This window comes from Brassica napus, chromosome C3 (genome assembly GCF_020379485.1).
Source record: "Brassica napus cultivar Da-Ae chromosome C3, Da-Ae, whole genome shotgun sequence".
Lineage (NCBI taxonomy): Eukaryota > Viridiplantae > Streptophyta > Magnoliopsida > Brassicales > Brassicaceae > Brassica > Brassica napus.
Window position 1 is genome coordinate 37,275,523 of NC_063446.1, and position 72,089 is coordinate 37,347,611.

Consider the following 72,089-nt stretch of genomic DNA (forward strand, 5'->3'; position numbering starts at 1 on the left):
GTCACTGTTACATCATTCAACCCGAGAGGCCGAGTTCAGGGAAGTTCTGAGCTGGAAGAACCACTACAACCAAGCACATCCGGTAACTTAAGTGCAGCAGAAGATTTAGCTGCAGTTGACCTTATAGTCGATTTAACCGACTTTGGAGAGGAAGCCGTTCACGTAGAGGATGAACCAGAGATTGGAGAGTTTCACTAAGATCCAGATTCAGATTCAGATTCATCTGGTGATGATGGCTCGGAAACAGAGTAGCATCGCCCTTTTTTTTTTAATATAAGAATACCGAGGAAATTCCGAGGTATAATAGGATTTAGAGATTTCCTCGGAATTTCCTCGGAATAGTCCGAGACTTTTCCGACGATTTAGGGCTTTTCTTTTAGGGTTTCTGTTTTCTCGGAAAAGCCTCGGAATATTCCGAGGAAATCCATGTGTTCCTCGGAATTTCCTCGGAATATTCCGAGGATTTTCCGAGGAAGTAGGGTTTTTAAACCGAAAACAACGTTTTGCGGTTTGAATAACACTTATATAACCCTTATTAAGTGTCTTAGACTGATTATGAAGTCAAAAATTTGTTCCTTACCCTATAATAAACACTTTTTCGATTGTATGAACGAAATCCCCACAACATAAGAAAAACACTTATACACTTTAATGAACGGGAAAAGAAATACTTACAATTCGTTTTGAAATTTTGTTATTTCATAGTTTATTATCATCTATACAAAGATTCGTCAATGGTATGCATTGCATTTGTATAAGAAATGATATAGGGCAAAAAAATTTGATGTTTTGAAACCCCAAACATGTGTTCCTCGGAATTTTCTCCGAATAGTCCGAGGAAATTCTGAAGAACAATATAAACCAATAGAAATACATGCATAGGATATTCTTTTTCCTCGAATTAATGAACATACCGAGGAAATTCCAACGGATATTTAAGTGTCCGTCGGAATTTCCTCGGTATATTTTCATTTAACCGGGCAAACCAGCCGCCAAATATTTCGCGAAAATTGAAATTGAAAATACCGAGAAAATTCTGATGGATAGTTTCCATCGGACCCTAGGTTTTATAAAGACGAAACACTTCTTCTTTCCCATTTCTCTCTTCTTCCTCTCCGGCAATCTCTCTCCTCTCCGGCGATCTCCCCCTTCTCTCGCGACGATCTCTCTGGCGAATCCTCTCTAAACCTACACAAATCATGTAAGGACCCTATCCCACTCTCTTAGGTTCTATTTGTTAGGTTTTTATGTAGATTTGATGATTTTAGAAGTTTTTTGATAGATTTTTGTTAGGGTGATTGGTTATGATTGTGATTTGGTTGTGTAATAGGTTTAGAATTGTGATTTGGTTGGATAATTTGTTGTGTTGAATTGATTTAGAACTTTTTCATAATTTTTTAATTATTTTTGTATTTATAAAATCAATTTTTGTATATATATTCGATTTTTTGGATTTTACAAAACGTATTTTTTATATAAATTCTATTTTTTGGATTCTACAAAACGTTTTTTGTATATAAATTCGATTTTTTGGATTTTACAAAACGTTTTTTTGTATATAAATTCAATTTTTGGATTTATAAAAGATGATTTCATATTTATAAAAATATTTATATTTATTAAAACTAATTTTGTATTTATAAAACATTTTTTTTTGATTTATAAACACTATTTTATTATTTTTTGTATTTATAAAAACTATTTTTAAATATGTTTTTCAATTAATATTTATTAAAACTATTTTTAAATATGTTGTTGGGGTCAAAAACGGTTACGACGAAGTTAACGTCCAAATTCCCAAAGAAGAAAAACGTAGAAAATTTCTTCGACAAATACTTTTTCGAAATAGATTCTTTTTTACGAAAACCTTTGCGGAAGAAACGCGAATCATCGGACAAAAGCTCGCTCAGTCGTTACGCAGCGACCAAACACGTGCTCCGCTCGGTCGCTACGTAGCGACCGAGCTCGAACCAAAGTTCGGTCGCTGCGTAGCGACCGAGCTCTTCCAACCGTCGATACGACATCAATCCATGCATTCTTGTCTACCCTTCGATGCTATCTCCCGAATACCGTAGCGAACCCATCTCACATTCCCCGCCATTTCTAAGTTATCAATCAAAAGTTACCGTAAAAACCGCGGAAAGTTCATTCTTTATCGAAAGAATCCGTAATAAACGCTTCGAATCGGAAGACGGCCCAAAGGGACCTAAGACATGACTCGAGGCCCAACTTACGATTTCTTAGCCAACAGCCCGTAAACCGCATGTCGGTTTCCCCTTGGTTCGCAAGGGAAGATAAATGTCAAGTTTCCGCGGATAAATACGAAATTTTGAAGATAATTACGAAGATCGGACAAAATGGAATATCTCCATTTTTATGCTATGGCGGCTTAAGGGCAGAAGAGGAAAAGCGTAAACCGACCTTGGAGCCAGTATATAAGGGGTCCTAGGTGAGAGGCATGGAAGAGAATTTTGACACAACAAACTTAGCACTTAGAGCGATTTTAGGCAATTTTCCGTTTTTGTTATTCGAGCTGCGACTCAATTAGGTTTTTGCCGTCTTAGGTTTTAGAACTATGAGTCTCGCCGACAGCTCTCGTAGCCCAGGCACTTACCTTGTTGTAAACGCTCAAACGCAGATTCGGAATAAGAACTATCTTGCTCTCTTTTTCGATTTCTTATTTTATTACTGTTCTCGTTTCGTGTTCTGATTGTTTGGCGTGTGGTATTAGCAGATATCCGGGACCTCTGGGAAATTAGGGTTCTCCTACTTTCCTTATTTAAACGGAAATCGACAGTGCAAATTTTGATTCCCACAGTTTGGCCCTAGAAGGAGGGGGGGGGGGGGGTAGCAGATCAATCTAACTCTCAACCACATCACGTTCAACCAGACATGTCAACTGACGACACAGATAACGTGCAGAATCCTCTTAACGGAGGCAGCGGCACTGATCTCCATACTCCCGCAGCGGACGTATCCGCGGCCAATGCACCAGCCAACGCCACGGCGCTCGAGGAGTTTAAAAAGATGTTCGCCACCTACGAAAAAAGGTCGGAAGAACAGGATAAGCTCGTGAGCACCTTGACCAAACAAGTTGAAACTTTAACGGCAAGGACTCGAGCAATCCGCCCCCGTGGAACCACTAAAGTCCGCGGGAAAAGACTCGACTTTGCGACCCCACTAAACAGGCCTGGAGCCGCCCAGGAATGACCTTCGGGTCAAAACCCTAGCGAGAAGTCTCCCGTCGAAAGGGGAAACTCCGAAAGCCCTCCGCCTCCCGTGAAGGCTTCAGAGAACAACGAAGTCGAGCAAGTCGACCTTGATCCTAGCGATGTCTCCAACAATACTGATGAGGACGCCGACAGACATCCAAGAAGGACAAGAAGCCGATTCACCCGGGAAAGCTCTCCGTTCGACAAACCAATGACAGAAGAGGAGGAAATCCTCTATTGGAACGAACAGGAAGAGCTGGCTGAAAAACAAACCGAGCTCACTCGCAGTAAACGCCGACAAGCGCGGAAACCTGCTGACGAGACGTCGGATATACGCGATCTTCGCGACTATATCACCAAGACTGCGGTAGAAGTAAGAGCCGTAAAATCTCAAATCCATCACGCTACGAGCGCGGCCCTCGAGATCGACAGACTGCTGGAAGGGGCTCGGAAGATCCCTTTCAGCGCTCGCATCTCGGATACGAGGGTATCCGATCCAGGAAAAATCAAAGTACCGAAGTATGATGGTACGACCGATCCGAGAGCGCACCTTCAGGGTTTCCACATCACGATGGGAAGAGCGAGGCTGAAGGACGGCGAGAGAGACGCCGGCTACAGCCGCCTGGTCGTCGAGAATCTAGAAGGAGCAGCCCTCGAATGGTTCGCGCGCCTTAAACGAAACTCTATCGGGAGTTTCCGACAGCTCGCATCAGAATTTCTCAAGCAATACTCTATGTTCATAGATAGAGAAACTTTCGATGTCGATCTCTGGATTCTGTCCCAGAGGGAAGAGGAACCCCTCCGCGAGTTCATCAGCCGGTTCAAGTTGGTGATGTCCAGGGTCAGCGGGATAAGCGACAAGGTGGCCATCGACGCGCTCAGAAAGGCGCTCTGGTACAAGTCAAAATTCAGAAAATGGATATCCCTCGAAAAACCGCGGACGATCCAAGACGCCCTCCACAAGGCGACGGACTACATCATGATCGAAGAAGAAACGAAAATCTTATCGCAGAAGCATAAGTCGGCGAGATCGTCCTCGAAAGATGTAGACCCGAAAACAAGGAAGAAGAACCCTCGTAACGACAAGTATGTCCATCACGAGGGGGAAGAACTCCAAGGAGCGCATAATTACGCGATCGGCTTGGACCAGGGCCGAACCACGGGTAATACATGGAGTCGCAACCAATGATATGATGAAAACACCTTCTGCAAGTTCCACCAATCCCGAGGACACTCCACGACTAACTGCAAGGTCTTGGGAGCAAGGATGGCCGTGAAGTTACTAGCCGGAGAACTCTCGGAAGTGACCAGCGTGAAAGATCTCATCCTCGAGACCGATCGCCCCCCGAAGCCGGACAGAAATCTTCCCGCAGAGAGATCTCCCCAAAGAAACCAATCGGGGAAAAACGCGGCAGGAGGCCAGACGACAAAGGGAACGATAACAATCGTCGTAGAGTCAACATGATCATCGGAGGATCGCAATACTGCAACGATACGGTTTCGGCCATCAAAGCTTACCAGCGAAAGGCGGAGTCAAGCGCGAACTGGCCTACATGGTCTCCTACCCGAGACGATCAAAATTGCTCAATCACCTTCACAAAGGAGGAAGCCGGCGGGATCGATCAGCCTCACTGCGATCCGCTCGTCATAGACCTCGTCATACGAGATCTGGAAGTCGGAAGAGTACTCATCGACACGGGAAGCACGGTAAATGTAATCTTCCGCGACACTCTCAATCGGATGAGCATCGAACTCGGAGAAGTAACTCCAACTCTGAAACCGCTCATAGGCTTTTCTGGCGAAGTATCGATGACCCTCAGATCAATTCAGCTACCTGTCATGGCCAAGGGGGTCACAAGATCGTAGAGTTCGCGGTAGTCGATCATCCTGCCATCTACAACGTGATCATGGGAACCCCGTGGCTCAACGCTATGCAAGCCATTCCATCGACGTACCACCTGGGCGTCAAATTCCCGACCCCAAACGGAGTCGCAGCTACCTGGGGATGTTAGAAACACTCGCGACTGTGCTTCCTCGCAGAACACAAGTTGAGACAGATGACAACCTCTGCAACGGTAAATCATAAACGCACGAAGATCGATAAATCTTCGACCAACAACGTTTCGAGAAAAGACGATTTCACATCGTCTGTCGACGCAGACGCTTCGGGTGTCGAAACTCAACATGAGGCCGAAGCCGACGCTACAATTCAACCGGAACATCCAGAAGAGAACACTGACCCTGCCACGATCATCTCAATCAAGGCGGTCAGCACGGCGACAACCGCCGAGTAAAAACGCTCGCGGCATAAAACAGAACTACGAGATGGCTTGATCCTCGAAAGGGGTACGTAGGCAGCTCGTCGAAGGACGAGTTCAGCTATCCCTCTCTCCAAAAGCGGGGGGGGGGGGGGGGGGGGAGGGAAGTGGGTGTGTATACTCGTATACTCCCACATAGGAAAATATGCGTTATTGTAATCGAATTCTATCAAGATTTCGAAAATTTCTACGAAATATGCGTCGCTCTTTTTGAGACAAAATCGCAAAACAATCTCACTTCAGCAATATACGTATAGTCTTCAAAATAACTGCGAGACGTCGCCAAGTTAAAAATCGAGATGATACGAACAAATTGTCCAAACGCGACCACTACAAATCTTACACTCCGTTTGTCGATTGGCTCCGACGAACACATCAGCCGTCTTAAACAAACGCAACCTGATCACTCTTTTGATCTTCAAACGTCCAACACAAGGACGAAAGCGCGCTAAAAAAAATCCGAATTTTGGTCTAGCACTTCCAGTTGGGTTAAAAATTGTCTCTGGAAATATGCTCGATTCGTACCATACAAGTCGTATAAGCCGAGAACCTATCGCGGACTTTAAATCGGTACGAATCAGGTAGAAATCGCAACAGGAAAACCAATAGCCGGCTAGTCACCGCACAAACCTTTAAACCGAGAGTAAACCTAGGTCTTGTCCCAAACCCATCGCATTGGTCTCAAACATCTCAAAGACATGATATCTAAACGATACGAGATTCCTAAAACATGTCTCTTCGTTCATATCTCAACGTTCCCGAAAAATCGTAAATAATTTTTACGAAAACTCACGTCTCGAATGAACTAACAGATTGAACGCTTCAACGAAAATAAATATGAGACGACAACTCATGTTCACTTCAAACCCACTCTAAACAAAGTAACCCAAACAGACATCCATTATATAAACCGCATAGCGGTAGGGGTTCAAAGCCACCAACAGCCGGTCCCGATAAAAGCGGCCAAAAAAGGCCCGTACAAAGTTCGAAGGCCACACTCGGCCAGACATATATGAACAAAGGCCACACTCGGCCGCTAAATACTAGATAAAGGGAAAATCTCCTTCCCGTCAAAACACTCACAGGTCAAAGTTAAAACTCCCGGACAAGGAAGCTCCGAATGGATCGGCGGGAAAGTTCACTTCCTCATCGTCACCAGCAAAATCAGTCGTAGTTTCTACGGTATCAGGGAAAACCGGGATGGGATCCCAGAATCCCTGGATCTTCCCATCAATCGGAGGAATGGTCGCCTCAGCGTTAGCATGATCCTTCATGCCACCCTTCATTAACTTCATCTCCCTCTCTAAAACGTAGTCATCTTCCTGCGTCTTCCAATGGCTCCCAACGGAGCCGCGACACTCACGAAAGTCGCCCAGCGAGTTGAAAGCACCCTTAAGATTCTCGTACTCAACCTGGAATTGAGAAGCGCAAGTCTTCATCACCTCGACAATTTCCCTCTTGCCCTTCCGTTCCGCCCTGCGAACAGCCCTGGCATGATCACGAGCGAGTTGAGCGTCTCGCGCCAACATCTCGTCTCGCATGCGAGCAAGATCCCTTTCCGCCTTCTCCGCTTTAAAGCGATAGATCATGGCCTCTCTATGGCTCGCCTCAATGGCCGATCCAAGCAAGTTCAAACCCTATAAAACCGATTGACGCTTTATAAGCAAAAAATAATAATAACGATCGTCAGAATTCTTAAAATTTATACCCCGTTAATGATGCGAGATCCTTCAGCAACAACTTTCGGCCTCCCTGACTCGCTCGTGGTCTGAGGAGCATCAAAGCCCGACGGAAGACCAGCGAAGAAATCATCAAAGTCCGGAATAGGGACCTCGCTCGTACCACTTCCATCGCCAAAAGCAAGGTTCGGATCCCATCCTGTAAGCATGCAATCGTCCACCGAAAACTCCAGGTCGCCGAGATCAATATCCTTCCCCTTCAAAGAATTCGGCCCCGTCACAATAGCGGGAGCGGCGTTGGGACCGGCATTGGGACCTTGGTCTTCAGGTTCGGAATCACTCCTTGTTTCTCCGCCCAAAGCAGGACCAGGATGCACAAACCTCAACGCCTTTCGAACTCTCTTCGGCGTAAAAGAAGTCCAGAAAAAAGGACCATTCCTGAGCAGATCCCTCATCGCAATAATGTCCTCAGGAAACGGAGCAAGAGGGTTGATAAAGGGACGATTGTTCGGCAACCTCCGAAACAGTGGGGTACAACTCTCCTCCACGGACGCTGCGTCTACACGAACGAAGAAGAAAAACTTCCTCCACGAGTTAAAGTTAGAAGTGAACCCCTTTACCACTGACATGAAGTTCCGAGGAACCAGCCTGTACGTGTCCGTTTCCCTTATGATCTGTAATCGAAGAAGCGCTTCGAAGTGATCAACGGTGAGAGAAAGACCATGCTCGTAGCTCAGGACCAGGATCCCTAGGAGGTGCTGAATGCCAAGAGGATTCAGTTGGCTTATCGCCACCCCAAAACGACCCAACACACGGACGATGATCTCGGGGATCGGAAACCATAAACGGCAACGCACTACGAAAGCCTCGTAACAAGTAAAGAAGCCCTCCGGGGGACTACTAGCGCATTCTCCTTGACGAGGAACCCTGAATTCCACCGCGTCCAAAATATGGTAGAACGACAGCATGACCTCGAGGAATCCACTAGTACTCCTACTCGGCGCACCTGCCTCCACCGGGTGATGGTTCATGACCGGGAACGATTTTTCTATGGGAGGCGTGATCGAACCGTAACACGCCACCCACCATGCCTCGTTCTCGACGGGGTCTACCGAATGAGGAACGAATTCCATCTTTGGCACTCGAAGTTCTTCAGAAACATTCACGGACAAAGACCCTTTCTTCGAACTCCTCTTCTTACTCGACATCTCGTGTTTTTTTTTTCTTTTTCTTTAAAATCAAGAAGGAAATGACAGAGAGAAAGAGAAAGAAGTTTTCAAGAAAAACCTCTCTATGAGAATGAGTAAGTGTGAAGATTATGAAGAAGTTACCTCCCTTCTTATAGGCATGAGAAATTACTATTTACTTATGGATTTTTGGACACGAACTTCGCCCAAATCCACCAATCTCGTCCAAACTCGCCATACCACGCATTGGGACCTCGCTAGAAATCCACGTTCCCAACGAGCTGGGGGACTAACTGCTGGGGTCAAAAACGGTTACGACGAAGTTAACGTCCAAATCCCCGAAGAAGAAAATCGTAGAAAACTTCTTCGACAAATACTTTTTCGAAATAGATTCTTCTTTACGAAAACCTTTGCGGAAGAAACGCAAATCATCGGACAAAAGCTCGAGAAGAATCGTTACGCAGCGACCAAACACGTACTCCGCTCGGTCGCTACGTAGCGACCAAGCTCTTCCGAAACGTCGATACGACATCAGTCCATGCATTCTCGTCTACCCTTCGATGCTATCTCCCGAATACCGTAGCGAACCCATCTCACATTCCCCGCCATTTCTAAGTTATCAATCAAACTTTACCGTAAAAACCGCGGAAAGTTCATTCTTTATCGAAAGAAGCCGTAATAAACGCTTCGAGTAGGAAGACGGCCCAAAGGGACCTAAGACATGACTCGAGGCCCAACTTAGGATTTCTTAGCCAACAGCCCGTAAACCGCATGTCGATTTACGCTTGGTTCGCAAGGGAAGATAAATGTCAAGTTTCCGCAGATAAATACGAAATTTTGAAGATAATTACGAAGATCGGACAAAATGGAATACCTCCATTTTTATGCTACGGCGGCTTAAGGGCAGAAGAGGAAAAGCGTAAACCGACCTTGGAGCCAGTATATAAGGGGTCCTAGGCGAGAGGCATGGAAGAGAATTTTGACATAGCAAACTTAGCACTTAGAGCGATTTTAGGCAATTTTCCGTTTTTGTTATTCGAGCTGTGACTCAATTAGGTTTTTGCCGTCTTAGGGTTTTAGAATTAGGAATCTGGCCGACAGCTCTCGTAGCCCAGGCACTTACCTTGTTGTAAACGCTCAAACGCAGATTCGGAATAAGAACTATCTTGCTCTCTTTTTCGATTTCATATTTTATTACTGTTCTCGTTTCGTGTTCTGATTGCTTGGCGTGCTGTATTAGCAGATATCCGGGACCTCTAGGAAATTAGGGTTCTCCTACTTTCCTTATTTAAACGGAAATCGACAGTGCAAATTTCGGTTCCCACATATGTTTTTTTTTATTTATATATTTATTATAACTAATTTTAAATATTTTTTCAATTAATATTTATTAAAACTATTTTTAAGTATGTTTTTTTTATTTTACAGGTCTACTGGTGATCAGACCCGGTCTCGATCTCGTCGTGCCTCACCACGAGGTCGTAGTGGTACATGGAGCCACTCTCAGGGTTCGTCCAGCCACTCTCGGGGGTGGAGCAGCCACTGTCGGGATTCTTCATTTCCCGCTCCGGTTTTTGCTCCCGCTGCTGTACCCCCTCCTGTTGCTGCACCCACTCCCGCTCCTCCAGTCGTTCCGGGAGTGATGATTGTTGCCCAGTTGGTTTAACAGCCCGGTCGTGAGCATCTTCCCTATCTCCCTCTGTGTCCAAAGGGACGACGTCAAACATGGTAATTAAAAGTCTTTTTTTTTCCTTTCATTAAAATTTGATTCATTATTAATAATTTGTTTCTTATATTAAGTTCAACCGATCCGGGAACGAGATCAGCGCATGGATCAACAATATGATGTACTCGAACCTCAGCAAGGGATATCCGACTTTCACTCACTTCCCTGCCGAGGTTCAGGAGATGTGGTTTCGTCAGTTTGTGGTAAGTATTCTAATTTTTTAACTTATATTTTTAATCTTTAATATAAAATTTCTACAAATTGTGTTTTTTTTCAGCAAGAGTTCACGTGGAATCCCGATCACACGAACTTTATCCGTGACGCCTTCGTCCATAAAGTTATGGACAACTATGGGAAGCAGATCTACGAGTGGAAGCAGAAGTGGCTCATCAACCAGGTTTTTTTTAATTTATTAAACAATTTTTTGAATTTATTAAACTATTTTTGGATTTATTAAACTATTTTATATTTTTTTTATTAAAAGGTCCCGAAGTCGATCAACAGCACGGTCTGGGAGGAGTTGTGTGTGCATTGGGATAAGGACGAGACGAAACCTACCTCCGTGACCAACTCCGCCAACCGCAAGAGCGATCGTGGCGGGAAGGGCATGTACAAACACAATTTGGGTGCCCAGACTATTGCCACTCTGGGGGATCGCTTGGTCAGTTCAATCTTTTTTTTTTAATTATTTTAAGTATTTTTATTTTATTTTTTATGCATTTCTTCTAATTTCTAATGTTTGTTTAACTTTTGTTTTTTTCAAGGCGGATAAAAATGATGGCGAGCCGGTTGATGATTTCGTCCTAATGAAGACGACGCATACCAACAAGCACACCGGGGAGATTGATGATCGTGTTGTGAGGGATGTGCTCAGCCTGATCGAAACTCAGAAGGAAGACGAAGAGACCCATCTATCTCAGCTTCAAACCGACCTGGACCCGGATTCGAATCAACGAAATCGTTGAATCGGTATGTTCTTTATAAAAATGTTCAATTCATTTATTTCTTTATTTTCATTTTATCATCTTTTCTATTATTTAAATTTGTTTATTTTCTATTTCAGTCGGTTCCAAAGAAGAAGGGACGTTTGGTCGGTTTGGGTCGTCGAGCCCGGTCGGTTCCTCCTTCTGCACCACAGCCCTATGTTGATCCAGAAGTGCTTATGGACCAGTTGAAGGACAAAGATGACCGCATAGCTGCGTTGGAGCAAAAGATGGCGGATCAAGAGGCGGGATGGGAGGCAACGAGGAAGCAGAACGAGCAAATGATGGAGATGATGAAGAGGATGTACCCGAACGAGCAGTTCCCGTAGTTTCTTTCTTTTTTTTTCAAAAACTCTGAATGTTTTATTTTGGTATGTACAACTTTGAATATTATCTAATATGTTTTCTATTTCAATTTTAATTTTATATTTTCGGATTTCAATTAAAATAAATAAATTTTTAATTTTAAAAAAAAAATATTTTTGGGAATATTCCGAGGAAGTGTATCCCTCGGGATATTCCGACGACAACTTCCTCGGAATATTCCGACGGCAAAGGTTTCTCGGAATATTCCGATGGCCAAAGTTCGTCGGAATATTCCGATACCTCTTTTCTCTCGGAATGTTTCCGAGGACCGTTCCATCGGAAATATCTGAAGAGATACCGACGAACAGTCCTAGGAAATGTTTCTTCGGAATGTCCTCGGAATCTTTAATTCTCGGCATTCCCTCGGAATTTTCCGAGGAAATTCCTAGGAAATTTTACTTTTTGACGAGAAATTTCTGACGACCATTCTCGTCGGTATGTCCTTGGAATACCGTTATTCCGTGGACATACCGACGATATTTGTCGTCGGAATACCGGTGTTTTCTTGTAGTGTAAGTTTGCTCCGAAAAAATTCTCTCCTCATGCCTCTCGCCTAGGACTCCTTATAAACTGGCCCCTAGGTCGGTTTACGCTTTTCCTCTTCTGCTCTTAAGCCGTCATAGCATAAAAATGGAGATATTCCATTTTTTCCGATCTTCGTAATTATCTTCAAAATTTCGTATTTATCAGCGGAAACTTGACATTTATCTTTCCTTGCGAACCAAGCGTAAACCGTCATGCGGCTTACGGGCTGTTGGTTAAGAAATCGTAAGTTGGGCCTCAAATCATGTCTTAGGTCCCTTTGGGCCGTCTTCTGACTCGAAGCGTTTATTAAGGCTTCTTTCGATAAAGAACGAACTTTCCGCGGTTTTTACCGTAAAGTTTGATCGATGACTTAGAATGGCGGGAAACATAAAATGGGTTCGCTACGGTCTTCGGGAGATAGCATCAAAGGATAGACGAAAATGCATGGACTAATGTCGTATCGACGTTTCAGAAGAGCTCGGTTGGTACGTAGCGACCGAGCGGAACGAACACTCGGTCGCTATGTAGCGACCGAGCGGAACACGCGTTCGGTCGTTGCGTGGCGACCTTTTTTGAGCTCTTGTCCGATGTCTCGTGTTTCCTCCGCAAAGCTTTTCGTAAGAAAGAATCTATTTCGAAAAAGTATTTGTCGAAGAAAGTTCTCATTTTCTTTTTCGGACGTTTTGAATGTTAACTTCGTCGTAGCCGTTTTTGACCCCAACAGTTAGCCCCCCAGCTCGTTAGAGTCGAGACTCTAGCGCGCGGTTTGACGATTTTGGCAAAGTTAGGCGTACTAGATGAAGTTCACTTTAAACTCCGCGGAAGAAAATTCTTGAGAAAGTATATATTAAAAATATAAAATTTTGAGCCCATACTTCTATAAGTAGTGAGCTCTTGTCATTCATTTGCTTCACACCTTCCCTTCTTCAAACCTTCAAACCCTCTCTAGCTCCAAATCTTTTGCCTTCAACATGTCTTCTTCCCATGGTGACAAGAGAAGTTCCGATGTTGAGATGGGTGAGGCCACCTCTCCGGCTCCGATTTCGACTTCTCCGGTCGAAGCGTCGGCTTGCGTTGCTGACCATCTCTCCTTTCGAGAGAGACTAGTTCGTCGCCAAGCCGAGAAGGAACAGGTTCGAGCTGGCGCCGAGTTCCCATCCTCTTCTGCACTAACCATTGCTCCGGGTCACGTGACCGAGGTCATAACTCCGCGAGATGCGGGAACTCTCGCAGGCTCGGGCGTTCTGGATGCTTCGGCTCTACCTGCCGGATCGTTCACGACTCCGATTCTCGTCGAGGATAAGGAGAGGGCTGCTGACTCTATGCCTCCTCCTCCGGCCAGGAAAGAGATCGTTCTAGCGCTGCGCGCTCCTAGTGTTGTTCCGATTGCTCAGCCTAAGGGCCGGAAGAGGAAGTTTACCAAGGGCGGTGACGGGGAATCTTCGCAGCAAAGAGGCTCGAGCATAGCGTCGGGGCTTCGCGGAAAGGTTTGTCGCTCACTTAATCTCTTGATTGTTATATATTTTTCTAAAAGACAAAAAATCCCTAACTTTCTTCTTGTTTCGTAGTCATGTCGTTGATCGATGGGATGATCAGCGAGTGCGGTTCTGAGACCAGTCGTCTTGCCGGGGAGTTGTTGGAGCTGCAGGGTAGATGGTTTGAAACCGAGGCCATGCTGACGGCTGTCAAGGATTCTCACTCCGTGAAAGTGTCGAAACTCGAGGTCGCGATAGGGGAGCTCGAGAGGGACGATGGCAAGTTCACTGCTTAAGGAGAAGAAAGCCAGGAAGGCCAAAACTTCGGAGGTGCGTTGGCTTCAGCGTCAGATCGAGGGCGATACAGGATTAGCGAGCCGCGGGATCCGAGAGGCCACATACGCCCTTCGTTCTGAGTTTCAGGCTTGCTTGGCGAAGATCTCTGCCTTTCTGGGCTCCCTCGAGTGCATCCGGAATAGGGATTTAGCCTTGGCGACGATTGAGGGCGGGGTGACCGTGGTTCAGTCATTCCAGAGTGAGACTCCTCCGACCTTAGAGGCCGAAGAGGCCCGACTGTCCGGCTGCAAGGGAGATTTGGCAGTCGTGGATGGAGATTTCGATCTCATCCTAGCTGACCTGAAATTCGTGTGCTTTCTTCCGACGTGGTCAGAAGGCCCAGAGGGGAAAGATCCGGTGCTCGGAGAAAGCGGAGGTGATGCGGTTTCAGGCTTGGACGAAGCAATGGGTGAAGAGGGAGCGTGAGTTCTGAGGATGACTTTGGTTAGATCTCTTGCGAGATATTTTTTTATGTTTGATGTTTCGGCCTTAAATGGCCTTATTTCATATTTCGGGACTGGCCGAATGTGGCTTTGAATCCCTTCCGCTCTGCGGCTTTCTTTTTATGACAAGATGATCGAGTTGCATTTTTCATAAGTTTACGTATGGCGTGGAAGGAGGGTGATGAGTTGTCGTCTCATATCCTTCTTTGATGTGAAATGTTTTGTTCGAGATCAGTTTCTAGAGTTTTTCCGCGAGATATAGACTTCGCGGGATATCTGAAGATGTCGAATATAAACATAGAGGCATGGTTTTGAGATCTGGTATCTTTTGGATATCATGCCTTCAGATGTTAGAGACCAGTGCGCTGGGTTTAGGGCAAGTCCTAGGTTTACTTTTGGTTTTAAGAGTTTATGCGGTGACTAGCCGGCTATCGATTTATCTGTCGCGATTTTAACCTGATTCGTACCGATTTAAAGTCCGCGATAGGTTTTCAGCTTACATGACTTGTTAGATATGAATCGAGCATCCCTCCGGAGACAATTTTTAAGCCAACCGGAAGTGCTGGACCAAAATTTTGGGTTTCTTTTATAGCGCTATTATCCTTGTGTCGGATGTACGGGAGTCATCTTCGTGAGATGGCTATGTCTGTTTAGGACGTTCGAGAGTTCGATGTGATCAGCACCGGACTTGGCGGCAGATGCCGTCGTTTGGAGTTTTTGCGCAAAATATGTGTTAAAATGTTCATCATTTTTTTTGACGGAGTGTCTGTTTTCGTCATTCAGTAGAAGTAACTCTCGAGGCATCTCTTGCGACGTCTCGCGATGCCAAAGGCTGCTTCTCCCTAACGGCTGATTTTTTTCCGAATATCGAAAATGTTTTGCAGATAAAAAATAATTTGCTTGGTTAAGATATGTCGGAAACATCGAAGGCGTGGTCGGATGTTTTCGAATTTGAGAGTATACGAGTATACGTATCCACTCCCCCCCACCTTTTTAATGAGGGGGGGACAGCTGAATTTGCCTTTCGACAAACTGCCTACGTACTCCTTTTGGAGATCAAGCCGTCTCGTAGTTCGGTCATTGCTAGTTGGTTTGTTTAGTGATAGTATTTTTTGAGATGCATCGCGTTCCAGGTCCTTGAAATTTTTATGCCTTGCATGTTGGCTATTTCGTAGGAGCCCGGTCGGACAACTTTTTCGATTTTATAGGGTCCTTCACAGTTTGCTCCAAGTTTTCCCGCGTTTCGTTCAGCGGTGTTTTGGAAGACTTTGCAAAGGACCAGATCTCCTTGATTAAATCTGCGATTTCGTACATTGGAATTATAGTACTTTGCAGCTGCGTGTTGGTAATTTTGGATTAGGATGAGGGCTCGATCTCGGCGCTCGTTAATGAGATCGAGATCATCCAGGAGCATGGCGTTATTGAGCTCCTCTCGTTCGGGAAGTAATCTTCTTCGAACACCGGGGAACTCTACTTCTGCGGGAATCATGCATTTCGTTCCGTACACCAGAGCAAAGGGGTTTCTCTCGTTGGTCGCCTCGGGGTGGTATGGTGGGACCAGAGGACTCCCTCGAGTTCGTTGGCCCACCTGCTTTTTTTGGCCTCTAAGCGTTTCTTTAGTCCGTCGAGAATGGTTTTATTAATCGTTTCAGCTTGTCCGTTGCGGATACCTGGGCGTCGACTTGTTAAATTGTATCTTCCATTTTTCGCAGAACGCCTCGAACCGGGTGGAGATAAACTGAGATCTGTTATCGGTTACGATCTCGTAAGGAACTCCATGCCTACAGATGATGTTTCTCCATACGAAACTTTCGACTTGGACATCTTTTATACTCGCGTACGAATCTGCCTCTACCCATTTTGAAAAGAAATCGGTGAGGATTAAAAGGAAACGCTTTTGCTTTGAATTATGAAGGGGTCCGACGATATCCATGGCCCAGCGCATAAAGGGATAGGGCGATGTGATGGAGGAGAGAACTTCGGCTGGTTGTCGGATGGTTGGAGCATGCCTCTGGCATTTTTCGCATTTTCGTGCGAACTTCTCGCAATCTCCGATCATCGTCGGCCAGTAGTATCCATGGTGTTTGATTTTCAATGCCAGCGATCTTCCATCGGAATGGTTGCCGCAGGACCCAGAATGTACTTCCTACATCACTTTTCTTGCTTTTTACCCTTCCAGGCACGTCATGAGTGGTCCGGAGAATCTCCGTTTGTAAAAAAGTCTCCTCATGCCTCTCGCCTAGGACTCCTTATATACTGGCTCCTAGGTCGGTTAATGCTTTTCCTATTTTGCCCTTAAGCCATCATAGCATAAAAATGGAGATATTCCATTTTTTCCGATCTTCGTAATTATCTTCAAAATTTCGTATTTATCCGCGAAAACTTGACATTTATCTTTCCTTGCGAACCAAGCGTAAACCGTCATGCGGCTTACGGGCTGTTGGTTAAGAAATCGTAAGTTGGGCCTCGAGTCATGCCTTAGGTCCCTTTGGGCCGTCTTCTGACTCGAAGCGTTTATTACGGCTTCTTTCGATAAAGAAACGAACTTTCCGCGTTTTTTACCGTAAAGTTTGATCGATGACTTAGAATGGCGGGAAACATGAAATGGGTTCGCTACGGGCTTCGGGAGATAGCATCGAAGGGTAGACGAGAATGCATAGACTAATGTCGTATCGATGTTTCGGAAGAGCTTTGTTGCTACGTAGCGACCGAACGGAACGGACGCTCGGTCGCTACGTAGCGACCGAGCGGAACGGACGCTCGATCGCTACGAAGTGACCGAGCTTGGCTCGAGCTCGGTCCCTACGTAGCGACCGAGCGTGGCTCGAGCTCGGTCGCTACGTAGCGACCGAGCGGAACGGACGCTCGGTGGCTACGTAGCGACCGAGCGGAACATGTGTTCGGTCATTGCGTGGTGACCTTTTTCGAGCTATTGTCCGATGCCTCGTGTTTCCTCCGCAAAGCTTTTCGTAAGAAAGAATCTATTTCGAAAAAGTATTTGTCGAAGAAAGTTCTCATTTTCTTCTTCGGACGTTTCGAATGTTAACTTCGTCGTAACCGTTTTTGAGCCCAACACTGATGCATTGACTAAGTTGAGGTGATCCATAACTGTACAATCTACCCACTAGAGAAATAGCTACCTTGTTAGGTTGGTGAGTTAAATTTTTAAAAAAACTTTGTAATATGTTTTCTTCCGTTTTCTTCTTTTCTCATGCTTTTACTAGTGGTTTTCTCTGGATCTTAGCAAATGTGGTGGCAAATCTAACTCTTTTTCGGTATTTATGTTTCGGTTTGAAGTTCTCCAGTGGTGGTTGCTCTTCTATGGTCTTTGATCTATAAGAACCATTTTGGTTTCTCTCTTCCTCAGGGGCTTTTTGTTTTCATCAATTGTTTTCTCAATTCTTCGTAGTTGTTGTTGTTTATTTTCACAGGTGTTTTTTTTTTGCTAACTATTTTCACAGGTGTTAATGTGGTAATTCACTCATCTGTCGGTGCAGAAATGCGGGTGGAGCTTTTTGGGGTGGAGTTTGCGAGTTCCACTGGCTATGTCTAGTAAAACTCTGTTTTGGAGGACAGCGAGGACACTTAAAGGGAGAAATGCTGGTGGCTGTTCTTAGAACTAAGATTCCAAAACCCGATCAGCTCTGTTTCTCCTTCTTCTGCCATCATGCTTTTTAAAATGTCCATTCTCTCGTAGTGCTTCGCCTAAGGTGCTTTCATGTTTCTCTCGTATCTACCGTCACTAAGCTAGTGGTGGCTCGGTCACCGGTCGGTTTTCTCCTTTGTTGTGGTGTCATTTCTAGCAGTGTTTAGATGGAGCGTAAGACAAATAAGTTTTGCTTTGCTTTTTTTTTTTCTTCTCACTTTTAAGATTGTTACTGGATCCATTATGAACTTCTAGCGTGATTGTTTTTTCTGTTTTAGTTTTCATTATTAGCCTCTGCATTCTATTTTAAATTGTTTTGGTTTATTTTTTTTCTTGAAACTGTTTTTTAATTAAAATTGCATGAGAAAAAAAAAAACAGGCCTAGCCAAGACCTTAGTTTGTGGACTCAGCCTTTACATAATATTGTCTTTTCATAATACAAGTCCATTAAGAAACACACAGCAAGTGAATAACCTAAACAAAATAATGAGACCCATTAGAGAAGTTGGATGGTCGTAGGGAAATTAGCGATGAAACCGAAGAGGGCTGCAGTCGTTGGGATCATGGGGATCAATGAGGAGAGCGCAACCAGAATTGCATCATCAGAGAAGTAGTTGCAGGATTGTTGCCTCTGAAGCTATGGATACGATTCTTGATAGTCCTATCCATTCCAACCTCAATCTGAGAATGTGATCTGAAAATCTGTTTATGGATGCGCACGTTCCTCTCGAACCAGAGTGAGTAGAGGGTGAGTTGCCACACCAAGAGAGAGAGCTTCTTCAACCAAGGGGAACCCTGAAGACTCTGCATGTTGGAAAGAGTTGTTGTCCAGGAGCGCGAAGTGGAGATGTTTAGACGCGAGGCGAAGAGATTCCATAGAGCTAAGGCATATGGACAGTCAAAAAACAGGTGATCACAAGACTCCGTCACCAATGGAGAAGAACAAAGAACACAGCCAGGGGACGCTTGAAGACCCCACGACAAGAGACGATTCAGTGTTACAAGCCAAGTTAGAAAATTATGCTTAGGAATACCTCCACGATTCCAGACAACATTCCTCCAAGGTACTAAGCTACCATGAGGTTTAACTAAATTATAGATTGCAGCAGTGCTGTATTTAGACCACTCAACTCCATTACAATCCAATTTACCTTGTCAGGGTAGCTGGAAAGCTCAAGAGAGGAGAGATAAGCTTGTACCTGAACCTGCTTCTCTGATCTCGCAGGCCGAACTGCCCAAGAACCTTCAGAGAAAAAATCTTGAAGTGTTGAATTTAGAGCGACACCCATGGAGTTCTGGTGTTGAGGAGCAAGGAAGTCAGTGAGCCTACCGAAAGGAGACCAATTGTCAGTCCAAAATCTAACCGAAGATCTGGTGCCAACCTCGATCTTGATCCAATCATAGGTAATATTCTTCAGCTTTAGTAGTTTGTTAGTGAACCACGAATAGCGCTGGTCAGGAGATGTTGTCCAGAAGTTAGCTATATCTCCTTTTAAAATCTTTTCCTTAAACCAAGCAACCCATATAGAACCCGCGTTTGTAAACAATAGCCAGATGAATTTCAGTGAGCACGCTGTATTCCAGGAGATAAGATCCCTGCACCCTAGGCCTCCTTCATCCTTAGAGAGAATAACTGTATCCCAAGCTATCCTAGCTGAATGGTTTCCCTCTGCTGAACCATGCCATAAGAAAGAGCCACAGAGAGAGTCTATCTTCTTAATGCATGCCTTGGGTAGTACAAAAGTTGATGACCAGAAGTTGGTGATACCCGCAATGACATGGTTAATCATCAACAGTCTGCCTGCAAATGATAATGCTTTGGAACTCCAATAATTATTTTTTCCTTTAATGTGTTGCAGTAGAGGAAAGCAGAGATGAGGGGAGAGCTTCTGAGAGGTGAGAGGGATGCCCAGATAACAAACAGGAAGAGTGCGAGGAGAGAGGCCTGTTGAGGAGACAATAGCATCAACCTGATCTTGAGGCAAGCCCGAGGAGACGAAGGACGTTTTCTGGATGCTCACCGCTAGGCCAGAGTGAAGAGAGAAGTCATGGAGAATTTGGAGAATGGCTTGAACAGAAGAGAGATTACCATCAGTGAAAATGAGGAGATCATCTGCAAAACATAGATGAGTAAGCTTAGAGGAGTGACATTTAGCATGGTAACCGAATCTTCCATCTGCTGATCCTTTATTGAGAAGAAGCGAGAGACAGTTCATGGCAATCACAAAGAGGTAAGGCGAGAGAGGATCCCCTTGGCGTAGACCACGGTTTCCTTTGAAGTAACCTTGAATATAGCCATTGTAACCTATTGTGTATGAGGGAGTACAAACACAAGCACGCCGCCAGTTAAGGAAGATATATGGGATTTCAAGAGAGCTCAAGCAGATGAATAAGAAGTCCTAATTAAGAGTATCAAAAGCCTTAGCAATATCAACTTTGAGGGTTATACGCGGGGGACCCTTATTCTTATGGTAACCATCAACAAGATCAGTAGCAAGAATGGTGTTCTCCACCAGCAACCGCCCTTGAATGAAAGCTATCTTGTTTGGCAAGATTAGATCAGAGAGAATGGGCTTCAACTTTGCAATCAAGATCTTAGAAATTGCCTTGTAGATGGTAGAGCGGCAGGAAATAGGAATGTAGTCAGCAACAGAGGAGGCGCCAGGGTGCTTGGGTACTAGAGACAATATTGTGGAGTTGACAACTGCTGGAAGAAACCCTGTGTTGAAAAAAGCAGAGATAGCAGCAGTGACTTCATGACCAAGAATCGACCAGGAAGCTTTGAAAAACACTGAGGTCAGGCCATCAGGCCCTGGCGATTTGTTGGGGTTGAGTTTGAAAAGGGTTGAGACAATAGTTTCCGATGAGGGGAGCAGAGAAAGCAGGGATCTTTGAGCGGTAGAGCATCGGAAGTTGATAATAGATTGAAACCAAGCAAGTGATGAGATGGTAAAACAACATGAGGGGCTGGGATGCTTTTGAAGTGATTAATTGCTATGATTCCCATCTCCATTGGATCAAAAATAAGATCGCCATTCTGGAGCATGAATGATCGAATGGAGTTAACTGCAGTACGCACTTTCCAGATTCTATGGAAATAAGAGGTATTTAAGTCTCTTTCTTTCAACCAATTAATTCTTGATTTTTTGCGAAAATAAGCTTCTTCAATGATCCGCAAGAATTCCCATTTCTCTGTTAGTTCTCTTTCTTTCTGAAATAATGCTGGAGAGGGGTCTTGTAAGGCCTGTCCCTGCACAATTTTAAGCAAACTGTTAGCAATAGCCACTCTCTCTTGAATTTTTGAGAAATTCTCACGATTTATCTTTCTAAGCACTCTTTTTATCTGTTTTAGTTTCCAGCATAGCTCTCCAAGGGTCGTAGCAGTGCCACCGGTCTGAATCCAGAAGTCCGCAACAATGGGGAGGAATTTGGGGTGATTTGTAAGGTAGTTGAGGAATTTAAAGGTTCTAGTGCCAGAGATAGGGAGAGGGAGAGCAAGGACAAAACACATCGGGAATGATCGGAGAAGTTGGGGGATAAGAAGGTAGTCGTGCTTTGGGGCAAGAGAGATACCCAACACTGATTAACAAGAAGACGGTCTAGCTTTTTAGCTATGGGATCAGTGGGGGTTTTGTTTGTCCAGGTATTTAGTTGGCCATGAAATCTCAGATCAAAGAGGCCGGCTTGAAGGAGACAGTCCGTAAAGTCTATCATTGGTGTAGTGAGAGAGTTGATATGAGGGGAGGAGTGCTAAGAGGGATGGAGAATTTGATTAAAATCACCACCCACAGTCCAAGGTAGAAGATCAGTAGAGAGGGACTGCTGGATATTTAGAAGATCAACCCAAAGATCAGATCTCTCCACCACAGTGTTGCATGCGTAAATACCCGTGAACACAACTTTTTGCGATGGAGACAGGGTGAGTTCACAAGTCAGAGACTGCTTAGTTTGCCCTGGTTGGAATTTTGCTTCGAATCATAATTCCGAATCATAATCAAATTCTCCATCCCTCTGAGCATTCCTCCTCTCATATCAACTCTCTCACTACACCAATGATAGTTTTGGTTTATTCAACTTGAATAAATGATCCATGTTCACTGTGGTCCGGTAATCTCTTCAAGAAATGGGTCCGATTATGACAAGACGTACCATGTACGCACATGTCCACATCACTCACTGCTTTCTGAACATATGACTACGAAGCGAGTGATAGATTCTTTTTCATTTGATATTCATTTTTAATAAGCACTTTATTCTTCTTAACTTGGACAATTATGAGGAAACATCGGGATAAGCAATTTATTCTTCTTAATGTGGAAAAATCTGAGAAACATCGGGACATTCTTCGAATGGCGTAGGTTCGTAGTAGGAGAAGAGATTCTTCCACACTGCATTCATCATTCTATTGATTCTACCATTTCTGGTTTTACATTGTAGATAGCAGAAAATCTACATATAGTCTAAGAAAAAAAATCTACATATAGTTCAATTTTTTTGTTCTTTTCTAAAATACGAAGAAAGAAGATATCAGCCTTTGGAAAAGGGAGTCAGGGTTCAAGCAGAAGTTCTCATCTCATGAAACTTGGGAAATGTTGAGAGAGACCAAAACTCAATGTGGATGGGCCCGAGGCATTTGGTTTTCACAAAACACACCCAAGTTTACATTCATAGCTTGGTTGTCGACTCAAGATCGTCTGTCGACATTGGTAAGGATTGCAAAATGGACCCCGGGGAGTGATACAACTTGTCTGTTATGCAAATCTGCTACTGAATCGAGACCACCTTTTCTTTGAGTGTTCCTACACAGCAGAGGTTTGGGAGTACATTGTCAAAGGTATCTTACGCAACTCTTTCACAAATGTTTGGTCTGAGATCTTGTTACTCATTACTGATGAGACAAGGGAGAAGATGAGTCTGTTCTGCATCAGATATGCGTTTCAGGCTGTTCTGTATGCTGTTTGGCGGGAGCGAAATAAGATCAAACATGACGATAAGCTACTGCCTTTACCAGTGCTCAAAATATTGATAGACAAGGGTAATAGAAACAAAATCAGTCTGATGAGAATGAAGGGGTTTAAGGGGATGGAGAAGCTGATGCAATTTTCGTTTCAAACTAGATTGTAAATAGCTTTTTTCATTTTGAAGGGTTATGAGTTGAATTTGAGTAAGCTCCTATAGTATAAAGGATGCACTTAGTTGTATAAATGTATTTTTGATGAATAAATTTAACATTCGTTCAAAAAAAAAAGGGACATTTGCTAAAACCAACCTAAATATTCAAGTCAAACCTAGAAGTGTACTGGTATCACTCAAATTATCCTAAGGAGTGAATTACTCTCTCAAATAAGAGGTTCAGATGCAGTACTTAGGGATCGAATCCACAAGGACTCTAGGATTACTCAACAGATCTAAGGGATTAGAAATAAAGATAGACTAAGAGGTTTGTTTGTTTAAAAGTAGTAAATGATGAGTCGAACAAGGCAATTGTTCGGTTGTTTAAGTTGAAGTTGTTTTAAGGATGGGAAAACAACTAGACTTAGGCAAATTCTCAGGTATGAAAGCATGCAACTTAGTTTAGACTAAAGGGTTTGACGGTTTTCGAACTCAAACAATGGTAAAACCAGATAGGTTTTCTTTACTAGATCTCGGATCTCAACTGTCGTCTTTTGATTTCGAGAAAGAGTCGATCGATGTGACGTGATGTACATCGTTCGATACACCTTTCAAACAATCGATCGACACAACGATAGTCGCGTCGATCTACGGTTCTTCTAGCAAGCCTTGCGAGAGGGTTTGAAGCTGTTCTCTAACTTTCTAGACCAACTCTCGTTGTTATCTAGTCAGTTAGATCATGCTGGCTGTTTCAGGTATTGAGGGTAATAGTTTGTTATCTCAATTAATGCTAAGACCTAAAATGAGGGTGATCAATCCTAATTTTAGCATTAAGCTTAACAAGCATGAAATAACAATAAAAACACCTTTTTAACAGGCTTATTAGCAGGACATACTTTCAACCTTTATGAGAAACCTAAATCTAACAATTGGGTTTACTCAGACATATTCATGAGAGACAAAGTCATGATGGTTTGAATAGAACTCAAATGAAATATTGAACATAAAAAATAAAAGTAATAGAAATAAAAGAGTTCAAGATCTTCTCTGTTATGCAGTCTCAGATCTATCTCTCCATTCCTAAGCTCTTCTAATGGTAGCCAAAATGCTTCTTCTCCCAAACTAGGTCTTTAGGACAGTCTGCCTCTAAAATGATACAAAACCCTAGTACATATAGCCTCACAGGCGGCTAAGGGCTTAGGTTGCAATTAATAAACTTTATGTAAATGAAGTCTTCTAATTTCGTGATTAATCCTCGAGTGATCCAATATCAATCGATGGCGCTCAACGGCTGTCGATCGATTTTAATTGGCTCTGGTCGATTGATATTGCTCTTCAAGCGTCGATCGACTCTCTACGCGTAAAAGTACTCTAAAGTGTCCCAAAAGCATAATTTCTTTCTATCAAATAGCTGAACCTGTAATTGCTTTGAAAAGACTCTAAAACATAATAAATATATCTTAAAACACTTATATACCATGACTAAAAATGGGTGAAATCCATGGTATATCATGTATCTCACTTTTAGTCAAATTCAAAACCAACCTAAAGGAGTAGTGAAAGTACTATTTAACCCTTATGACCAAACAAAAAAAACAGAAATATATTTTACGTTTCTATCCTTCGGAAGTCTACACGTAATAAAAGAAGTCTACATATATATAGACTTTCTATGAAGTCTACCTTATAGACTTATTTTATTGTCTACACTCTAATTTGATCTAATAATTTAATTTTGAAAATGTATAAAAATAATTATTGTGATATTCTTAACTAATCATCAATATAATGGATAATATGAAGTAAATAAATTAAAATTTCAAATAATTGAACAATTTTGAAGAATATATACTAATTTGGTTATCATGTGTTAGACAATGTTAATAGTTTAGAAATAAAAGGTTCTAAAATGTTATGTCTTTTAGTGGTTGATTTCATAGGGTTAGATTTTCGATTTTGTTTTTTTTGTTTTATTAACTTAAATCTGCATATTAATGTTTAGTAGTTTATATTTTGTATAACTGAGACTTTTTGATTATAAAGCAAAACATTTAGGGTTCGATATTGTGGTTTAGGGTTTCGTAGACCTATAATAAAGTCTATTTATCTGAAGACCTCTTTTTCAGTCTATATTTTTCAATTTTTTTTACAAAAAAACCAATATATTTAAATTAAACTAAGTTAAGTTCCTTAAGAATAAAAAAGTGAAATCATATACTATAACTATTAAAAATAAAGAAATCAATTTAATACGGTCTCTCTCTAAAGTGGTTGCAAAAAAATTTAAAACTCTCTCTCTTCTCTCTAAAACTCTCTCCCTTCTATCTAAAATTCTCTCAATTGTTTATAAAACTCTTTCATTTCTCTTCTTTCTCTCTAAAATTTTCTAAAGTCTTTCTCACAATATTATCTTGTCATTTTAGATATTATGACTCATGGTTTTCATCTTCTCCATTAAAAAATGTAAGTTTTAGATCTATAGATTTTAAATGTGTATTTTTATGTTATTTATTTCTCACAATATTATCTTTTTTTTTGTAGGTATTATCACTCATGGATTTCATCTTCTCCTCTAAAAATGTAAGTTTTTGTTGGGGTCAAAATCGGTCACGACGGAATCAATGTCTGAAAGTCCGTAAAAATCGGCATGAACGTTTTTACGAAAAATAAATCTTAGAAAAAGATCTATTTTTACGAAGAATCTTGCGGAGAAAACACATTCACAAAAAATCGGAGAAAGATGCGAACAAGGTTGCCGCGTAGCAACCAGCGCAAAAGCTGGTCACTACGTAGCGACCGAGCTCTCACCAAAGCTCGGTCGCTACGTAGCGTGCTCGGTCGCTACGTAGCGTGCTCGGTCGCTACGTAGCGTGCTCGGTCGCTACGTAGCGTGCTCGGTCGCTACGTAACGTGCTCGGTCGCTACGTAGCGTGCTCGGTCGCTACGTAGCGTGCTCGGTCGCTACGTAGCGTGCTCGGTCGCTACGTAGCGTGCTCGGTCGCTACGTAGCGTGCTCAGTCGCTACGTAGCGTGCTCGGTCGCTACGTACCGTGCTCGGTCACTACGTAGCGACCGAGCTCTCCCTGAAGCTCGGACGCTACGTAGCGACCAAGATCTCACCGAAGCTCGTAAATCCTGGACGACTTACATGTAAGTCGTCTAGGGGACGACTGAATTGTAAGTCGTCTATATATAATTAAGTATTGAAGTTTTTTTTTCCAATTGCAAAACTAACCTATGACGACTTAATTGTAAGTCGTCTAGTTTAAAAAAAAATATTATTATTTTAATTTTCAAGAGACGACTGAAATGTAAGTCGTCTAGGAAAGTCAAACTTCTGAAATAATCCAGTCAAATGCAAAACTAACCTATGACGACTGAAATGTAAGTCGTCTAGCTATTTTGGAGTTTTTTTTTTAACCAAACAAAAGTAGGCGACTTATTTTTCAGTCGTCTGAAATAACAGATTTCAAAGTCAATTGCAAAAATAACCTCTGCGTTGACCAGACGACGTATAGTTTAGTCGTCAGGAGTACTTTGATTGAAGTCGTCCGCTTCGATCTTTAATAAACTTTCGTTTTCTTTGTTCTAAGTTTGCTAATGTGTTTTATTTTGACTTTTTCAGATGATGCGTCAGTTACATGCAGTGTATGGAGAATGATTGTTGAAAGATGGATGTTGGAATTTTGTGGTTGATCATTTCAAAGGAGCGAGAATGTTATTTTTGAGTGAAGGTTCGACACATGCTGATCTTGTTGCAATGGCTCAAGAAGGTAGACATGTTTGGCATGACACTTGATTACACCACTTCATACAGAGCATTGTTATATGCGCAAGAAATGGTGAGAGGATCAGCGGAAGACGGGCTACTGAAGTTTATTATTTCATTGATTTGTTTATTATTGATAAAAAAGGCTACTGAAGTTTATTATTTCATTGATTTGTAAATGTGTGAACACATTGTTAGCACATGTATTACATCTTGGGAAACATTATTACTGATTTTACAAAAAATTCACAACTAAAAGAGTAGACATGCAATTCACAAAACAGATCACAAATAAAGCTATTATAGATCATTTCTCTACAAAGACAAGCTTGGACTCCACTTGATATGGAAGAAGACTTTGTCAAAAGACTTCCAGGAAGTCCAGACGACTTCCAGGAAGTCTAGACGACTGAAACGGAAGTCGTCTGGAAGACTTCCTGGAAGTCGTCTAGTGCATTATATTTTAGACGACTAACAGGTAAGTCGTCCTAGAAGTCTTCCAGATCTGAAAAACCTGCATATCAAATCCAGATCTGAAAAACCTGCATATCCAAAAATGTTCAAATGGCTTAAAAACAGAAGATTAGATAAATCTACCTTTATATAACACACAAAAATACATATCTAAAATTAATAGATCTACCTTTAAATGAGTGTAAGATGAGTACCATCTGATTAAAAACCTGCAAAAAAGATAGATTAGTAAGAAAAACATGAGACAAAACTGAAAAATTCATATAAAGTTTGGTGTTTTCAAGTCAAAGAAATTAGAGTGGGTTTGGAGAGTTTTAGTTTGGGAAAAAAGTAAGAACTTTATACAACAAGAAGTTACCAAATGAAGAAAAATCAGACATAAAAACTTACCAAAACGCTCAGATCTATTATGAAAGGGAGACTTCGTCAGAAAACTTCCATGAAGTCCAGACGACTTCCAGGAAGTCCAGACGACTTCCAGGAAGTCCAGACGACTTCCAGGAAGTCCAGACGACTGAAATGGAAGTCGTCTGGAAGACTTCCTGGAAGTCGTCTAGTGCATTATATTTTAGACGACTAACATGTAAGTCGTCCCAGAAGTCTTCCAGATCTGAAAATCTTGCATATCAAATCTAGATATGAAAAACCTGCGTATCCAAAAACGTTCAAATGACTTAAAAACAGAGAAAATGAGTGGAAGATTAGATAAATCTACCTTTATAGAACACACAAAAATACAAATCTAAAATTAATAGATCTACCTTTAAATGAGTGGAGGATGAGTACCATCTGATTAAAAACCTGCAAAAAAAAGATAGATTAGTAAGAAAAACATGAGACAAAACTGAAAAATTCATATACAGTTTGGTGTTTTCAAGTCAAAGAGATTAGAGAGAGGTTGAAGAGTTTTAGAGTGATGAACATTACATTTTTGTTGCACCCATTTAAGAGGATGAGAGATAATGTGTAAATTTTTCTTTATATACGGAGACGAAAAATCCAATTAGGTTAATATTTTTGATTCAGACGACTTCCTAGACGACTTACTTGTAAGTCGTCCAGAACACTTTAATATTTTTAGCGAGAAATTAAAATATTTTTAGTGGAAAACTAAAATAGAAGACTTCCCAGACGACTTACTTGTAAGTCGTCTGGTTTAAATTATTTAAGCGGGAAAATAATTTTTTAAAAAATTTTAGGCGGGAATATTTGGACGACTTACATGTAAGTCGTCTATTTTAATTTCTTCACTAGACGACTGAAATGTAAGTCGTCTAGACCCTAAACATAACCCCTAAACTTAATTAACTAACTAAACACTTCATAAAATCAAATTAAACTTCAAAAGTGTTTACTATACACAAAAATAAACATGTATAGATAAAAAATTAATTTTTCAAAAAAACATTCAAGTTTTCCAAAATCTAACCCTAAGTATACATACAATACTACAACATATGTTGTCAAATCCTAGACCAAAGAAATACCATGATTCACTACTTACACTCATCTATGTTGAAAACAATTCAATTTTGTTATATTTTAATTTATATCACTTAAAACTGTTTATAATTACATGATTTTAATTTTTCGCTTATCAAAATATTTTTTTAAAAATTGATAAATTATTTTTAAGATCAGCTACACCAGAAGACTTACTTTGAAGTCGTCCAGACGACTTCCAACATCTCTGACGACTTACTAGGGCTATATTCGTAAAAATGACTTCTTTTTTTTGTTTGGTCACAAGGAGCTGGGTTGTAATTTCAGAAGGCTTTTAAGTTAGTTTTGCATTGAGTATAGGTTTGGGGTTAAAATCAAGTTGTGGGTTAGTTTTGACAAATTCTCCTAATAATAAATACTCTCTCCGTAAAATGTCCCTTTTTTATTTTTTTGGTCTAAATGTCCCTTTTTATTTGTTAAAAATGACCCTTTATATATACCATGGTCTTATCCCAGTTCATACACAGCCATTGACAAGCAAGAAACAACTTCTTATACAAGGACAGGTAAGTGATGGAGGATCTCACGTAATAATACCCTTTTATTTAACACTCTCTCGATTCATAATCATGTTAGCACATCCTTCTCATGAATAGATCATGGACCAGCCTCACGCGCTTCTAGTCGCTAGCCCTGGCTTAGGCCACCTCATCCCTATCCTCGAACTAGGCAACCGTCTCTCCTCCGTCCTCAAGATTCACGTCACCATTCTCGCCGTAACCTCCGGTTCCTCCCCGATAGAAACAGAGGCCATACGTGCAGCCATGGCGAGAGGGACATGTGAAGTTAGGGAACTACCCTCAATTGATATAGACCACTCCCCAGATGCGACGGTACCTACTAAAATCATAGAGATGATGCGAGCAACGAAGACAAAGACGGCGGTTCAAGACGCCGTGAAATCAATGAATCGGAAACCGACGGTCATGATCATAGACATTTTTGGTACCGGGTTGATGTCCATTGCTGATGATATTGGCGTGAACGCTACGTACGTGTACGTCCCTTCCCACGCGTGGTTCTTGGCTGTAGTAGTGTACACGCCGGTATTGGATAGAGTCGTGGAAGGGGAATATACTGATATCAAAGAGCCTATGAAAATACCAGGTTGTAGACCGGTCGGACCGGACGAGCTTTTGGAAACAATGTTAGACCGGTCAAACCCACAGTACCGAGAGTGTATGCGGTGTTGCGAGGAGATACCTATGAGCCTTTAGGGAGGATGGAGAATTGAGCCGGGTTATGAAAGCACCGGTTTATGGTATTGGGCCTATTGTTAGGTCTAGTGGGCCTACTGAAAAGGCCGATAACATACTTGAGTGGTTGGACAAGCAACCGGATAAGTCAGTGGTGTTTGTGTGTTTAGGAAGTGGTGGTACACTGTCCTTAGAGCAAACTATGGAACTCGCTTACGGTTTAGATTTAAGTGGTCAAAGGTTTCTATGGGTTCTGCGTAGGCCCACTTCTTACCTTGGGGCGAGCTCGAGTGATGATGGTCAGGTAAGTGCCGGTCTACCAGAAGGTTTCTTGGACGGCACGCGTGGTGTTGGTCTTGTTGTCACGCAATGGGCACCGCAAGTTGAGATTTTGAGCCATGGATCGATCGGTGGGTTCTTGTCTCATTGTGGGTGGAGCTATTAGATATAGAAAGTATATAATTCTCTAACGTTCATATTCTTCTCATTATGTTTATTGAAACGTAAACACAAAGATCCAAGAATTCCTCAACAAGTACTCACTTGTTATTAATATCTCAAACTCACAACTTTCTCAAGTCATGTTACAACTCTATATATAGTCAAGACAAACTCCTAAACTCATTAGGTAATCGACATATAGATAATTCCTAAACTCATTAAGATAACAACAACATTTAGATAACTCTTATCCTAATCTCATAGGATAACTTTTCTCCTAAGTTATCTCAAGCTTATGTCAACAATCTCCCCCTTAAGCTTGAGATCATCTTTAGACACATTTTGTACTCCAATCATGTCTCTCATCTCCTTGAAACTGATCCTCCCAAGTGCCTTAGTTAGGATATCAGCCTTTTGCTCCTTCCCTGCAACATGTTCAACGACCACAAGCCCATCTTCCACGCATTCCCTTATGAAATGAAACCGTCTGTGTATGTGTTTGCTTCGCCCGTGAAACACTGGGTTCTTAGTCAAAGCAATCGTCGATTTGTTGTCAATACGAATGACTACCTTCTTCTTCTCACCCTCTGTAATTTCTTCAAGAAGCTCGTGTAACCACAACGCCTGTTTTGCAGTCTCAGTGGCTGCCATGAACTCGGCCTCACAAGATGAAAGTGCAACTATCTCCTGCTTCTGTGAACACCAGGTTATTGGACAGCCATTGAGATAGAAGATATGTCCTGTAGTGCTCTTCCCATCATCCGGATCTACATTGTAACTCGCATCGCTATAACCCACAAGTTCCTGCATTCCATCGTTTCTGTAGAAGAGACCAAGAGAGCAAGTTCCCTTTAAATATCTCAAGACTTGCTTGAGTGCAGCTCCATGTGAGGTCTTTGGCTCATGCATATAACGACTTAAAACTCCAACACTCTGTGCTAGATCCGGTCTCGTATGAATTAGATAACAAAGACAGCCAATGTTCCTTCTAAACACCTTCTCGTTGATCGCCTCTTCAGACACCGCTTTTGATAACTTGAGACCAGCTTCCATCGGAATATGAACAGCATTGCAGTCAGCCATACCTGTCTCCTCTAGAATCCTTGCTGCATATCGCTCCTGTTTCAAGACCACTCCTCCTTTTACTTGAAGAACTTCAATCCCAAGGTAATAGTTAAGCCTCCCGAGATCACTCATCTCAAATTTCATAGCCATCTCTCGTTTGAACTCGCCTATATCTGCTAAACTAGACCCTGTAATTAGCAAATCGTCAACATATACTGCTACAAGAAGCAGTGAGTTAGATGTTCTTCTACGAAACAGAGAAGGTTCCTTAGACGACTTGACAAAGTTAAGCTCTTTAAGAATCTGATTGAGTTTAATGTTCCACGCCCTAGGGGCTTGCTTCAGACAGTACAGAGCCTTGTGTAATCTGTAGACTTTGCTCTCACTTCCTTTCACTTTAAATCCTTCAGGTTGAGACACAAACACTTCCTCTTGTAGCTCGCCATGGAGGAAGGCTGTTTTTACATCAAGATGATGTATCTCCCAGCTATTAGAAGCTGCTAAGGCAATGATCACTCGAACTGTTTCCATCCTAGCCACAGGAGCAAATACCTCCTCAAAGTCCACACCGTAACGTTGTACATAGCCTTTTGCAACTAGCCTAGCTTTGTACTTATTTATGCTCCCATCTGCATTGTGTTTCACTTTGAAGATCCACTTCAATCCAATGGCCTTGCACCCATCTGGGAGAGCAACGAGAGTCCAGGTATGATTCTTCTTTATCGATGTGATTTCCTCTTCACAAGCATCTCTCCACACCTTCTCTGTTCTGGCCTCATTCCAGTCCCACGGTTCCTCATTAATCAGAAACAAAATCCTTTCTGCTTCCTCCTGTCCATCAGACAGTAATACATAGTCATCTAAGTACTTAGGCTTGGTACTTTCTCTTACCGATCTTCTCAACATCGGATGTTCCTCTGTTTCTCCTTGCATCTCTGCATCACTATCTTCTTCATCTTCTTCACTAGAACTCTGGTTATCTCTTTTCTCATCAGAAACTCTCTCAGTTCCTTCTCGTGATTGTGTCTCTGGTAGTGTAATCATTGTCTCTTTGCCACTTGAATTCCACTTCCATACTCTGTTTTCATCAAAAACAACATCTCGGCTTACCACTATTTTCCGGTTAATCGGATCATAAAGACGATATGCCTTTGATCCTGGCTCGACTCCTAGATGTACCATTGTTCGTGACCTATCATCCAACTTTCTTAGATATGGAGCCTCACTTCTTGCAAAACACACGCAGCCAAAAACTCGCAAGTGCTCAACGTTTGGCTTCTTCTTCTTTAAGCACTCATATGGAGTCATGATCTTCAGCGTACGAGTTGCTACTCTATTGATAACATAAGTTGCATGTCTCACTCCTTCCCCCCACAAATAATTTGGTACCTCCATTGCTTTCATAATGCTTCGTGTCATCTCCATCAGGGTCCGGTTTCGCCTCTCAACAACCCCATTTTGTTGTGGGGAATAAGGTGCAGTGAGATGGCGATGTATCCCTTGATTATCACAGAAGCTATTGAACTCGTTGGATGTGAATTCCCCTCCTCTATCTGTTCTAAAAGTTTTAATTCTTTCTCCAGTTTCCCTCTCAACGAGTTGCTTAAACTTCTGAAACTTAACGAATGCTTCGCTCTTTTCTTCCAATAGAATCGTCCACATATAACGTGTGTGGTCATCAATCAAGACGAAGATGTATCTGTTTCTTCCCGCCGTTGGTGGTGAGATTGGCCCGCAGAGATCACCATGTACAAGTTCAAGTACTTGTGTGGCACGGAAGGAGGTTGCGTTTGGAAAGCTTGATCTGGTTTGCTTCCCTAGGAGACATGAAGCGCACGTATCCTTCTTGACAGTTATGTCAGGCATTCCGGTAACCATTCTTTTGCTCATCATTGATCTCATGTTCTCTAGCCCCACATGTCCAAGTCTCGAATGCCAAAGAGCAGAGTCACTGTCCTTCTTCAAGAGTAAGCACTTAGTATTATCAACTTCCATAACAACCTTATATAATCGATTTCTGGATCTGATAGCCTTCACAAGTAAGTTTCCATCTCGATCATATAGCGTGAGATAATTCTCCTTCATACGTACATCACAACCAGCTTCTGTTGCTTGACCAAGGCTGATGATGTTGCTCCTTAACTCTGGTATAAAATAGACATCGCCTAGGATCTTTTTCTTTCCATCCTTGCTTACGAAAAGAATTGACCCTTTGCCTTTTATGTCAATCCGAGAATCATCCCCGAACCTCACCTTTCCTGTTACCTTCTCATCAATCACAGAGAAATAATCTCGATTTCCAGACATATGATTGCTTGCTCCATTGTCTAAATACCAGATATTATCTTGATCAGTGTGCACATCAAACTTGCTCGGTGTCACCTTCTGCTCATTAAGGTAAACTACCTCATTCATCATTAACTCCTCAGCCTCTCGTGTGCTTTCATCATCGTTCTCATGTGTTTCTTGAAGCTTGAGGAGACGGTCTGGACAATTGTAAGCATAGTGACCAGATTTGTCACAGCGATAGCACACCACTTTTGACGTATCTCGTCCTTGCTTCCAATCTCTCTGATTATTATTCCTTCCCCGTCCCCTTCCTCTGTAATTTGAGAACCGACCTCCTTGTCCTCTTCCTCTACCGCCACCATCTTGGTCTCCTTGTGCATCCATATTAGCATACATAAGCTTCCCTTGCTCCTCATGTTGATCCTCATCTTGAATCCTTTCTTCATAAGCCTTAAGTCTTCCCACAATATCCTCAAAATCAGTGGTATTGAGGTTTAGGACTTGTTCAAGAGCAGCAATAATATGTATGTATTTCTTCTTCGGCAAGCTATGCAGAAATTTCTTCACTAGCTTTGGCTCCTCAATAGTTTCTCCTAAAGCTGAAGACTTGGAAGATATCTCTGTAATTCTTCCTGAGAACTCATCTATAGTCTCTGTTTCTTTCATCTTAAGTCTCTGGAAATCATCCATTAATGTCTGTAGCCTCGCCTCACGAACCCTGTCAGCTCCTATATGCCTCTGTTTGATCGCTTCCCACACTTCCTTTGCACTTTTAAGAGTACCAAACTGCAGCAGCAGAGCCTCCGGTATGGATTGAAACAAGAGTGCTCGAGCCATGTTATTTTTATCTCCATCATCTGTTCCTGGCTCGATTGTTTCCCACACCTTATGCACCTTAAGCATCACGTCCATCCGCATACTCCACACGGTGTAGTTTGTGGCGTTGAGCATCGGACATTGGATTGCCGAAAGACCGCTTCCCTTTGGTTTATTTGTCGTCACAACTATATCCTTGTCTCCCATGTTTCTCTTGGAAGTTCTGTTTAAGCTTTCAATAAAGCTCTGATACCACTTATTGAAACGTAAACACAAAGATCCAAGAATTCCTCAACAAGTACTCACTTGTTATTAATATCTCAAACTCACAACTTTCTCAAGTCATGTTACAACTCTATATATAGTCAAGACAAACTCCTAAACTCATTAGGTAATCGACATATAGATAATTCCTAAACTCATTAAGATAACAACAACATTTAGATAACTCTTATCCTAATCTCATAGGATAACTTTTCTCCTAAGTTATCTCAAGCTTATGTCAACAATGTTGTATATACTAACTTCCTTTCTTGTAACCTAATACTCTGTATATAATCAGAGCCTAGCTCAATCAATAAGATATGCAATTCCATAACCTAATATGGTACCAGAGCCGTAAAGGATTTTTCTTTCCATCGCTTCTTTCTTCTTCTTCTTTAGTCTAACAACGACAACTCTGTTTTCTTCTCTCTGTTTCACCATGTCTGCATCAAGCGAATCTACCTCTTTTTACAACACCAGCGATCCTGCTTCTACTCTTCTCTCTATCAATATGTCAAACATCACCAAGCTGTCTAACCTCAATTACATCATATGGAGCCGACAAATCAAAGCCTTGCTCGAGGGACATGAACTTCAAGGATTCATTGATGAATCTGCTGAGATTCCAATGCCTACGGTAACCATCGATGGACAGACGACACCAAACCCTGCCTTTGCTCCGTGGCGTAGACAAGATCGCCTTCTCTACAGTGCAATCATTGGATCCATCTCATTACCGCTTCAGCCTCTGGTATCCATGGCGACAACCATATGCTTCACATAAGCTAGATCCACGCTCTACACCCTGTGATTTCCTTGGATACTCAACGACACAAAGTGCCTATTTTTGTTTAGATAGAACAACCTCTCGCATTTACACGTCTAGGCATGTAGTGTTTCATGAGTATGTATATCCGTTTGCTTTACCTAACCCTCTAATGTCTGCTTCTAGTGTTGATGATTCAGCAGATGGCACAACCTCATCGACGCCAGCAGTCACAATTATACCGCTACAAAGAGCACCTGCTCCGACTATTGATACACCACCAGTAGTGCCTCCACAAACGAATCCCACAAACCAGACCACTACAGCTTCGCAAGCAGCAGAAACAGTCACTACAACTCCAACCATCATTGAGACGACACAACAACAATCAGCTATACCTTCTTCGTCCTCACCAACAGTTGTAGCGACAACTGAAGACACAGCTGCTCCGACAAGTACAGCTCAACCACCAGCTCCGACTCGACAATCCACTCGTCAACGGAAACCAGTCAACAAGCTTAATCTCTGCACCACAGTTACTCTCTACTTGGATACAATCCCCACGTCTGTGGCAGAAGCTCTCAAAGACCCACGCTGGTAGAAAGCAATGGCTGAGGAAATCAATGCTCAACTTGACAACAGAACGTGGGATCTCGTCTCCTCTGCGGTCGCTCATAACATTGTTGGATGCCGATGGATATTCACCATCAAACGTAATGCATATGGCTCTGTCCAACGCTTCAAAGCCAGACTCGTTGCTAAAGGTTTCAGCCAGCGACCGGGACTCGACTACCATGATACGTTCAGCCCTGTCGTAAAACCAGCAACTATTCGTCTTGTTCTTAGTGTCGCAGTTTCACACAGCTGGACCATGAGACAATTTGATGTTAATCATGCCTTTTTGCAGGGACACCTTACGGATGAAGTCTTCATGATGCAACCTCCAGGATTTGTTGACAAGGATAATCCTACAGCTGTTTGCAAATTACGAAAAGCAGTCTATGGATTAAAACAAGCCCCAAGGGCTTGGTATAATGAGCTTAAAACTTATCTTCTATCTTGTGATTTCAGGTCATTTGCGGATGAAAGTCTGTTTATCTATAACAACAATGGAGTCTTGATGTATATGCTGGTCTACGTCGACGACGTCATCCTAACCGGCAACAACAATGACCAAATAAACAGATTTGTCCAATCCTTTTCTCAACGATTTTCTCTTAAAGATCTTGGCACTTTATCTTACTTTCTTGGCATTGAGGCCACTCATACTCCCACTGGTTTGTTACTTACACAGAAACGCTACATTGCATATTTTCTTCATAGGACAAACATGACTAATGCCAAGACAGTAGCGACACCAATGTGTTCAACCGAGCAACTCACACTTCAATCTGGACGACCACTTGAAGATCCTAAACAGTTTCGGGCAGTTGTTGGAAGTCTACAATACTTATCCTTGACACGCCCTGACATCTCATTTGCTGTCAACAGAATGTCTCAATACATGCATCAACCTACTGATGAGCATTGGTCAGCAGTCAAGCGAATTTTGCGATACCTATCAAGCACCATATCACACGGTGTTTTCTTTTCTCGTCACAACACACCCACTCTCCATGCATTTACAGACACTGACTGGGCTGGAAACAAAGATGACTACACTTCCACAGGAGCTTATATCGTGTACTTTGGAAGACATCCTATTGCTTGGTCATCAAAGAAGCAAACAGGCATTGCAAGATCCTCCACCGAGGCTGAATATCGATCCATAGCTTCCACAGCAGCAGAGGTGTGTTGGTTGATTTCTCTTCTCACTGAACTTGGTCTACGCAGCTCAGTAAAGCCAACAATATACTGTGATAACATTGGCGCAACTTATCTCGCTGCCAACCCGGTTTTTCACTCTAGGATGAAGCATTTGGCTCTTGACTATCACTTTGTACGGAACCATGTTCAGTCTGGTCATCTTCGTGTTACTCATGTTTCGTCTGCAGATCAGCTTGCTGACGCTCTCACTAAACCCCTTCCGCGCTCACGTTTCAACAACTTATGCATCAAGATCGGATCGGACTCACCAATAGCGGTCCGTCTTGAGGGGGCGTATTAGATATAGAAAGTATATAATTCTCTAACGTTCATATTCTTCTCATTATGTTGTATATACTAACTTCCTTTCTTGTAACCTAATACTCTGTATATAATCAGAGCCTAGCTCAATCAATAAGATATGCAATTCCATAACCTAATAGGAGCTCCGTGTTAGAGAGCTTGACGAAAGGAGTTCCAATCGTGGCTTGGCCTCTTTATGACGAAAGGAGTTCCAATCGGAGCAATGGATGAATGCCACGTTACTAACGGAGGACATCGGTGTGGCCGTTCGTACGTCGGAGTTACATCAAAGAGAGTGATTGGCCGGGAAGAAGTAGCGACTTTTGTGAGAAAGATTATGGTGGAAGAGGATGAAGAAGGACAGAAGGTAAGGGCTAAAGCTGAGGAGGTGAGGGCTAGCTCCGAGCGAGCTAGGGCTCAAGGTGGGTCTTCTTATCGTTCTCACTTCGAATGGGCAAAACAATGTCGCCTGGTGTCGTGATTCGAAAATGATATGTTCTTATTGCGATTGTCTATTATTATAAGTTGTTTACAATTTTGTGTTGTTGCTTTTTTCGTTGTTGTTTTTATTTATTTGGAGTATTGTTTTTGTTCGGAAGTTGTTTTTTCAGTCCAACGTAATTTTTATATTTCAATAGTTTTTCATATTTGCATCTTACTGTGAAAAGCGAAACAAAAATTATTGAAAATTTTTGCATGTGTAAACACTTTTAGAAATGGTATTTTATACGTACTAACACGTAAGAAAAGAGTAATTTGGTTACTTTGGTTTAAAATATCCAAACTGATCCATAGGAATCAACCGATAACCATTTACTTTCCTGTTCATAAACATCAGAATCAAATCCACCCGGAGCTAGAGAACTGACTCGTACGCGATCCGATCCAGCTTTTTCTAATATCTGAATGAGTCTATTTTTTGCGAGCGTTTTCACTGGTGTTTTTAGTCAACACTAGCATATATTCTAAATCAACAATCGCTAGAGCGTTTTCAGTGGATTAAGTTGGTAGTTTTATTCTTGAACATGGATTTCGTCTTTGTACCGGATATATGTTTTAGATCAAAAGAAATATCAAAGCGATGGCAATCAATCAAGAATTTAAAGCAATGTCATAACGTGCACTAAGTAACAACTTATTATTTGTCAGAAAACTACAATAGTGTTACACATGAACATATTTCCTAATTCTAAACATTGATTTGGAGAATATGGTTCCTATAAATTGTAATTATTGTGACTGATAAGTATATAATAGTGTAGAAAAATAGACTGAAGAGCCAAGGTCCTTGATTAAGAACATGGCTTATGGCCCAATTAATCATTAAACTTTGGTTTTGAATATAAATAAATAAATACATGTCATCTTGCAAAAAGTATAATCTCCAGGTAGTGTTCATGAGGGAGATATTGGTGGAGAATTGGCGAACGAAACGGTAAAGGCATAAGAAGGCAAGAGTCTGTCTTTGAAGAACACATTTGAACTACCACCGTAGTAACAGCAAAGGCAAGGTCCAGGAATGGTCGTGCAGTTCATCATCTCTGCCGTGCTTGGCGATTCAATGGCCCTTGTCGCTCGACTTGTAGGCTCCTCATATCCCGAGGATGATTCCCCCACCAAGGGGTATCTAGGTCTTTCTACTTTGTGTTTTAAATCACTCTTGAATTGGTGATCATCAGATCAGTGAAAGACATATCAGAGTTCAAATATCCGATCAAGTTTCATGTCCATAAGAAAAAAGTTTAATATAAAACCCAAAAACAAGAAAAGAAAAACAAAAAGGAAAAACGAATAGATAAAGTCTATTTTGTGTGAAATTTAAAAAAAAGTTCAAGTGTTGACTCCTTTTGGATGTTATAATATGCAAGCGTGCGACCATCCTCGAGGTTTTTACCAGCAAACGTGATTCTCTGTCGGTTTGGTGGGAGCCCTTCCTTGTCTTGAATCTTTGCCTTCACATTCTCAACAATGTCTGAGCTGTCAACTACTAAGGTAATGGTTTTACCAGAGAGCGTTTTCACAAATATTTGCATTCCATCACCTAAATAACGGAGATGAAGGATTGACTCCTTCCAGATGTTGTAATCCGCCAAGCAACGGCCATCCTCCAGCTGTTGACCGGCAAAGCTCAACATCTGCCTGTGCTTAGGGATTCCCTCTTTATATTGGATCCTGGCTTTGACGTTTTCAATAGTGTCTAAGCTTTTGACCTCACCAAGGGCTATGATCTTGTCCCTAAGAGTCTTTATGAAGATACGCATACTTCCACCCAACTTGAGAACACAGTGGAGAGTTGAGTCTTGTTGGATATTGTAATCAGCCAAGGTGCTGTCATCTTCGATCTGATATCCGGAAAAGAGAAGACACTGCTGGTCGGTAGGAAATCCTTCCTTACGTTGTATCATTGTCTTGACGCTGTCAATGGTGCATGAGCTTTGAACCACAAGGGCTATGGTCTTGCCTGCAAGGAACTTAACAAAGATTTTCATAAATACTCCCAAAACCAAGTGTATAGTTGAATCTTTTTGGATATTGTAATCAGCCACGGTACGGTGATCCTCCATCTGATTTCCAACAAAGATAAGCCTCTGCTTGTCGCTAGGGATTCCTTCCTTAAATTGTATCCTTGATTTGACGTTGCCAATGGTGTCCGAGCTTCGGACGTTAAGAGTTATGGTTATGCCTATAAGAGTCTTTACGTAGATGCGCATAAATCTTGCCGACCCAAGAGCCAAGTAGATAATTGAGTCTTTTTGGATATTGTAATCAGCCAAGGTACGGTGATCCTCTATCTGATTTCCGGAAAACGTAAGCGTCTGCTTGTCGCTAGGGATACAAAATTTATATTGTATCCTTGCCTTGACGTTGCCAATGGTGTCTGAGCTTTGGACGTAAAGAGTTATGGTCTTTCCTGTACGAGTCTTTACGAAGATTCGGATAGTTCCGCTCAACCTGAGAACCAAGTGGAGAGTTGAGTCTTTTTGGATATTGTAATCAGCCACGGTACGGTGATCCTCCATCTGATTTCCGACAAAGATAAGTCTCTGCTGGTCGCTAGGGACTCCTTCCTTATCTTCTATCATTGCCTTGACGTTGTCAATGGTGTCTGACCTTCGGACCAAAAGGGTTATGCTCTTGCCTGTAACAAACCTAACAAAGATTTGCATCATCATCTGAAAAAAAAAGTATGCAATTCTTGTTAGCACACAAAATCGTACAAAAGTTTCCACCGATCCTTATGAATCTTTATCTAAGAAGAAAAACTCAAGTTTAAGGGCATAAACACAATCAACATATGGTTAAAAAAGTTGAAGAAACAACATACCTTTTAAGAATTATGAAAGTCTTGCACAACTGTTAGGGTTTACGTTTATAAGTTTAAAAGAGATGATTTATAATGAAGGGTAGTCTTCTTATATAGTGTTTTAGCCTTAGAGCATCCTTATCAACTGTTAATAAAATATAAATATTAGTTAGATAATGTTTACAATTAAGTATTGAAAAAAATTATGAATTATTTGATAAGGAAGTCAAAAAAGATATTTAAAATTTAGTATACTAAATGAAAATATGTTATTGCGTGTCACATAAACTCTTTTATTAACAAGAGTAATAAAATTATTGTTTCAGCAATATTTAGTTATTATACTATTCAAAGCCGGAGATAAATCTCATTCTTTGTGGATGTTATGAAACTCATGTAAACCTGATTTTTCGGCAATTCTTGAGCTAATGTCTGTTAGATTTCACCATGAACGAACGCTCTCCTCACTGGAATCACTCTCTTTCACACTCTTTTGTTTCGATTGTAGAATCAAAGAAAGTATGAATTAAAGAACACAAGACGCAAAGATTTGTTTACCCAGTGTTAGACTCCGATTTGGAGATCTTACTCACTGGGGCCAGATCAGATCTAGCAATCCACTCATCAAAGAAGAATCAGCTCAAGAAGCGAGCAGGAAGATCATCACGAGTTATATACTCTCGAATGATTCCGTTAGATCTTTTACAGCTGAAGATAATAAGCCTTTAAAGGCATTAGCTATAACTTTGGAAACCCTCTTTCGCGACTAGAGTCTTTCCAATAGCTTCAACCGGTTAATCTTCAATTCACCTTAACCAATGTATCTTCAACTCCTGCTTTAACCAAACACTTTAGAAGATTGTAATCACCTTCATTAACTTCAACACTCCACCTTGATTCAATCTTCATTATCCTTTACAATGAGTAGATTACCATACTGTGATCCTTACCTCTGGCTATGCTAATCATCTCACATTCAACTGATTACCTTCAGCAGCTCCGACGCTGCTTCAAACTTATGTACTGGAATGCACTTTGTCAACATGTCTGCCGGATTCCGCAAAGTATGAATCTTCAAGACTTCTACTTCTCCATCTTCAATAACATCTCTGATGAAGTGATACTTTCTGGCAACATGTTTTGTTCTCTCATGAAACACCTTATTCTTGGACAGACTTATCGCTGACTATGAATCACACCAAATAGACACTGCCTGTTGTTCAAATCCCATCTCCCTCAGCAACTCTTTTATCCAAATTGCTTCCTTCACCGCTTCCGTTAAGGCAAATACTCCGCCTCTGTAGTCGAAAGGGCAACTACTGGCTGTAGACTTGACTTCCAACTTACAGTATTTCCACCAACTGTGAACACATAACCACTCAACGATCTCTTCTTATCCAAGTCCCCCCCAAAGTCTGAATCACTGTAACCTTGAACCTTAAACTCGTCTTCTTGAGTAAACATAAGTTTCAAATCCAATGATCCTTTCAGATAACGAAGCAACCACTTCACTGCTTCCCAATGATCACTTCCGGGTTTGCTCATGAACCGACTGACTAGACCCAATGCATACGCCACATCTGGTCGTGTACCAGTCATTGCGTACATAACACTTCCTACTGCACTCAGATACGGAAACTTATTTGTATCTATACTCTCATCTCCTTGTTTTACTGCTGACAACTTGAACTGAGAACCAATTGGAGTTGACACATATTTTGAATCTTCCATATGAAATCTGTGAATCACCTTCTCTAAGTATATCGCTTGAGACAATTCCAGAGTTCCTTGAGTTCTATCCCTCCTGATGTCGATCCCAAGGATTCTGCAGGCAGCTCCCATGTCCTTCACTTCAAACTCCCCACTCAAGACATCCTTGATCTTCTAAATCTCAGATCTCTGCTTTGCAGCCAACAGAATATCATCAACGTATAACAAGAGATACGCATAATCTTCAGGACCAAGCACTTTAACGTAAACACATGAGTCTTGATCACTTCTCACAAACCCTTGTGACACAATGAATGTGTTAAACCTCTTATTCCACTGCCTTGGTGCCTGTTTTAAGCCATACAACGATTTCTTTAACAAACAAACTTGATCTTTTCCTGGATTCACCTCATAACCCTCAGGCTGCTCCATGTATATCACTTGATCCAAGTTTCCATTCACATCCATTTGTTCCAGTTCCAGATTCTTGTTAACCACAATTGACATCAGAATCCGTATTGATATGTGCTTCACCACAGGTGCAAACACTTCCTCATAATCAATACCTTCACGTTGCGTAAATCCTCTTGCAACTAACCTTGACCTGTAACGCTTATCTTCTACTCCAGGGATACCGGGTTTTATCTTGTATAACCATCTACATGAGATGACTGCCTGATCCTTTGGTCGATCAACAATATCCCAAGTCTTGTTCCTCTGAAGAGACGTGTACTCATCTGTCATAGAACCATCCCACAAATGCCAGTCTTTACTGTTGCGAGCTTCATGATAGCACTGAGGTTCACTTGATTCAATTTCCTCAGCAGCTATCAACGCACAAGCTATATTTGAGTAGTCTGACATCCATGCTGGTGGCACAATCTGTCTTCTACCTCGATCTTTAGCCAACTGATAACCCGACAAATCGACATTGTCAACTGCGTCTATTCCTTCTTCAATAGTATCAGAACCTGCAATTGTCAACTCTTCTTTTGACTTTTCAGAAGCTCCACCTTCACCTGAAGCCTCTCCAACTTTCACTGTCTTCAAACCATCACCATGACTCATAATAGGCTCCATTACTCTACCTAATGAGTTTGACATAGTAACCTGATTAGACGAGCCATGATCCTCTGATTTTACATCCTTATAGACCTTTAGTTCTTGAAAAAAAACGTTTCGACTAATGACACACTTCTCTTCTTCCAACAACCATATCTTGTATCCTTTGACTCCCTGAGGATACCCAAGAAATACTCCTTTCAAAGCACGAGGCTTAAGCTTTCCTTGATCTTGATGGACGTAGGCAACAGAACCAAATCTCTTGAGATGCTGATACCCTGGTTTCCTACCAAGCCACAATTCCTCTGGGACATTATGATCAATCGCTGAACACGGAGACCTGTTGACAATGTATGCTGCTGTAGTAGCTACTTCAGCCCAGACCTCTTCACCAAGACCAGACTCGCTCAACATACACCTAACTTTCTCCATCAGTGTCCTATTCATCCTCTCCGCAATTCCGTTTTGCTGTGGAGTATATGTGCAGGTATGATGTCTCTCAATCCCTTGCTTCCTGCAGAACTCATCAAATTTGAGATTGCAAAACTCCAAGCCATTGTCTGTCCTAAGAACTTTAACCTTCTTGTTGATTTGTTTCTCAACCAACTGCTTCCATTCGCAAAACCTCTCAAATGTCTCATCTTTCGTCTTTAGAAACATCAACCAAACCTTCCTGGTCTTGTCATCTACAATCGACAGAAAATACTGTTTGCCAGATAGAGATAGTGTAACACTTGGAGCCCCCCACAAATCAGCGTGAACATAACCCAGAGCCTCCTTCGTGTTGTGTCTTCCTACATTGAAACTCAGTTTCTTTGACTTGCCAAGAACACAATTTTCACAAAACTCCAGCTCTAAGATCTCTTTCTTATCAATCAGTCCTTTTCCAGCCAAAATCTTCAAACTATTCAAGTTCATATGGCCAAGGCGACTATGCCACAACGCTGTCTTGCTCATCTGCCTCTCAGTGTTAAGATTTTCATATACCTCTGTGTTTCCATCCAGAACATACAAGCCATTCTTAAGATTCCCTTTCATCGCTAGCTTATCTCCTTTGTAGAAACTAACTATGCTTGCTCCACCTTTATGAAGATAGCCCAGCTTATCCAACGTACCGGTTGAGATCAGATTTCTTCGGAGATTAGGCACATATCTGACATTCTTCAACATCTTAATAGATCCTCCATTCGTATTCAACCTCACTGTTCCACAACCCCTGGACTCTACTGTATGATCATCACCAAGTAAGATCATCATAGAGTCGCATTCAGTGAAGTCCAGTAACCAATCTCTCCTTGATGTCATGTGGAATGTACATCCTGAGTCGATGACCCAAGTACTCTTGTTGTCTTGTTGATTCATGCTCAACGCTTCAGACAGCTCTAAGATCTCTTTCTTATCAATCAGTCATTTTCCAGCCAAGATCTTCAAACTATTCAAGTTCATATGGCCAAGGCGACTATGCCACAACGCTGTCTTGCTCATCTGCCTCTCAGTGTTAAGATTTTCATATACCTTTGTGTTTCCATCCAGAACATACAAGCCATTCTTAAGATTCTCTTTCATCCCCAGCTTATCTCCTTTGTAGAAACTAACTATGCCTGCTCCACCTTTATGAAGATAGCCCAGCTTATCCAACGTACCGGTTGAGATCAGATTCCTTCGGAGATTAGGCACATATCTGACATTCTTCAACATCTTAATAGATCCTCCATTCGTATTCAACCTCACTGTTCCACAACCCCTGGACTCTACTGTATGATCATCACCAAGTAAGATCATCATAGAGTCGCATTCAGTGAAGTCCAGTAACCAATCTCTCCTTGATGTCATGTGGAATGTACATCCTGAGTCGATGACCCAAGTACTCTTGTTGTCTTGTTGATTCATGCTCAACGCTTCAGAGAACATCAGCTTTTCAGTAATCACTCCAGCTTCACCAGGACTATCTTCCTCCATTCGACGCTTTCTAGCATAGCAGTCCTTTTTGACATGTCCTTCCTTCTTGCAAAACCAACAAGTAAGCTTTGATCTTGAATTTGACCTGCTTCTATTCTTGCTTCTCTTTGAATCCTTTGACCCTCTGAAGTTTGATCTTCCTCTGTCACTTGTGTACAATGCAGACCCAGACCCTTTTTCAGACTTCTCAGTTTTAGTAATCTCTCGCTCTCTAGATTTTGCAGCTGAAATCACTTCTTGTAACGTCAATGATTCTCTTCCATACTTCAATGTATGTTTCAGTTGATCAAAGTTTGACGGTAGCGAAGTTAACAACAAGATCGCTTGTACTTCATCAGTTACACACACCTGCAAACTTCCCAACTCAGTAATAATCTTCAGAAACTCGTCTACATTTTGATCAATAGTCTTTGAATCAACCATCCGGAACGTGTAGAAATTCAATTGCAAGTGTATGCGATTCGGCAGAGAACTCTCCATGTAGAGATGATTCAAGAGCGACCAGATCTGAGCCAAAGATTCATCAACATTTATCTTCCTTAGAACCTTATCTCCAAGATTCATAACAATCAGATTCTTGGCCTTCTCTGACTTCTCAATCTTGGCTAGATCGGGAACAACCTTCTTCTCAGACTCCGATGACGCGTTATCCTCTTCATCATCATCCTCAGTCTTCTTCTCTTCCGTCTTCGATACTGAGATAACCTTCTCAAGTTTAGTATCAGTAAGCACCTCCTTCAACCCTAGGTAACCGAGATGCGCCATCATCCTTATCTTCCATAGTGAGAAATCTTCGGTACCGTCGAAGATTCTGATGTTCGGCGTCGTCAGCGTCAATGGATTCATCGTTGAACCTGGCTCTGATACCACTTTGTTAGATTTCACCATGAACGAACGCTCCCCTCACTGGAATCACTCTCTTTCACACTCGTTTGTTTCGATTGTAGAATCAAAGAAAGTATGAATGAACGAACACAAGACGAAAAGATTTGTTTACCCAGTGTTAGACTCCGATTTGGAGATCTTACTCACTGGGGCCAGATCAGATCTAGCAATCCACTCATCAAAGAAGAATCAGCTCAAGAGGCGAGCAGGAAGATCATCACGAGTTATATACTCTCGAATGATTCCGTTAGATCTTTTACAGCTGAAGATAATAAGCCTTTAAAGGCATTAGCTACAACTTTGGAAACCCTCTTTCGCGACTAGAGTCTTTCCAATAGCTTCAACCGGTTAAACTTCAATTCACCTTAACCAATCTATCTTCAACTCCTGCTTTAACCAAACACTTTAGAAGATTGTAATCACCTTCATTAACTTCAACAATGTCTGCAATTCCATAATGCAAACAATATCCAAATCGAAAATGCCCAACTTTATACGTACTAACACATAAGAAAAGAGTAGTTACTTTGGTTTAAAATATCCAAACTCCATCAGATACAACAGATAACCAGTTACTATCCTCTTCATAAACATCAGAACTAAAACCTACCCGGCTACCCCGACTCGGGAAGACTGTCTCGTACGTGATCTGGTTTCTTATAATACCCGAATGAAACTGTTTGTGAGCGTTTTCACTGGTGTTTTTAGTCAACACTAGCATATATTCTAAATCAACATCGCTAGAGCGTTTTCAGTGGATTAAAGTTGGTAGTTTTATTCTTGAACATAGATTTCGTCTTATGCCCTTTTTCAAAAAAAAAAAAAACATAGATTTCGTCTTTATACTGGATTATATGTTTAGATCAAAAGAAAAATTAAAGCGATGGCATTCAATCAAGAAGTTAAAGCAACATCATTTAAAGTTTATACATATTCTTAAAGAAATATCTTATGTGTTAATTGGTATACAAGTTACATAACATGCACAGTAAGTCACAACTTATTATTTGTCACAATACTACAATAGTGTTACAAATAATATATTTCCTAATTCTATACGTGGATTTGGAGAATATGGTTCCTGTAAATTGTAATTTTTTGTGAATGATAAGTATATAATATTGTAGAAAATATGGACTGAAGAGCCAATGTCCTTGATTAAGAACATGGTTTATGGCCCAATTAATCATAGAATTTTGGTTTTGAATAAATAATTACAGGTCATCTTGCAAAAAAAAAAAAAAAATCTCCAGGTAGTGTGCGTGAGGGAGATTTTGGTGGAGAATTGGCGAAACCTGTACAAAGAACAAAACGGTAAAGGCATAAGAAGGCAAGAGTCTGTCTTTGAAGAACACATTTGAACCACCACCGTAGTAACAGCAAAGGCAAGGTCCAGGAGTGTCGTGCAGTTGAAGTTGTAGGCTCCTTAGACCCCTAAGGGGTACTTAACATTAAATTAATATATAATTTTGTGATTTGAAAGGTTAAGTACTCTTGTTAACCTATGTAATTTTTTCTTCTCCATTGGTAGGACCCCATTGAGGTTCTTAAATTTTTTTTTTTTTATTAAAATGATTTAGAGTAAATCTCGTAAGCCATCTTCAAGACATCATCCTCGTTCTGTCCACTCGATCTTTGTTTCGTTGCAGCTTCAAAGCACCCAACAAACTTACACACGGCTTCATTGATCTTCTCCCACCTAGATTTACAGTTGTTGTACGCTCTCGGCTTCACACCAGCTAGCTTGGGACTCGCAGCATAGTAAGCCGCAATTCGTTTCCAAAATGCACTTGCCTTCCGCTCATTCCCCACCAATGCATCCTTGAAGTGTTCAACCAAGAACTTATCAGCACACAATCTTCTGTTGGTGACCACTTACGCCTCTCTTTACGTTCAGGAGTCACAGTCTTTGCGTTTTCATTGCCATCATCATTGCCATTGGGAACAGAGGCATCAGACGCAGAGACAGACTCAGGAGGGGCAGACTGATAAGACTCACGAGGGAAAGACTGATAAGGCTCACGAGGGACATACGCAGAGACATACTCAACAGACTCATTCCACTGACTGTTGGGTTGTTGACTGTTCAAGAGGTTTTGAAAGCTACATTGTTGAATATAAGGATCCATACGAGTTTTGGAACAGAGTTTTTGAAAGCATAAAAGAAAGAACAGAATAGAAAGAAATTGTTTTGGAGAAGATAAAAGTTTTGGAGAAGGAAATAGATTTGGAGTCATAGTTTATAGAAGTTAAAGTTGGTTTGTTGTTGAAGCTTTAATGTCAAGTTTTAATGACAATTTTTGATGGAAAGTTTAAAGTTTGAAGTTGGAGATGTTTTAAATGGCAAGAGTTAATTTTAGGTTGTTCAAGTTTTAATGACAAGAGTTCATCTAAATCTACCAAGCAGCCTAAATCTACCATGCAGCCTAAAAGATCATTTAATTCCCAACCACTTACAGCTAAATCTACTTAGACAGGAAAGACAATTTACCTCTTCTCAGCTGTGAAATGATAGACAGAAGCTTTGATGTGATCATGCTTTAAGTCCTCCCTGTTTCCTTTCTTCCACGGACATCCTCAACCCTAACACACAACCAACAAACAAAGAATAATTAAAATCTTTCTCTCTATAATCAGATAAACGAAAAAAAAAACAGAAAACAAAAACAACAAAGAAAGCACAATTCGATTCCACAAACAATCATTCCCACCATCGCTAACTTATATAAAACAGAGGAAAAATTAAACTTAAGCATTTCGATTTCCAGAAACAATGTACTAGTAATCTAACAGTTTTCACCGTCCTCAATATTATCAAACAATCACCAACGACATCAATTTTAAAAGACAAGGATGTTCTGACTTATCTTGTTTCTTCTTCATCTTCAATCCGGTCTGACTCCTTCCCTCAGTGGTGCCTTCTTTTGAAGCTTCTGTCTTCTGAACTTCATAACCTGTGGAAGAAGAAGACAAAACAGATGAATCATGAACAGAGAATGGGAGAGAAACCAAACCGCAGAAACAAAATCGAGACAGCAGTAACATAAAGATCAGAAAAATGAATGCTTTCTTACCGATAAGGAGATGGAGAAGAGATTCCAGACGAGGTTCGAGAGAGAGTCGACGAGATTCGAGAGAGAGAGAGAGAAGACGGAGAAGTCGAGAATGAAAGTCACCGATAGAGCGAAGATGGAGAGGTTGAGACAGAGACGACGAGGTTCGAGAGAGAGTCGACGAGGTTCGACAGAGAGAGAAGACGGAGAAGTCGAGGATGAAAGTCACCGAGAGAGAGAAGATTGAGAAATCGAGACAGAGACGTCGAGGTTGAGAGAGAGATGACTGTGTTCGAGATAGGGACGCCGAGAGAGACACGACACTAGTCGATTCAGAGACGCCGGCGGAGACGTCGCGGAGCTCGCCCAGAGAGAAGACGGAGAAGTCGAAGACGGAGAAGTCGAGAAACAAACTCTTCTCTTCGGTTTTCTCGCGAGGAAGGAGAGAGACAGTGCGGTCCAACGAGAATGTGCCACGTTAGGGCTCCTTACCGAACCTAGAAAGCCCAATTTAGAGAGCGGTACTTCATTAATTCAGGCTTTCTCATTTATTTTTATTTTGTTTTTAAGGACCTTTTGGACTAAATACTCCCCAATGGAGTTGCTCTTATATCCCGAGGATGATTCCCCTACCAAGGGGTATCTAGGTCTTTCTACTTTGTGTTTTAAATCACTCTTGAATAGGTGATCATCAGATCGGTGAAAGACACATCAGAGTTCAAATGTCCGATCAAGTTTCATGTCCATAAGAAAAGTTTAATATAAAACCCAAAAACAAGAAAAGAAAAACAAAAAGAAAAACGAATAGTAAAATCTATCTTATGTGAGATTTAAAAAAAGGTCAAGTGTTGACTCCTTTTGGATGTTATAATATGCAAGCATGCGACCATCCTCGAGTGGTTTACCAGCAAACGTGATTCTCTGTAAGTCTGGTGGGAGCCCTACCTCGTTCTCAATCTTTGTCTTTACATCCTCAACAATGTCTGAACTGTCAACTTCTAAGGTAATGGTTTGACCAGAGAGTGTTATCACAAATATTTGCATTCGACACCGTAAAAAATGGACGTGAAGGACTGACTCCTTCCAGATCTTGTAATCCGACAACATGCGGCCATCCTCGAGCTGCTGAGAGGCAAAGACCAACATCTGCTTGTGCGTAGGGATTCCCTCTTGATCTTGGATCCTGGCCTTGACGTTTCCAATGGTGTCTGAGCTTTTGACCTCATCAAGGGCTATAGTCTTGCCCTCAAGAGTCTCTATGAAGATACGCATACTTTCACTCATCCTGAGAACACAGTGGAAAGTTGAGTCTTTTTGGATATTGTAATCAGCCAAGGTACGGTGATCCTCCATCTGAATTCCGGCAAAGAGAAGCCTCTGCTGGTCGGTAGGAAATCTTTCCTTATGTTGTATCCTTGCCTTGACGTTGCCAATGGTGTCTGAGCTTTGGACCAAAAGGGCTATGGTCTTGCCTGAAAGGAACTTAACAAAGATTTGCATAAATCCTCCTAAAACCAAGTAAAGAATTGAATCTTTTTGGATATTGTAATCAGCCACGGTACGGTGATCCTCCATCTGCTTACCGCCAAAGATAAGTCTCTGCTTATCGCTAGGGATTCCTTCCTTTAATTGTATCGTTTCCTTGACGTCGCCAATGGTGTCTGAGCTTCGGACACAATTAAGAGTCATGGTCATGCCTGTAAGAGCCTTTACCAAGATTCGCATACCTTCCATCCTAAGAACCAAGTGTACAGTTGAATCTTTTTCGATATTGTAATCAGCCAAGGTACGGCGATCCTCCATAGGAATTCCGATAAAGATAAGCATCTGCTTGTCCCTAGGGATTCTTTCCTTAAATTGTATCCTTGCCTTGACGTTGGCAATGGTTTCTGAGCTTCGGACGTGAAGAGTTATGGTCTTGCCTGTAAGAGTTTTTACGAAGATTCGCATCACCATCTGGAAAAAAGTAAATGCAATTTTCGTCACTTTAGAATTCTAGAATGAGTATATATATTGTTGTGTTGTGGCTTAATGATTTACAAAGAGTTGTATATATACAAAAGACTTAGATCTATCTCAGTTAGAAATAGAACTTATCTAAATCTTATGATGTATATCTAAATCATCTAGTCCTTATCAAAAAAGGATTTATATAATATTTTCGCTTTAGACTTCATAAAAGTGTTTTAACAACAAGTTTTATGTTATTTTTTGAAAAAAAATCCAGAAAAAAATTTATGGGTCCGCAGTGATAGGAGAATTAGTGTTGTAAATATGTAAGCGCTCTGTTGTGGTTAGACTACTATAATTAAATTTGTAAGTTATTATAATCATATTGGTTCCTAATGTTTGAAGCTTTGTTTCTTTTAAAGTTGGTCAAATAGTATCATAGTATGATGTGTTGATTCAACATTGCGATGATGACTTATTCCTTTGAGGAGACTAATTGTTTATTGGTTTATAAGATATCCTTAAGGTCTTTCACAAGATTTAAATAATTTGGTGTCCTTTAGGGAAATCTATTTGGGTTGCTTGGTTCAGACAGATTGTGCTCAACGGAAATCTCTCTAATAACTATTGGCTAATGGAGGAAAAGAAGCAAATTTCAATGGCTAACAAACAAACAAACTTGTCAAGCTACATGACGAGACAAGGGATCACCTGTTCTTCGAGTACTTGGTCTGGAACACCATCGAATCTCTGATCACCCTGACGCATGCATGATGCAACCGAAACCCAAGCGAAAATAGCTCTCCTTGTCTGGCAAGCAACCATATATCTACTTTTATCTGGATGGAAAGAGGAACAACAGAATCCATCGGAACAACTTTCGATCACATGCATCCCTCCCTCAGACTACTCTTGGAAAATACGGTTAGAGATCGCATTGCTTGCTTCAGACTCTCCTACCCGAACCTTAGTTTCTCCATGTACCAGCTTTGGAACTCCTGAATAGCTACCTACCTCTGGGTCAATCATCCTCTCCTGCCAATCCTCTCCATTGGTTTGTGCCTCTCAGACTTCTGTTTCGACAATCAGGTTCGCTTACTTTCACTAGGGTTCTTTACCCCGAGCAAGTGCGGGGTCTATCTATAATTTTATTCAGTTTCACATTTTTTTTTAATTATTACTATTTCACTATTTTGTTGAGTGTTTTTTTTTTCAATTTTTTTAGCAGAAAGGCACTAACGATTAAGAGAAACACGGTCTAATATTTTTAAAACTAAGAAAAATAAATTGAACTGAAAATGGAGGAAGAGGTGACTTTAGAAAGAAAGATGTGTATCATTTTGAAACACTACCGCAGCCATATTCGCGACGGATTTCCATTCCTTGTTTTCTGATTTTGTTGCTTTTTTCTTCATGTGTGTTTGGTGATTTTTCATCTTGACTATTGTCTGAAGTGGTGGGTATGTTTAGATTAATTTGAAATGTATCTGTCTAAACTGTGACAGTCACTTGTAATAATAAAAACAATTGCCAATATAATATTTTATATTTTGTGACAATAAAATGTTAAACAATCAATCTATTCTCTATCCTAACCATCTTTGTTGGTGCTTTTTATCTGTCATTTTTAGGCTGAAAACATGGTGTTAGAGTGTGAATTTGAAAGTCGTAGAATAGTTCTATCAGTAGTATATAGAGATAATTCTCATCATTTAAGAAAAAGAAAAATTAATTAAAATAGTATGAAAGAGAGAAAAGCTTTTGATGCAGAACTTTTAACAATCTGATTAAAACCCTCAAAGACAGAATCCACTAACATGTCAATTGGTTTTTAAAATGTTAAATAAATAAAAAAGTTATAATATCAATTTTTTTTCTATTAGAAAGTAGAAACTATACTAGATCTCGACCCGAACAACCGCGCGGATTTTTGTTTTCATTTATTTTTATATAAAAATTTTGTTTTCAATTATAAATTGGTATATATTATAATATATATTCGTCTATCAATTTTCAACCGGTTCGAGATCTAGGTTTGTATTAATCTGTGATATGAATTTAATATAATATTTTTCAATACATTTTTGATCTTTTACCGGTAAAATTTTTCAATTTAGAATTTTGTATCACATGATTTAAAATATGAAAAATTTAAAATAAATAAATTAAATTATTGCATGTGAACTATAAAATTATTGTGTTTTAAAATATTATATTAAACAATTAGTAATATGGTAAATATTATAATTAATCATGTAAAAAAAAATTATGTGTGTAAAAATAAAATAATCACCCGCACGGTTATGCGGATCAAGATGTAGTTTCATTATTAAAATCGTAACTATATATATAAAGATTAGTAAAACATTTTTTTATTGTCATATTCAAAGATATTGTAACATTTCACAAATTTAGAAAGTTCTTAAAAAATATTTTTTTTTGTTTCATAGATTTATACTATCGAGTAAATAATTAAACATTTAGTTTTTGTTTATTTTTTAAAATAAACTATATAGTTTTAAATTTGTTTTCATTGGTTTAAGGTAGTAAAAATTAATCATTGTTAGATTATATGATTTTTTTTATTTAAAAAAATCTTTATAATTTTAAAAGTTAACATCAACAAATATTTAAATAATTAACAATAGTATTACAACATTAAATTATATCTATTTAATTTATAGTATCTATAAATCCAATGGATTATCTATTGTTTAAATCCAATTATTGATAGACCAATAAAAATTTATGTTAGGCCCAAAATTTAAGTGATAAAATTAGAGATTAAATGAAACATGACTTTTTAGGAATATGTCTATTAGATCCATTTTTTAAAAAATGACAGATGAATCAAGTTCGTTACTTCTGTTTTAATATATAAAACGGTTTCTGACCAATAATCATGCTATATCCCATGTTCGAAACTACGCTAGGCGTGAGTCGGGCGGCTGGTCCAAGCCTACGAGTTAACAGAAAATCGGGGAGTAATCGGACATTAATCGGCGCCTAATTTTAAGTGATTAATCAATTTATATAAATAAAACGGATATTGTCTTGTAGTCTGGTGGAAAGTTAGCTGCTTTAAAACATTGTTTCACGTCTTCGAATCCCAGGAAGCGTGTTTTTTAATCATTTTTTTTTAATAATGGCAAAACTGTAATTAAACCTTCTTCTTCCTTTACTGTCGCTTGGAGTTTCTGCAACTTTCACCATAGCCATTAATTTAAATCCATCACCATTCACTCAAATTTTGCATTTTTCTTATTATTTTTTCATCAAACTCGTAGATCTAGCATGTACAATTCGATTTAAGCATTTAAAATCTGAAAAAATCGAACTTTTTTGGTGAATCCGATTTCTTAACCGATTTTCATGAAATCGCCGCGGCTGACCTCCGCCGAACGCTTCGACGCTGCGTAATCGCTCTCCGCGCCCGCGTTTCGAACATAGGCTATATCTGAAAAATGAACTGTTTCGTTTTCGTCAAACCCACTCAAACATGTACAATATATTATATTCTCAGTTTATTTATTTCACTTGCGTTATGATTTCTGATACACTTAATGGTAGTCAGAGAAGTTGTTTAGTTTGTCCAAAAATACCTCGAAAAACCAAGCGCTCGTAGTTTGGTGGTAAAGGAGGTACAGCTGTACTGCCCGTCATCCGGGTTCGAGCCTTGGCCACAACGGATTTAACATCCCTTCCGTTGGGGCGCTGGACCTCTTTCGGGAGATAGTTGGGAATGTGACTGCCCAGATACCAGAGTTATCAAAAAAAAAAAAAAAAAAAAACCTCGAAAATGAGATATTGATGCAGGTTTTGAAGTGAGCTTGGTTATTTCAGTCTCAAACACGACAACGGAAGCACAATCATTACTATCATTGACGCCAAGCTAAACCGTTGTACCAATCACCAGTGCTAATTAAATAGTCAAATTGGCAAGTAGATTGAGTCCAAGGCCATTTCCAATGTGCACCTCTATAATTTTTTCTAAAATAGAGATCTCTGTTATCTATAATTTTTTCTAAAATAGAGATCTCTGTTATAGAGGTGAAAATGCTCTAATGTATACCTCTATAATAGAGTTCCTCTATTTATAGAGGAAAATATAGAGATATGTTATTTTCACCTCTACATATAGAGGTAAAAAGTAATTTTCCTTTATATTTTCTTCTAAAATAGAAAAACTCTATTATAGAGACATACATTAGAGCATTTTTATCTTTATAATAGAGATTCTATTTTAGAGAAAAATATAGATATAGAAATAAAGGCGGGTTGGAGATGGTCTAAGGTGAAGTTAAAGTAAGAGGGCATTAAGTTTCAACACAATGTAAAATGGACATATCTGTCTCTAATTAACGCCTAAATATCATTAACAGCGTATACACCTCCCCCTTCTCACGTATATAGGGAAATTTGGAGTTGATACTAAACAAAGACTTGCCGTGGAGACAAAATAATTTAATTTGTTTACCATAAAGGGTATAATGCCGATTGATTGAAGTTCCATTCGACGTAAGACGCTTTTAAATTGGGTAGTGGAGGAACATATAGAAGAAAGACAACGTTTCAGAATCGCAAATTATATGTTAATCAAAAGCTTCCCGATTATATCTATCATTGAAGTCGGACAAAGTTATGAATCATTTTTGTGATAGGAAATAGAGGAAGCTTTAAATATGTTACCTCACAACACATGTTACAATATGGACAAATCTGTTGCATCTTTGACCCTAACCTTATTTTTCAAACCTCCGGCTATAAACATTGATTTCAACTATTGTAAAAATGAAAATAAAGAAAATAAAGAAAATAAGAAAACGATAAGACGATGAAGGAGGCTATGTGGGATCATCGTCGCTAGAAAATCAGTATTTATAAAGTTAACTAGTATACTACCCGTACTACATATGGGAAAATAATAATTAATTTATTATGTTAAAAATAGTATGATTAGTAGCAAAATTGATTGTGAGACGTTAATTCTCATGTATTGTAATATTTGTTGATAATACTTGAGTTCTATAATAATCACATTTGAGAATTTTTTTCTCCATTTAAGAGCTAGTTTTCTTTTATCTATAAATTAATAACAAGGCCTTCATTTAGTTCAACTTAATTGTGTAACCATAAAAATCAAATTTGATTTTACATGAAATTTAATTTGAACAATTAATTAAAGGATTGTTTGTATGAAAATATGATATTTTAACTATGCTGTAAAATAAATACTAAGAAGAATATTACATAATTTAGGTATTATAATTAATTGACCAATATATAATATAATATTATGCTTCAACCAATACATGCTTTTATATATATATATATATATATATATATATATATATATATATATATACTATCCATGGTATTTGTCATTATATAAAATACTATTGAAAATTTGTCAATCTTAAGAGTTTTCAGCATTATTTGATAGTTAAAGGGCAAAGAGAGAAAAGAAGAAAAAAAAATATTAATCAAGTTTTTGCGTCTGACGTGGGTTGAGATCTCTTGGTAAATTGGAGTCCATCTTCTCATCCATTCTTCATGAACACTACAAGAAATATAAGTATTGATAGCACATCACGGTAGCACGAATTCACAAACTGCTACTAAAAATGGGTAGTTTGGATGTTTAACTCTATTATAGCATTAAATCAACGCTACTTAGTATTTTGCATGATTTTTACGAAGCGGGAAGACAAAAATCCAATTTTTATACTTGTAAAATTCATTGGTGCCAAATACTTAGTGAAAATATCACTTTTGCCACCAAAATATTTTGTTTTAGTAGAACTATTTTTTTTTCTCTAGGTCTTTTCATTTTTTTTTCTTCAGAAGAAAAAAAACCTCAATTCTCTATTTTATCTTCTTTTCCATTCGTGACAAAAAAAGAAAACTTCTCTCCATTGCTTCAATCGAGCTTCTTCATCATCCATCTTCATCTATTATGGGTCATCTGTTTCTCTAAGTTTCCCTTTAATCGATTTACTGAAATCAAATCAGTGAAACTAAATCTAGGGATTGAAGAGTATTAACGGAGGAGGAGACGGAGCCACGGCGGAGATGCTGACGGAGTTTCAGTGACGGTAACATCGGCTGCCTTTCTGCAAGCCTGGTAACATCTCTTTTATGTTTATAAGCTAAAGCTTGAACCTTTGAGGCTTTCCATAGTTTTTCTCCCTTAGATTTGGTCTCACATTTTCTTTTAGCTACTCTGTTTCTTTTGTAGAAGAAGCAGACATTTCTGGTGCTTCTGGTTCCAAGGAGATTTTCTAGGGTTTGTGATTTCTGATCTTTGTTTCCAGAGCAACCCGAGTTTGAAGATGGTTTTGACGATGAGATTAAGGAAATTGTTGTGAAGTTTAATTTCAGGTAACCTGTTGCTTCTGAGCTAAGACTCTTTTCTTTTGGCTCTTGTGTTGAAGATGGCTTAAAAAATCGAGTGTTGACCCTCTAAGTATGAACACAGTCTCAGGATTATGATGTTTGTATCTGAGTGGAATTTGGATTTGTTTGCAAGAGGTAGATCGATAACTGGTTTTGGGCTATGTAGATATATGAATCCAGCGTATCATCTCAAAAGGCCGAAGCATTTGGCATTGCTTTTCATTGTGTTCGTCTCTGTTTCTATGGACGTTTGGGATCGTATATATCTTGCCCAAGAAAATGAGTTATGTTTTGTATGAATATCTCTGTCTAAGAAACAGTTTTAGTATCATTGTAAGCATTAGTTTATGCTGATTTTTTATGTTAGAGAGCGTGAGCGTAAAGCTGTTCGGTTCATTGATGATGGCCAAAGTTCGTTCCTTTAGTTTAGAACAATTTTAAAGCTCATGTCTGAACAAATTTTAAAGCTTATGTTTCTCTTAATTATCAGGTATGCATGTTTATTTCTTCTTTCTTCGAGAGTGCATTCTCATACACAAGACCTGTTGCTGTTTGGTGAGTTACTTGCATCTGAGGAGCTTGTCTTGTGTCTGAATCGCCTTTTGCTGTGACTGGACTGTATTGAAACTGCAGTTTGATAGCTTGTGGTGAGATCTTATTTGTCTTTCTCTGAATCTGATCGTAGCTCTTATTACTGAGTTTAAGTTTCATATTTGTTGCAGATGACTGAACCCATCTTAAAGGCTGCTAGGTATTGATTCAGTTGGAATGGTGTAGAGCCTGATGAGTGACGAAGCTTCAAGGGTTGCGAGTGCCAGAGTACAGAGTGACGAAGCTTCAAGGGTTGCGAGTGCCAGAGTACAGAAAATGGAATCCTTGCTCCAGAGCATCTTCACTGCCGGGTCTCGGTGTCGGGCTGAGATTGTGAAGGCTGCGACCGTGCATTCGGATTCTTATCGTCATCCTCTCGGTTTGTCCTGACTTCAAATGTACTTGAGAAGAAGAACACGTTGGGGATTGTATGATCACTTTCTTCTTTGTGCTTGCTTCTAGTGTTGTTGTATTGGTAGTGCGTTAGTCTCAAAGCAACTTTCCATGAGAGGAAGACCACAAAGACTTGCATTCACTTCAAAGAATGATTTAGGTTTCTTTGATTTTAATTTTGATATGTTAAAGCTTGTTGAGACATTGGTTCGTAGATGAAGTTCCTAGACTTAGCAAATGAAATAATTTATGTTTTGAAAAATTAATGAAATATAATTTCTTATATATAGATCAAATTGCAATGTTTTGATTTACATTTTGCACTACAATTTATGTGACAATTAAAATTTCAACAATAATAAATTTGAAAAAAAAAAGAATTTTTTATTTCAAATTCTATACCCTAAACATGCCCTAAATCCTAAATTGTGAATATTTCATCATAAAATCCTAAGATAGCACAACTAGTAATATGATAAAAAGAAAATCTAATACTGATAATAAATTAGAAAAAAAAAAATTCACCTCATCTAAACCCTAAACATGCCTTAAATTTCAACATCCAACACTTATAGTAGATTTCAAAATGAACATTTGTAATTATCAAACTTTAAAAAATTATAACTTTATAACTTTATAATTTATTTTTTTAATCTTGATTATAAAATTTAACTCCAAAACACTAGTATGTTTTAACCCCTAAACTCAAAACATAACTAAAACTCTAATTTGTGTTACAAAAAAATAAATAATTAAAACTCTATTTTTTTCAGACCATAACCTATAATATTAAAATTAAACTTAAAATTTAGTCTTTTATTGTTAAGTTATAACTTACAAACATAAACCTTAAATCTTCAATCAAACTCCATACCCTAAACCCTAACTCCTAATATAAACCATATTTCCACTTAATAAAAACCTGAAATCTAAATTTTAATTCTTTAAAAGAAAAAACTTTATACAAGTGTGTTATAGTAAAAAAAAGAAATGTTATAGAAACTAAAAAGTTAAATAAATAAATAACAAAACACAATTGACAAAAAAAAAAAATAACAAAACACAAACAACATAAATGTTTTTTTGGTTAATAAACACACAAAGGGACTGAAAATATGAACCACTAACAAAAGTGCGCGGATCACCATCTTAACCGTTGATATACTTTAATCCAATGGTCAGATTTAACCCTTTTGTGTTTATTCTCTTGTCCCTCTCTCTCCTCTGTCGTAACTTTTTCTCCTCTATCTCCCAGTTTTTTTTATTCTTCCTCTGTCAACCTCTACCACCGATTTTCCTGATTTCTTCCATCTTCATCCTCTTATCTCACTGATTTCTCTTTTCCATCTCTCTCCCCTGTCGAACTCATGAATTTTGTGACTTTTTTGTTTAGGGGTTTCACTAAGCTTAACAAAGCAGACTTTACTAAGTTGAGGCAAGAGAAGCGTGTTGCTCCTACGTCCATCTTCTCCGACTCCCTCTTTCTCTCTCCCACGGCTCCATGTGTCTCCATCTCCATACTGGCTATGTCAATGGTAATGAATCCCCTCCTCCTTTTTAGAGCTACAAATAACTACTATCTCATCATCTCTCTTATGTGTGGTTTTAATTTTGGTGAAGGTAGAAGAATTGAACGTGTGAAGAAGAACCAGAGGAGGTATGCGACTGGCGTAAGCGAATAGAGGTTGTGGAGGCTGGAGTAAGAGAACAAAGGCTTGAGGCGGATGCTCTAGAGGCTGGAGGCGCTGCATGCGGAGGCTGGAGGCGGACGCTCTGGTAGCGGCGGCTTATGTTTAGGTTAAGCTTAATTATGTTTTGGTTAGTTAATTAGTTTTAAACCCGGTTTGTATGTAAACTGGTTTAATTTATAAACTGAAAACATTTGTAATCTTCTGGTTTAATTTGTAAACCGAAATCAGGTGTAAACCAAATTTTTAATATCAACCGAAATCATTTGCAAACCGGTTTAATTTATATATCGAAATCAGTTGTAAACCAAAATTTAATATTTAATAATAATAATAATCAATTTTATTTTTTTTAATTTTCAGCAAACGATTTTAATTTTCATAGCATTGAAAATATGTCAATATAAATTATGCCATGGCAAAATAAAAACGCGATAGAAAATAATGTCCTAGCTAAAACAAGGTGCTATTAAAATAGTTTAATATAGTACTGGGTAAACGCTATAGCATCTTTATTTTTTATAGCAAACGAAAATACGCTACGATAGAGGAATGATCTACCATAGCTGCGGCTGTCACGGCGTTCTTCGAAACGCTACGAAAACGATATGGTTGCACATTCTCGACGCTATTAATGCCGATATTTCTTGTAGTGGAACTCTTGTCAACTTTAATCAGAACATAACTCTAAAACAAAAAAGAGATGAAATGGTGTTGCCAGCTTCTTCACTTTCGGTTGTAGTGGAGCCATTTTAGTTTGAGGAAGAACCATTCCTCTGCAAGAAAAGTAAAAATATAGTAAAAATCAAAATTACACAACAAAAAATAATCTAATGTTGAGAATAAAAGAAAGATTCGGTACTAACTCATTTTCTAAACAAAAATAAACTGGTTAGCACCACCAACCAATGGATACCAAGGTATTTCCCAAAGCCATCTATAACTTTCACTTATTTTTTTTTTAGATGACCGTTTCTACCACTTCAAAACCTTTACAGTCTCCATAAGATTAAAGATTCATCTTTCTGAGAGAAAACAAACATGAATATTTTTTCTCGGAGAAAACAAATATGAACATCAGTTGCTATGTTTTCGTGGAATAAACTAAACTATTTGTAGAAGTTGACGTAGTGTATGAGAAGAATGTGGAGATAGTGGCTGAAACGGTTGATAGTCTTGAGACAACTAAAACGATTTTTGCTTTCTTTTTGTTTTTATCATCACTTTATTTTTGATCTAACTGCAAATAAACTGCTTGTATCAGAATTTTTTTTTTAATTTAATATTTTTTTAAAAAGAAATTGAACAATAAACATGTGGCAGAATCTGATTGGCCATGCGACTTGCGCTTTAATATACAGGGGAGGTAAGCACTGCCGAAACGTCCCTAGTGGGAAGTCGGAAAGTTAGTAAACGTTTTGAAATTAAACATGCATGTTGATGGAGTAATTATTGGAATTAAAGCAGCATAAGAGACGTTTGATATTTAGATTTCAAGGGTGAGTAAAAGATAGTTGAATGTCGTAGTTGATATTTGGACATAGGGGTGTTCAATCCGGATATCGGTTCGGTTTAGGTTCAGTTTTTTTTCGGTTTTTGGTATTTCGGTTAGTAAAATATAATTACCATTCTAAATCTATATTTACTTCGGTTCGGTTCGGTTTATATACCGTCAATTTTCGGTTTATTCGGTTTTATACCAAAAAACATAATTATTTAGTTTGAGATCATATAAAATGAATTTTAGAGTCATATTGTCAACACAATCATTTATTAAAAATATATTACATGTTCAAATAAATGAACAAAAAAGTAAAAATGCTTCTACCATAAAATAAAATAATCAAATCTATAAAAAAAATCAGAGCCTGAAATTTTGAAAATAAAAATATGAAACAAAACAGAAACATGAAAGAAAAGTTTTTCCACTCTTCCATATTTAGTATTCATTAAAATCATGTTTTTTCGATTGAACACGAAACTCTGTTTGTTTATAGATAAGAAAAAAGTTATTAAAATTTTCTATTAATTATTTTCTATCAAATTTATAATCTTCATATTAATTTAGTGAATACTAAAATAAAGCAAAAAGATAAAAAAAAAACTTAAAAATAAGATGTCTGAATTGTGATGTATTGTTATTTAATTATAGTTCAATTGTTTTACAAATTGTTCTTTATTACTATAACATTATGGTAATAGTTATTAACACAAATTTAACTTATATAACAAATAGATATTCATGTATTGTTATAAAATAGATACATGTTATGTTTTTACTTTTAGTCAGTTTTGTTCGGTTTATTCGGTTTAATCGGTTATATACCAAACCATATCCAAATCCTACGGTTTTATAAAATTATATCCATTCGGTTTATATGGTATATACCAAAACCAAACCATATTTTCTATTTCGGTTCGGTACGGTTCGGTTTTACCATATTGAACAGCCCTATTTGGACACTATATTAGTGTCTGGTCTGACTAATTAAGTTATCTGGTTTACATGATTTTTTGGGTCAAATGTATATTTGATCTGTGAGGTTTTTTTATAAAAAGATGCGTTCGGTTATAGTGTGTGTGGTTTTTATTTTTTTCTAAAATGATAATAAATTAAAAAAAATTGCAGCTCTTATACAAAAATAACTGCATAATTTGCAAAAATGAAACTTCACTTTTTTTTGCTGATCTGTTTTTTTAATGACAGTTTTACCCCTGCCATTCATCCTACTATATAAAAGGGACTAAATTCAAGGCTTTTGGGACTATCCACCTCAGCCAAAATATTCTCATCCAAAAAGAATTAGAAATAAATGTCATTTAGAAGATAATTAACTAATATACGACTTTTGATATTTCTAGAAATTTCAAATTTGTAACTGCTAATTTATTAATAGAATCATATATCTATATTGAATTATGTTCTATTTTTAATCGTTAGACTTCAAGGGTAAATAAATTATTAATTTATAATATATATAGTTTATAACTTTATATTGTAGTTATAAATAAAGAGAAAATAACCAGGGAGGGTGAAGAAGCTCATGTAAAATTATGTAATTAAAATGGTAAAATTGTGAGTATGATGAGGTGAATCTAAGAAAATTTGTTGTACAAATTATGGTGCTTTATTTGTCCATTATAATGATTTAAAATAAAATATATATTCACATAAATAAGTCAATATTTGTTGTTTTTTTTTTTGTAAGATGTTAAGATTATCATTTTCTGAAAGGTTACACTGTTGTTTTTAAACAACTTATTACATCAAGGAAACAAAAACAACCAACAACAACTCAAAGTAAAAAAAGCCTTAAGGAGGTCTTATACAAGAAAGATAAAAAGAAGTAGAGAAGAAAAGAAAGAAGAACTTGCCGGGTAAGAGAGGAGACGGTCACGCATCATACGGTCGAGAGAGGCAAGGATGACGGATGAAGGTGAGGAGACAGCTGTGAACACACGCGCATTACGCTCTTTCCACAGCAGGTAGATGGCTGACTGAAAGTAGAGCTTGATGACTGGAGTAGCATGCGCATCTGCGTTGACGCGAGGTTGATTGATCCAGGCTGCAACAGAGTGTAGATCAGCCTGAGGAGAAATTCAAACTTCAGCAGCAATAGGCTCCTATATCAAGCGAGAGAAAGAGCACTCAAAGAAGAGATGATGGTGAATCTCTATTTCCAGATTACAAAAGACGCACGTTCCGAAGACATTTAACCCCAACGCCTCAAGCGATCCTTGGTTGGCAGTCTTCTCCGCAAAGCCAGCCATGATATAAACGCATTACGTGGAATATGTTCCTTGAACCAAATAGTCTTGTGCCAATATTTATTGTTGATAGCGTTTATATTCTTTTCTGACATTAGTATCCATATTTTTTTAGTAAACTGATCCAAAGAGATTAGTTTGTGGAGCTAACCAAACGAGGATTATAGTGTTTACTTTGGAAAAAGTAATAGGTTGAATGATAGATGGTGTGCGTGCTTTTTCACATGGAAATCTGTACATATATTAAAATTGTAAGATTTGAATCATAGAGAAAATATAGTGTATATGACTGAAGTTGGTCCATTCCGAAACTAAAGATGGCTAAAATTCTTCTTTGTCAAAATGCATAGATGTGAATCTTATATGAATAGAGTTCTCCATTGCTTATAGCAGTGTAATAAACTCCGTGTGTAAAGGAGAAAAAATGTTATATAAGTGAAAACAAAAATTATGATTTTTTTTCTTGTGCCTATAGGCTCTTCGCAATTTGAAGAAGAAAGAACATATTGTGTAAAAATCTTTGGCTCGGTCAAATTTTATCCAGTTATTTATAAAACTGTTGTTATTTGATTCATGTAAATTTTCAGTGTTGATTTAAAAGCTCAAAAAACCCATCTATACTGACTTTTTGATATTTTTTTCTGTGATTTGAATTTAAAAAGAGACAAAACTTTCGATAAGTTATGTAAACTCAGAACAAGTAGTTAGCTTTAGAAAGCATTTACATGTTTCAAACTTATAATATATACATATATAATGTTTAAAATTATGCATATAAAACCCGTGTAAAATGTGTCTGAATATGTTTCTCTTCTTTAATGTGTTAATCGTACTATATATAACATTATTTTAAAATTTCAAAAAGTTTATGTCACATACAAAAAACCATCAATAAAAATATAATTCTCCATCGACAACAAGAAAAATGAAAAATTATAAACATATAAATTTAAATTAAGAAAAACTAACATTGGAAAAAACAAAAAGTTAATGTAAAGAAAAAAACTGAAAAATAATATTATAAATAAAATAAATTTATAAGACACAATCAAAAATCTCTAGTTCTTGTAACACTATATATTTCTCTCCTCTCTCCAAGGCCGTGCCTGAATAGAGGCAGATAAAGCATGTGCTTTGGGGCCAAACATGATTTATATATTTAGGGGGCCAATTACAACAAAAACTTTACATAGCTCTATTGGTAAGGACCTCAGAATGCATAGTAGAGGTCCTGAGTTCGATTCTTTAAACTGCAGTTGTAACCACTTTCTTTATTTTTTTAATTATGAAAGGCCAAAAAAGTTTTTTTTTGCTGGTGGACCGAAAATTTTCAGGCCCGGCCCTGCCTCTCTCCTAATTCACTTGGCATCTTTTTTATAGAACTTTTGTCTCCACCATTTGCATGTTCTCCGGTCAGTGTCCGACTTTTTAGTCTCGGCATTGTGCCTTTTTAATTTTTTTCTTGTGTTTCTTTTTTGGTTGATACGGTTCTTTTTTTTTAGATTCTTGGTCTATCTTGTAGATCTATAGTTATCTAGTTGTTAGCTGATTTTATCTTCATGTGGCCGAGATTTTCATTAATCTTCATTCTCGGATCCGTTGAAGCTTTGCAATGAAAGCTTCTCGCCTTCTCCAGCTTCTAGCCTTCTCCAGCTTCCCCTTTTTGACTCTTGGGTCGGAGATTCTCCGATGATTTGAAGTCATAGATGCATGAACAAGATATGAGTGTGTTTGGTCTTTGTTGGCCTTGGTTCTATAGAAGAGTGAGATTTTGCACAAGGACACCGTGTGTTTTACATCAACCTTGGAATTTTTTGGGAGAACGAGTCATGGTGTAAAGCTCTTCGTTCTTGCTTCTTGCTTGCTTCTTGTGTCTTTCCAAATAACTGCTAATAAAATAATTAGTTTTGCTTAAGAAGTTTTATCTAACTAATAATAATAATGTCCGTGTAATTATTTTAAGTTAACCGACTACTGATCAAAAAATTCAACTAACAATACAAAATATATGTATAATTGAAATATACTACTTAATTTTCTTAGATATGAGAATAATCTACGAGTTTGAGTCTATAGTGATAATCAAATACTTATTGAAAGATCCAACTAACAATAATAATGACAGATAATTATTTAAGTTAATCGACCACTAACTTAATTAACCAACGACCACTAAAGATAATGGGATAAATGGTATATATTACATACATACATACATACATTTAGATTACCCGACCACTAACTCAAATCAAGTATTTTGAGACGTAGAACTTTGATGTGACTCACTGAAATCTCGCCAGAGATGAAATTCTAGCTTGTGAAGAAACGAAAGTTTTTAACTAAGAGATTGTTTCCTGGGAAAACACATATAGTTCTCGTGAAAGGCAAGTGAAATTGTAGACCATCACATTGATCATACATCTACTGCATCTTCTTTATGTAAAATACTATTGTTTATATAGTTGATTTCTGTAAAAATTGAAATTATGTCAAACCCTTAAATAGAGAAACAAATTCTTGTGAAGCGGTGTATTGATCGTTGCAGAAATGGTATACACGATATATCGATTGTATGGTATGTATATTTGTATATGTAATTATCAAATCTCCAAAAAAATATAGCCAATTAATGTTGTTGTATTAGTCAGTATTTGCTGGCTATTTTCAGACATGTACAGGCTACACAAATACTTACGTTGTTTATATATATAGACTAAATTATAATTGCATGCATGTCTTTTTTTGAATTAAATGTTAAATTTAATTTAAAAAGAAAAAAACTTGTTACAACGTCCTTTTAAAACTTTAAAATATTTCAAAAATTCAATCTACCAACTCTTCTTAGTCTCCAATCTTTCAGTCTTCAATCTTGTCTCGTGCCAAACCATCACAAACCATATGCTTCCTCCGTAAATGACAAAGAAATAGGGATAAAGTGGTCATTTCGCAAGCGTTGGGCCGACGTTTCTTTCATCTTTGCAAATTACCAAATTAGTTGCTATTTACTATGCAAATCGTTCTTAAAAATAGTGTGTTCATATATACAAATTACTAATATACATTTGTTATGATTTAATCATATGTTAGATATTAATTTTAACTATATTGACTTTTATTACTTAGTAATATATTTACATTGAAATTATTTTAAAATTAGATTTTTCGGTTTTTTCGGGAAAATTAAATTTTTCGGTTTTGGAGGAAAAAAAATGAAATTTTTGGTTTTAGTAGAAAACACAATTTTTTTTTTTTGAAAACACAAATTTTTATGTTGGCGGGAAAATGAATTTTTCAGTTTTTGCGGGAAATAAGATTTTCTGGTTTTGGCGGGAAAATATGATTTTCCAGCGGAAAAAAGAGATTTATAGGTTTTGGCGGAAAATACATTTTTGGTATTGGCGGGAAAACACGATTTCGATTTTTTCGGGAAACGAGATTGTTCGCTTTTAGCGGGAAATGCGTTTTTTTTTGTTTTGGCGGAAAAATACAATTTTTTGGTTTTGCGAAAATGAGATTTTCAGTTTTGGTGGGAAAACGGGATTTTTTTGTTTTGAACGAAAACACGATTTTATTAATTTTTACGAAAAATGAATTTTTTTTTGCTTTTGGCGTGAAACACATTTTTTTGGTTTTAGCGGGAAAACATGATTTTTGGTTTTTGCTGGAAAACAAGATTGGTCAGTTTTTGCGGGAATGAAATTTTCCAATTTTGACGATAAAACGTTTTTTTGTTTCGGGGGAAAGCGAGAGTTTTTATTTTTGCGGAAAACACAATTTCGATTTTGGCGAGAAAAAACGATTTTTTTTTGGCTGGAAAACACGATTTTTTGTTTTGGCGTGAAAATGTGTTTTTTGGTTTTGACGGAAAAATGCTATTTTTTGGCAGAAAAACAATATTTTCTGTTTTTGCTGGAAAACAATATTTTCTGATTTTAGTGATAAAATGAGATTTTCCTATTTTGACGAGAAACCTTTTTTTTCTTCAGCGGGAAAGCGATATTCTCGGGTTTGGTGGGAAAGTGTCATTTTCGGTTTTGACGTGAAAACGAGAGTTTTTAGTTTTGACGGGATAATTTTTTGTGGGAAAACAAAATTTTTGGTATTGGCGAGTAAAACACGATTTTTTGTTTTGTCGGGTAAATGTTTTTTTTGTGTGGTTTTAGCGACAATATACGTTTTTGCGGTTTTGTCATTTTTTTGTGACTGACAAAATAATTTTAGGGTTAAGTTTGTGATTTGTCAATAATATTAGGGTACAATTGACATTATATCATTTTGGTAAAAAAATATTTAATTATATTTTTGTATATATAGGAAAACAACACCGATGGGCTTTTGTGTGTTTGGACTTCAGGCTTTGTTCCAAGAACCCATCTCACAATAACGAGCAACCCTAATCCTCATCGAAATTCATGGTTCTACGCAAGATTTCATATATCCACTGTTCGAGCGATTGTGTTGCCGAAGTCAACCTGATGAATCCTTTTTTACGGTTTCGCTTCCGTCGTGTGAGATTCTTCTTCTCCAATCGAAACGCTTCCATTTCAGATTCATCACATTTGAGTATAAAAAGGTTAGCTTCCCTCCCCTAACCAATCACCTTCTAAAACTTATTCCCAGGGAAATGGCTAACTCCAAAGTTTCTTTAGAGTTACAATTCATCGGATTTAGTTCTTAAATCTAAATCCATCACTTTACACTTCGTATATCCCTTTCTGGTGTTTGTCACTCAGGTCGACTATAGGAGTCCAACACGTACTCTATGGAAAGGGAAGATGGTGATCGGAAAAGAGGCCCTTTTCGTGATCATGGGTCTTAAGAGACTGAACATAGGTGGCCAGAAATTGAAAAGACTTAAGCAAACCACTGATTATTGCATACAAAAGAGTTTGAGGCAGGAGAAGAAGACTTGTAAGAGATGCAGCTCCTTCCACAATGTACTCTAAGCTCTCCATCATACTAGCTGTTTTTATCATCTCATCATATCATATTTAGTGGCATCCAAAACAAGCAAAGAGGTGTTTTGAGAAGCGGCGGGAAGTGGTGGAGGCAGAGGCCAAGGTGGTGGCTACAGAGGTGGTTGAGCTCTAGACTGTTGTGCGTAAAAGTGGGATGGAAAATGGAATAGCGAGCTCTAACATGATATTAGGAAGAACGTGTAAGAAAACAATAGCCATTTCTGATCGTCACATAAACACGCTCCTGCTTGTCAAAGAGCATTCGGAGATGAAGCACTTGTTGCTTCGACTTACGCAAGGATCTTTCTCTATAACTCGGTGGCTACAGAAATGTGTTTCCGCTTGAGTCAAAGGTTTATGTATGAGTGTACGACGGGAGAAACGGTGACGATAGAGCTAACAGAGAGAGCGATGGGTTATTGACTAATTACTCGACCGGTAAACAATATAAGCTATAGTCGATAGGTGATGCTGGGCTGGTGATGCTGGTGGTATCTTTGCTTATGCGAGGAAGATGGTAATGATTCCATCTCCATTAACAGCTTAACTCCACATTCAATATGATGTGTTCACAGTTATGTTCTCATGACTTTGTTGTTGTTGATTATTTATCTACTCAAATCTATCTCTCTTTTCAAGGACTGAGAAGATGACTGCATTTTCCATATAGCAGAGATATGATTTTTATGTACTCATTATCTTCTGTGTCTCAACTAGATTTCTTAAGTAGTTGATACCCTTTGTATTCAACTTATTTTGTTGGTTGGCACACATTCTGTACTATATTTCCATAACGTCCACTTGGATAATTTGTTTTTTATTTTTTCTTCATGGATATCACTTATACAGTTCATAAATAACATATCTGGCTATAAAAATTGTTGACGGGTATTTGAAAAGTTGAATCAATCACAAAAGATGCTAGAAAGTGTGATGCAGATTGGAAAGTGCAGAGTAAACAAGATGAACAAATCAAAGTTATAATTGATAATCAAATGCAAGAGTTAAGTAAAAAACATGAGAAAAGGTAGCCAAAGGGATCTGGCATGGGACATACACTTGCAGGTGCTTGCATCTATGTTGATCATAATAACTATATAAGACCTAGATGGACGATGACCTTAATGAGAAAACACCCTGAAACACCTACGCTACAAGAACATGCACACTCTTAAAACTCCAATTGATAGAGTAGGAGCATAAGATAGTTTCACCAGTTTTAGCATAAAGAAACGAAGTTAAATACGAAGGTTTTTAAATTTGTAAAGAGTGCAAAAGCTTTTCAGAACCAGATGGGCAAGACTGCAAAACCATTAATACTAAAATGACCTTAAAGCCAGACATTAGCATCCACCTGAATGTTATGGAATGGGCTTATGGAAAATTGAAGATAAGCTAAAGATGAAATGAGTTAATTATGAAAGAAAATGAGTATAGAAAATGAAAAACCGAGCCATTCTAATGAGCAGTATCGGTTGTAGGAAATAGGAAAACCAAAAAATGGAATGGGTAAGTAGAAAAGAGAGCAGACAAAATTAATAAGAGCTGTTCTTATGAGTTATGGATCAAAAACAAGAGTTTTTTTTTTAAACTACCATTCATATTAGAGTCGTATTATGGTAAACATTTAAATATTTTGTGTTCTTAAGACCTTTTAACACTTTTAACTGGGATTACATTTTTAGGCTGCTTACAAAACCTATTTGTTACGTATGTGTAACATATCAACTAGGACAATCTTTCTACATTTTTCTGAATTATTTTGCTAATTTTCTATTCCGTCAAAAAATAGAGAATAATGAATGTTAAGTCTATTCAACATTTGTATAATATTTTTTTAATCTACAATGATTTTTAAAACACTACAAGAAAACAGGGAGATTCTGATGGCCGAAATCGTCGGAAATTCGTCGGAATAGACCGATTCCGACGAATTTCCGACGAACCTGTCCGTCGGTATCGTTTCGTCGGAAAAAAAAAATTCGTCGGAATTTCGTCGGAACTTCCGACGACTTTTTGACGAATACCGAGAAACGTCATTCTGACGAACTTCCGACGATATTACGATGCGGACACACTAGACCAGAGTTCATCGGAAAAACTATGTACCGACGGAGAGCGTTCCTCGGACAATTCCGACGTAGTGTGTTCCTCGGTGTATTCCGACGAACTTTGGGCGTCGGAATATACCGACAGACAATGGTCGTCGGAATATACCGACGAATGATGTTCGTCGGTATATTCCGACGAAATGTGGTTCGTCGGTACATTCCGACGGATATATGTCCGTCAGTATATTCCGACGACCGTTGTCCGTCGGTATATACCAATTTTAAAAATGAATTAATTTTGCATTTTTATATATTTTTTGATATTAATAAATTAAAAAAATCAGAAATTTAAAACTAATAATATTATATAATTTAAATTCATACAAACCGAAATAGAAAAAAAACATTCAGAAAGTTTAAAATTCATACAAACCGAAATAGAAAAAAAAACATTCCGAAAGTTTTAAAAAGCCGAAATAAACTAAGATGAACTCGAAGACATCAAACGATCTAGCTTCTGCATAATCTCGGTGTTGAACTTCTTCTGGGATGCCAACTCAGCAAGGATAGTGGCATTCTCCGAACGGATAGTGGCATTCTCCGAAAGGATAGTGGTGTTTT

The 72,089-nt window shown here is 39.0% G+C and overlaps 5 protein-coding genes and 3 long non-coding RNA genes across 8 annotated transcripts; 5 read left to right on the forward strand and 3 right to left on the reverse strand.

The window, feature by feature from the left end:
* Positions 1–29,189: 29,189 nt before the first annotated feature.
* On the forward strand, positions 29,190–30,594 carry LOC125583928 (UDP-glycosyltransferase 72D1-like). Its single transcript, XM_048751523.1, has 2 exons — positions 29,190–29,260; positions 29,351–30,594. Exon 2 carries the CDS (start codon positions 29,354–29,356, stop codon positions 29,969–29,971), a length of 618 nt encoding a protein of 205 aa, XP_048607480.1. The 5' UTR covers positions 29,190–29,260; positions 29,351–29,353; the 3' UTR covers positions 29,972–30,594.
* LOC125583058 (UDP-glycosyltransferase 72D1-like) lies at positions 29,997–30,395 on the forward strand. The gene has a single exon (XM_048749601.1). The coding sequence runs from the start codon at positions 29,997–29,999 to the stop codon at positions 30,393–30,395; it is 399 nt and encodes a 132-aa protein (XP_048605558.1).
* A 7,374-nt stretch (positions 30,595–37,968) lies between the features above and the next one.
* On the reverse strand, positions 37,969–41,135 carry LOC106350487 (polyubiquitin-like). Its single transcript, XM_048751522.1, has 2 exons — positions 41,026–41,135; positions 37,969–40,873 (listed from the first exon to the last, which is right to left on the reverse strand). The coding sequence occupies exon 2, from the start codon at positions 40,871–40,873 to the stop codon at positions 39,503–39,505; it is 1,371 nt and encodes a 456-aa protein (XP_048607479.1). The 5' UTR covers positions 41,026–41,135; the 3' UTR covers positions 37,969–39,502.
* A 7,051-nt stretch (positions 41,136–48,186) lies between these two features.
* Positions 48,187–48,749, reverse strand: LOC111211065 (glutathione S-transferase T3-like). Its single transcript, XM_048749602.1, has 2 exons — positions 48,525–48,749; positions 48,187–48,441 (listed from the first exon to the last, which is right to left on the reverse strand). The coding sequence occupies exons 1-2, from the start codon at positions 48,747–48,749 to the stop codon at positions 48,187–48,189; spliced, it is 480 nt and encodes a 159-aa protein (XP_048605559.1).
* Positions 48,750–50,403: 1,654 nt separating this feature from the next.
* On the reverse strand, positions 50,404–51,694 carry LOC111198285 (polyubiquitin). The gene has a single exon (XM_022687585.2). The coding sequence runs from the start codon at positions 51,627–51,629 to the stop codon at positions 50,493–50,495; it is 1,137 nt and encodes a 378-aa protein (XP_022543306.2). The 5' UTR covers positions 51,630–51,694; the 3' UTR covers positions 50,404–50,492.
* Positions 51,695–58,415: 6,721 nt separating this feature from the next.
* Positions 58,416–59,491, forward strand: LOC125584577. Its single transcript, XR_007321490.1, has 2 exons — positions 58,416–58,666; positions 58,742–59,491. It is a non-coding gene; the product is annotated as an uncharacterized LOC125584577 (long non-coding RNA).
* Positions 59,492–59,708: 217 nt separating this feature from the next.
* LOC111211858 lies at positions 59,709–60,964 on the forward strand. The gene is made up of 2 exons (XR_002662742.2): positions 59,709–60,538; positions 60,624–60,964. It is a non-coding gene; the product is annotated as an uncharacterized LOC111211858 (long non-coding RNA).
* Positions 60,965–67,691: 6,727 nt separating this feature from the next.
* On the forward strand, positions 67,692–70,248 carry LOC106367448. Its single transcript, XR_007321375.1, has 2 exons — positions 67,692–69,032; positions 69,193–70,248. It is a non-coding gene; the product is annotated as an uncharacterized LOC106367448 (long non-coding RNA).
* Positions 70,249–72,089: the final 1,841 nt, after the last annotated feature.

Bases quoted from the DNA above. Each gene is read 5' to 3' on its own strand.
- LOC125583058 (XM_048749601.1), top strand. From the start codon at position 29,997: ATGAAAGCACCGGTTTATGGTATTGGGCCTATTGTTAGGTCTAGTGGG.
- LOC111198285 (XM_022687585.2), bottom strand. From the start codon at position 51,629: ATGGTGATGCGAATCTTCGTAAAAACTCTTACAGGCAAGACCATAACT.
- LOC106350487 (XM_048751522.1), bottom strand. From the start codon at position 40,873: ATGATGATGCAAATCTTTGTTAGGTTTGTTACAGGCAAGAGCATAACC.
- LOC125583928 (XM_048751523.1), top strand. From the start codon at position 29,354: ATGGACCAGCCTCACGCGCTTCTAGTCGCTAGCCCTGGCTTAGGCCAC.
- LOC111211065 (XM_048749602.1), bottom strand. From the start codon at position 48,749: ATGGATCCTTATATTCAACAATGTAGCTTTCAAAACCTCTTGAACAGT. The intron at 48,442-48,524 runs GTGACTCCTGAA...GAACACTTCAAG, and splicing joins GCAATGAAAACGCAAAGACT to GATGCATTGGTGGGGAATGA.